General features: G+C 41.2%; 1 long non-coding RNA gene across 1 annotated transcript; it reads left to right on the top strand.

Annotated features, from left to right (window-relative positions):
* Positions 1-328: 328 nt before the first annotated feature.
* Positions 329-53,568, top strand: LOC132328065 (uncharacterized). Its single transcript, XR_009486672.1, has 3 exons — positions 329-460; positions 35,557-35,764; positions 52,947-53,568. It is a non-coding gene; the product is annotated as an uncharacterized LOC132328065 (long non-coding RNA).
* Positions 53,569-57,596: the final 4,028 nt, after the last annotated feature.

The following is a 57,596-nucleotide window of genomic DNA, read 5'->3' as shown; positions in this document are numbered from 1 at the left end:
CCTTTTTTTCCTTTCTTTCCTTTTTTTTTCCCCCTTTCCTTTTTTTTTCCTTTCCTTTTTTTCCTTTTTGCTTTTCTGCCTTTCTGCCTTTTTGCCTTGTCCTTCTGCCCAGGTGCTGCTTTGGGCATCCCCCTCTGGGTGAAGTGACAGCAATTAACACTCTCTGTGTGTTTTAGTTCTGAGTTTGTGGCTGTCCCAGCTGACTCACACATGCAGAAATGGCAAGTAACCACATTTATGCAAACAGAGTTGTTTGTTTTTATTACACTGCTACACTCCAAGTTCAATTTTTTTTTTTCTCACATATCTCCTTGTATCTTGCAGCAGAATTTTCAGTATGGTTGGTGCACATGGGTAAAAGGAGGGGTTCTGTCACTGTCTGCAGATCAGTTTCCAAATGGAATTTTGTAACTTCTTTGGCAAAAGGAGACAGCCATGTGTTGAAACCAGTTCAGGGCAGGTAAAGTGACAATTTTATTTTCTTCTGTTCAGAAAAATCAAATTATCAGCAAAGCTGGACTATGCTAACAATCCTGTGACAAAGAGTGCACCTTTTAAATACCTTTAGGAAAAACAGCCAGCTTAACCATGCTTTAAGTAAAAAGAGAAAAAAAAAAAGGGTTTTTTTCCTTCTTTTCACTGTTAAAAGTGTAAGAAAGCTTGAAAACCTGTCTGCTGTTATAAAGAATGAAGATGTCAGGCCCCACCTTTCCCTGGACTGTGGTCAGGCTGTACTGCCATTCATCCTTCAGTTTTGGCATAATCTTGATCTTAAAGCTATTTCTTCAGCTGGAGACATGTTACAACCTTCCTAATGTATTTATGTGACCCCCAGAGAATATTAGCATTGCCTGGATGTCAGCTGTGGACTTTTAATAAGAAAGTATTGTACTTGAAGGTCTTTTGATTGTGAAAATGCAATTGCAGTGCTTCAACCTAGTGCATTTCCTTTTCTAAGTGTTCTTGGCTCTTCCTTAGGCTGATATTCTATAAAGCCTGATAACAGTGCTTCAGGAGAACAAATTTATTGCTGATCTTCAGGAAATTGGAAGGAAAGTGGAATTGTAACTGGTGGGGAAGGCTTAGGAATGGCTTCTGGGTAGGACAGGGCGTGAAATGAGAAATGAGGGGTCCAGAAGGGAGAGAGGCAGCAAAAAGAGGGGAGTCATACTCTTAAATGTAAATGTGTTTTTCATCTGAGTCCCACTGGAAACAACAAATAACCAAAAGCACAGTTGCTCTTCAAGCTCATCTTATTTTATCACAGATCTTTTGCTGACATTGTTTTCTCACTGACGTCAGTGGAGGTTTCAAAGGCAATTGAAAGCAGCTGCCTGCTTCAAACACACGTTGAAGCCATCAGGAAAAGTGGTGTAGAGTCTTTCCCTGGAATATGCTTGAGACTAGTCCAATATGTCTTTTCATCACAAATTTTAATCATCAGTTGCTGGCTCTGTTTATATTTGCTGCAGTAGGACATGTACTGGAGCAGCTGTATCAGATAAGGGTGCACAGTAATATAGAACTGGCTTTACCAAATCCATCAAACTCACTTTCATCTCAAATACACTGCTATTTATTCTCCTTTTTTTTTTCTCAAGCACTGTCAAGATTTTTCTCTTTTAATATTTTAGAGGATTACTTGCTTTTGAGGAAATAAAGTTCAAAGTCTGTTGATTGAATTCCTTATATCTATTTATATTGATATTTGGTGACAGTATATTAGGTTAGATGATGTTTACACAGTGAACTTTCATTACATGATTAAACTGGTATATACTAACTTTAAAAATTGGCCTCTCTTCTTTATTTATTTTTTTTTCTGGGAAAAGGTGTGCTTTACCTGAAATAATTTTGTTTCTACAAGGCACTGTGGGATGGCTGCTGATTTTTCAGTCTGTGTGTGGTCAAAAGTGTCTCATGCAGAGAAGCACAAAGAATCTGAACTGGTACATGAAGGAAAAAGACAATATACAGTGGAGCACAGGGGCATCATGTTTAGGGGAGGCAGTGTGGACCATAGGCTTTGGTCATTTAAAACCCCTTCCTTCTGATATTTCCAAGTAGGGAAGAAAAGAACATTGTCTAAAGAAGGCTCCTGGTCACTGCAAGTGCCCTGACCCCAGCTGGCAGGGAAGGGCTCTGAGCTAGAGACAAAGCATAAAGGGAAAAGGAAATATCCTGTGGCTTGGTTTGGGGAGGACAACACTCAGGGATGTCTTAAAGGGGGAAAGCAGACATTGCCACAGCAAGGCAGCACTGATAAATAAAGTATAAAATGCATTTTACTACAGGATTTTATATTTCTAGGTTCTTTATCTCTTCCTGGACCTGCAGAGGGTGCAAAATCTCCACATTGCTAAGAAGCCTCAGAATTATCTCATTCTCCTGGTGCATTTTGCTTCTTTGGTAACTTGTAGGAACTCCTCATCAGCACCAAGATCCTCTCCAGAAATGTCATTGTAACAGAAATGGAGATAAAAGCATTTATAACTGAAATTAGGGCTGTTGCCATTTAATTGCCAGAAGTGTTTTATTCTTCAATAGCTGCACATAGTGCTCAGCAATTCTCTCTATCCTAGTGCAGTTTGGTCCCTTGTCATCTCCCCTCTTTCCCTAACAGGATGCTTCCCTCTTCATCATCTCTGTTTTTCTGCTTTCTGGTTGATTTTAATTTTAGTCCCTTGTCATCTTCTCTCTTTCCCTAACAGGATGCTTCCCTCTTCATCATCTCTGTTTTTCTGCTTTCTGGTTGATTTTAATCTGGGTATTTCTTCTGGCTAACTGTTTCTGCTGGAATTTTTGCTTCCAGCTTTAAGTGGTTTCTTTCATATGATGGAAACAGTGGGGGTAAATGATAAAGTACATGGCTTTGGTTACACATTTTACTTTCACATGATTTCAGCAGTATCTAGAACAACACAATGAAATAGCTGAGACATTATTTTTATTTCACTTCATTTATTTTCAGTGATTTAGCAGACGTCCTCAGTGGGAGAAAGTGTGACTGCAATGTTTAGGCCAAAAAACTGCTTTTCAAGTGTAGGGGTTTCTGGGATAAAGCTTCTCTGCTTTCAAAGAAAGCCATTCTGTTCTGCAAATCAAAACAAATGCTTCACTACCACTCAATTAGAGCAGAATTATTAGGGAAATAATCCCTCAAACTTCAAATACCTCTCAAGGGAGGGGTGAGAAAGTTGTTAGTGTGTGGTGGTAGAACTTGTCTAACTTGTCTAACTTCCCATGTTTCATAACAAGGATTTTATTTTTTTTTTTCAGTTTGTTTATTTCTGTTCATTTCTGTTTTGTTTTTAATTCACAGTCTTCATTCCAGCTGTGAAAGGGCTGGGTTACAATATTGCTGGAGATTGGTGGGATTTCCATGATTAGCCTTTGTGTAGGAATGAACTTGTACTTAAATTGAGGTCTCTGTATTTGATCAAAGTTTTTTGTGGGGCTCATTTTAAGCAAGTCCCATTCGTTTTCTGGCTGTGACAAAAACTTCTTTTGCATTGACCTGCTTATATCTCATCCTTGGGTTGATGGGGGAAAAAACCAACCAAAAAATAATCAACCAAAAAAATATAAAATCAGCCAAGGAGGTCAAGAGGCAAAATTGTGTCAAGGTCCAGCACAGACCCTCATGTTCTCAGTGGCTGCAGATGGTGGTGATACTGCAGAGAACAGAAAACCTTCCTTGAGGCTTGGCCTTGATCCTGCTGAAAAACAGTAGGAAAATTTCATCTTGCCTCTGATTCCTACCCACTGCAAGTCTTTTGGTCAGGAGTTTCAAAATGAGTTCCTTAGATAGTGTAATTGGGATTTGGAGATTTTTAATAACTCTGATTAAGTCTGAGCATGCAGTTTTCTAAGATGAAAATGATTAATGGTAAATAAGTTGTTTGATTTGAAGATATTATTAGAGCAGTATTGCAGTAGCTGTATTAACATCATAATGATAATCTTGTTGTCTTTGATTCCAGGAATTGCAGGGTTTAGACCTGCAAGGCAGAACACAGCATCATGATATAATTTGGTAGGGAAGAGAAGTGCTACTCCTCACAAAGGAAAGATTAAAGGCTTGGGGACTGTTATGTACCCATCTTCAGCTCTGTTTAAAGCAGTGATATTTCTATTTTAATAAGCTAGAGAGAGGTGTGTGAGGAGCTGCCTGCTCTTTGTGCAGCAGGGTGGCCTTTCCAGGGTGGGGGTGGCAGTCACATTTTCTGGAAAAATCCCTTCACCCAGGATTTTCTCCTGGGAAGCTGCAAAGCCTCAGAGAAAAAGAAAAACAAATTCTTATCTCATTTGCTTCTCCTGTGTTGTGCTCACATGTGGAATGTGTTTGGAGATTGTTTACCCACGGGTGGTTCTTTCATTGGTTTCATGTGAATTGTTTTGACTCTTTGGCCAATAAAGTGCCAAGCTGTGTCAGGACTCTGGAAAGAGTCACAAGTTTTCATTATTATCTTTTAAACCTTCTCTAAGTATCCTTTCTGTATTCTTTAGTATAGTTTAGTGTAGCATTCTTTAATATAATATAGTGTCATAAAATAATAAATTAGCCTTCTGAGAACAGGGAGTCAAATCATTGTTCCTTCTTTCATCTGGGAACCCCACAAATCCAATAGGTGGGAAAGGGGGGGGCTCCCAGCTGTAAAAATGTTCAGTTCCTCCCAGGGGCATGCAGGGGAAACACTGGGCTGGAGCTGATGGCAGTCCATGGCACATCAGGTGATGGAGGCCTCAGGATCAGGGAATTACTCTGCAGGCTTCCTTGTTAATTAATTAAAAATACACAGGAGTGCAGGAGAGAGCCTCTGTAGGGCCCAGACAGAGCTACACCTGCTGGAAGATGAAACACTGCCTTGAGATTTATTTATGTGCATGGATGGGGGAGAATCTCCTCCCTCAGCAGCCAGGGCTTTCCCTTTTCCCTTTTCCTTTTTCCTTTTTCCCTTTTCCTTTTCCTTTTCTGTCCTTTTCCCCAGTGTGGGTGGCAGGGGAGTGGTGCCACACAGAACCTGGCATGGAGCTGCCAGCTGGGATGCTGAGACCTCAGCTGGACACAGCTCCAGGCCAGAATTTTAAGACCAGCCTGGCCTGAGTGGAGAAGTTTAATGTGCAATTATTTTGACAGTGCAATAACTAATATTTTATTAAGCTCAGAGTGGTAAGAAGGGGGAGCCAGAGGGATTACATGCATCCTTGGGTAATATTTATTGTTTCTAGATAATTGTCATTACGTTCTTTATTATCAGCTGACACTTTCAGAAATCTGGCTGCAGTGTTAATTTTATTTTCCATGTATCCTAGGGCATGGTAATTGACAGAGAGCTTTGCTAAGAGAACAAAAAACCCATTAATTTTAGTCCTTTTTGCTGATGTTTTCGATTCTTTCATTTTTCCATTGAAAACTTGCTTTACTAAAGAAACTGATAGAAGTTCATATGAATTTGGCAATTTGACATCCATCAAAAGTGGAATAGGGAACAGGGATAAATAAGAATTCTAAAATAAAAACTAGATCTGTGAGGGATTGCTGAAGAAAGGCAGAGGAAAATAAAGGTTTTAATTTGCAATCCATTCCAAGCAGGCTGCCTCCAAGGGACTTAATTTAGCTACAAATCTCTTTTTGCAAGAAATAATTTATAAAACCTGGAAGGTTTCTGGTACTTCCAGTGGTGTTCCTGCAATGAACTGACCATTTAAAAATACAGGGATTGTTTGTGAAGGGAAGGGATATTTTTATAGATGGGGAGGGACAACTGTATGGAAAGGCAGGTGCTGCTGCACTGGAGTTCTGAAGGGCAGCTGTAGCCACAGGCTTGGAGCAATTGATGCCAGGGAGGGAGGAAGAGCTAATTCAAAGTTGATGTGAGGACAGATTTTGAGCAAAGTATTTTTTTTTCCCCCAGCAGCTCTTTCAAAAAGGGAGTAGCCCAAAATTGGGTAGGTGTCAGCTCAGTTGCCATGACCAACTGAACTAAAACATGCACAGAAATGTACCAACCATTCACTGCTTGACAGATTTGACAGAGAGGAAGCAAACTGGATTAGAGCAGGGAGAGAGAAAAATCCTTTGGCACTGGATTTGCTAAGTAACTTCAAAAAAGAAAAAAGTAACTTCAGAAAGACTGGGTGGTAAGATCCTAATGCAGAGCAGATGGTAATTTTCACTTCAGTCAGTTCTTCATAGATGCTATCCTAACTACACAGCTCACATAAAAACAACACAGGCTTTAATTTTTGCTGCATTTTTACACTGAATTAGCTCTCTAGAATGAAACATATTTTATATCTTCATGAAGATAAACTCTTTGTAGTGCCTTTAACTAAGGACATTTGGCATGTTTATTTCCAAGTGTCACACTGATTGATTTTCTCCCCCCCACTGAGATGTTTTCTTAAATGGCAATAAGAAAACTTGAGCATTTTAAGGCAACCCCTATTACTTGTGCAGGTACTTTGTGTCCTCTCTGAATAACAGAAGTTCATGGCTGTTGGGCTTTGAACATTCACTACATCTTAAAAATAGATTGCTGTTATTAAAAGAGCAATCATCTTTCTCCCTTTCACTCTAGAAATTCCAAAGTTAAATACTGTGTAAAAGAAAAGCCATTTGCTTGGTCACTTGTGCAGCAGGGAAAATACCAAAAGTCAGAATACCAGAAGGCAATAAGAATAAGCACAAAATAACTACTGCAAATGACCTGGACATTTAGATTTGCTCAGGGTCTTGCTGATCTCCTTGATACTCAGAAGATCCACCTGAATGGGAGATCTCAGCTGTGTGTTCTGGAAAGGCTGAGAAGAATTTGTCTCTCCTGAGCTGCTGCTGTAGGTGGGCATCACAAACTCTTCTGATATTTCTCCTTTAATGATTCTGGCTTCTGGTGCAGACAGAACCTTACAGAACTTCCATTTTGCTGTTAACATCTTACACCAATTGGAAAGAAAAAAATCTCTTACAAGTCTCCTTAACTATCTGCTTCTGAAATGTTAATGACTTTTGTGAATGTTGCAGGCTGAAAGAAGATTACATGGTTCTTCGTGTTTTATCAGAGCATTACAAATGTTATTTTGCTGACTTCTTGAGAAGAAACTCCTCTCTCTTTTCCATAAATAATTAGTGTCCCCAAATGCTGGATGCAGTTTCATTAAAGCTTTGTTATACTGTCTCTTTTAGTTCACATTTGCTGGGTTTATGTGTGGAATTCATTTCTCCTGTTCTGCTGATTTGCAAACAAAGCCTATTGCTAATTTGACCCATAGAAGATGGCAGGAAACTGTGCTGAGATAAAATACCTGACTGCTTCCAAGTGTTTTGTTATAAATGCTGGAAGCCATCCATACAGTCAGGTGTGTTAGAGCCTGGTGTGTCATTTTGGGCATGCAGTCCCTTTTAATGTGATTCTGAAGTTCTGACCACACCATCACAGCTGTGCTTGTTACTCTGCTGTTGCACCTTAGCTGTAAAAACATTTTTGCATTTGCCATTTCACTGACTTCTCTAGCCTTGTTAGGTGACTCCTCCTCATAGTCACAAAGGAAGATCTTTGATTTTTAATTTTATGGAAACTTTTGAAATTGCTATTTTTTTCTCTTCCTTTCCCACCTTTCTGGTGGATTTTTAAATCCTTGCCATATCACTGCAGATCACAAATCTTCTCTCTTGGCTAATTCATATTTCTTTGAGCCAATGGCAGAAAGTAGTCTTGTAATATTTATTTAGTCTTCCTTACAATTGTCAGCTTCAGAATGGTTTCTGTAATGCTAACACCTCTCTATTGAAAATCATGTCAGGTTTCTCCAGCACTCCTGTAAGAACTCATAGTATGTGCCACCATGTGATTATTTCTTTTTTCTCTCATCCAGATCTTTACAGGCTCCAATCAGGTCCACAGAGAGTAGGGAAAAATCTGTGCATTTTCATTTCTGAAGATGACAACCTTTGTTGTACTACCCCACACAACCATCAGCTATTTGCAGAGGTGATGACTATTCATGTGGTAGGTGGATAAGGAAGATGAAGAAGAAAATTATTCTTGACTAGCTGAAGTCAGAGTCTTTCTTGACCTCTAGATCCATGATAATACAGCTCTGCCTATGGTTTCTACTCAAAGCATTTGCCTTTTACACAGGAGAGCCCCCCTCGAAAATATTCAAATTTAATTTGAGGGGAGAGTTGGCTTTATATGATCCTTGGGAACAGGGATGTTTGGCTTGGAGCACAAACCTTTTCCTTGCCACTGACACCAGGCTACTTTCACTCTGGTTTATGGCATCCTGTTTTCCTGTTGATTTTTTTCTTTTGCTTCATGCTCTTAATTGCATACTGCTGTGAAGATTACAAGCAAAGCAGAGAGGATGATTTGTTATCTGTAATTTCTGTTAAGTAACAGCATTCTGTGGGAGGTGCAGCCTGTAACTGCTCTGAGGAAACTGCACCCCGAGCTGAATGAATATTGGTCTGGTTTGCTCATGGAAAGGTACAGAACATTTCTTTGTCTTGTGGGCTTGATAATTTCATCTAAATACCAACCTGCAATCTGATCACCTTTGTGTAGGGTGCAGTGCCTGGTCCCACAGCTGTTTGTGGCTCTTCCTTGTTGTTTTATGTCCCAGGAGATTCTTAGCTTCAGTGCTTTTTCCCAGAAGCTTTTTTTGAAAGCTGCCACAGCTACAACTGGAAAGGACACTCCAGCCAAAGGAAATTTATGTGCTGAGGATTTCACAGTGGGGCCTCCAAAGCAGATGTGAAGAGCTTTTCAGCTGGCTGGATGAGCGACCTCTAGGATGTCTCTTGCCTGCACTTGCAGTCAGTTCCCATGGCTGCATGGCTCTCTTAGCATGGCAGCCCTTTGCCACCCTCCCCCTGGGCTGCTGGGCAGCTCCTCTCCCTTTCCTTCTCCTGCTGCTTGCATTCATCTCCTCTAAAGTCCCATTTGCTTCTGGACTCGCTGCTTCTTTTACCTTTGTAGACAAACACAGTTAAAATAAGGTTTATATTGTGGGGCATCAAACCAGTGCTTTGGTCATGGAGTCAGCCTTCTGTTTCTGCCCACAGTGAAAATCTGTGTAACACTTTTCCCCTGATTTAATTCAAAGCAGCAGTGCCAGAACTGCATACAGCAGTTTGGGGTTTTTTCTTTGTTTGTTGGGGTTTATTCCACTCTATTTTCCTGTTGCTATTATCTAATTCCCCATTTTAAACTCTTAAAGGCAGGTACTCTACCACGAATAAATTGAAAAACCATATCAGCAAGGAGATGGTCATTCCATGAGGCTGACTGTGAGAGCTCCATGCTTGGAGAACTTGAGTCTGGAGGAGTCAAATCCTTGTTCTTCTGCTCAGAGCAGCCAGTGACCTCTCCTCTTTTCTGGCCCATTCAAGCTCTCCTTCTCTCTGCACTCCTGACAGCACCTGAGAAATTAGCTGCTTTTTGGCTCAAATTTATTGGCAAAGCTGAATGTTTCTAGACATAAATCACTTTCCTGGGTCTCCAGTGGGCACAGTTCTCCTTTCAGTTGGTTGCTGTGGCTCTGAGCAGCCAGATCACCTCATGCATCCTTTGCTGTGAGTCACCAGGGCTGTGAAAGTGACAGTGTCATGGGTGTTTTTTCATGCAGCACAAGTGAAAATGTGCTCTTTTCTAACTGTGACACTAAATCAAACTCCTGGCCCAGGACAACACCTGGATTTCACTGCTGAATACAGGGCAGATTTTGCATTTCAGGAAGGCAAGGCAATACACTGCTTGTTCCTTTGCAATTAAGATAAGCAAAATGTGGGGAGAAAGAGACATTGGAGATATTTGGGCCAGGACCCTGTGGGTGCAAATTGGCCTTAATGGCTCCAGTCAGCCTCACCTGGCCTTTCTTACACACCCTGTTGAAGCAAATGGGGACTTGGCTTGATCAGACACAGTGAGTTCAGATGATACCATCAGGTTACTGATAACTCAGTGCTTGTTTGGCTATTTTTTCTTCTTGATTTTTTCACCTCTAAAATAGCTGTAATTTTCCTATACTCTGTGCTGACCCACTGTGTTAAAAAAAAAAAAAAATCCCTCCCAAAAAATCCAGCAAGAACATCCAACAGTGCAGGCACTGGTGTTGTGGATGTCCAAGGTGGTGAGCTTTTGCTGTGGAAATCCCAAAATCAGAAGGTAGAGGCAAGATTTTTGTGCTCATAAAATTTCATACTAGACAAGGCTTTTAATTGTTGCATGGTTCAGGGTAGATAAAAGACATAGGCAGCTTCTTTTCTGTTTAATTATTTCTCTCCCTCCCTTATTCCTAAGGCCTGTAGTTAAGAATACTTGAGGTTTTTATGTACAATCTGTAGCAACAGGATTATGATCATGGAAATATTAAGATTATGTAAATACCTGATTTCTTTGCACCCAGATTGTTTTTGCACACAGATCTAGATTTGTTGCTGAATTAAGTCCCTTGGAGGCAGCATGCTTGGAATGGATTGCAAATTAAGACCTTTATTTTCCTCTGCCTTTCTTCAGCAATCCCTCACAGATGTAGTTTTTATTTTGCATCCAGATTGCTTTTAAGGAGGTAAGTTATAGTATCATACCTACAAATAATTTTTTCTATACATTTCAGGGCCTATAAGTACTGTGGCTGTTTATTATGCCATTTATACAATGTTTGAGAGCTTCTGTTCCCATTTTAAATCATGTTGTGTTTTAGTGGTTGTCATTTTCTTGTTGGTACCTTTTACCTCTTGGACTTTAAGGTGACACTAAGTAGCTGTAGAATCAAGAGTTCCTTTTTGGGTTTTGTGCCTTCTATCCTGTTGCCCAGTGCTCTGAAGTGCTCACATTTTGCTCAGTTTCTATGTTAGGCGTCAAAAGAGAGGATTAAATCCAAGTTTGAAGAACTCTGCAGCTTTGGCTGTTTTGGTTATCTGGCAGCAATGGTAAAGCTGAGACACAAGGGAGAAAGTGGGGGAGATGAGTTACACGGGACATGTTATATGCCTGAGCCTCAGAAATTAAATTTTCTGTAACTTTTCCAGGGTTTTTAGCAGGCTGTAACAGCAATACCTTATATTTCACTCCTGTTCAAGTACTGATTTGCACATTTCTGCTTACACCTGAGCCCAAGTGAGGCTGTTTGTGGCACGGCACCACTCGTCTGGGCTGGTTGCTACTAAAATCCATTTTCATCATTGTCTCAGTTTCATATACCTGGCTCCTCTGAGTGTTCCTGCAACCTGGAAAAAATGACAGTAAAAGACAGTCAAACTCTCTGTCTTGTCAGAGTGATTCATGAAAGGAGACATCCTTTCAGTAGCTGTTTCTATTCCATACCTCCAGCCTGGCCTCCCACATCTGTAAATCTGTGTGATGTACTCTTTATACATCACACAGTGTTAAGTGTGACTTAGCCTTAAAACAGAATCAGTTCTTCTGGTGAATAACTGATCTGCTTATTCCTTAATTGGATGTGTCTTGTAGCACACAACTTTTAATTTTTTAAATTTTTTTTTGTACTGAAAAAACCTCTGCAATTAAATTCAAAGTGCTGATCTCCACAAACTTGGAACTGCCCACAGTTTTTATTGTAAATACTTGTTGGATAAACTGTTTCCCCTGTTAATGAAGGTTGATAGGAGATAAAACAGCTGTCACAGTTCAACAGGCAGAGAAAATTGTTTGTTTGTCTGTTTTTCTTACTGCTTCTGCTTTCATTAAAGCAATGCTCTCACTGGAATATTTAAGTAGCTGCAATACTTGCCAGAGGAATATAACTTCTTTATTACAGTGTAAATCAGCTCTGAGCACAATTTTGAATACAAAATAAGATGTTTCTAAAAAACCCTAATGTAAGTTGAATTTTCTGGAGCTCCATTTTGAGCAGAGCGTGTCGAAGCCATAAACAAGGGAAACAAAATTTTATTTTGGCTTTTCCTCTGGCCTGAAGCCAGAATTGCTCCTTGTGCTGAGGACACCCGTGAGGTCTGAGAGTCCCTTTGAGAGGCTGGAGCATGAGGGATGGTTTGGGAAGAGGAGGAGGAGGGAAAGTCTGCTGGGGTTGCACAGCTCACTTTCTTGCCCTCACAGGCAGTGTGTGTTATAAAGCCTTTTCTGAACTTGCTGTGAATTTATGAGTTTATGTGCCTTTTATGAGCTTGCAGAGATTGCAGGCAGGCATTCAGATCCCCAGGTTTCTCTCTGTCTGGTTCACTAGCCTCGTTCACTTTATTAACTGGTACTTCCAGTTAATTTAGCAAGTCTTCCCTTTGGAAACAGAAATCTTTTGCTACCAGTATTGATTCATTTACTTTGAAAAAATATCAATGACTGGCTCCAAAATTATTTTTGAGATACTCCTCCTAGAACATATTCACTGCAACTGAGAGTTGGTTTCTTTTCCCAAGTGAAAGGAAATAGGACAAGAGGAAATGCACCTGGAGGTTTAGGTTGGATATTAGGAAAAATTTCCTCACAGAAACTGTTGTCAAGCACTGGAACAGTCCCCAAGGAGTGGTGTGGAAACCCAGGGCACTGGGAATATTTCTCTGTCTGCTCTGGGGTGCCCTGACCCCAGGGGAGCACTGACTTTGACCCTCATTCATGGAGAAAGTTTCCCAAACTTCAAGATAGACTGGAATCCACAAAAGTGTGAAATAGATTCTAGAGGGTAGTGTAGGTGTGTCACTTGGTGAGAAATTTAGGTTTTGAGATTTTTAGTATGGTGTGGATGGAAGCAAGATGGAGGGCACAGGGTGTCATCCTGGGTTTCTTCTTCATGCTGCTTCTTCTTCTCCATGGGTTTGGGTGGCATTTTGTAATTGGGCAGAAAAGTCTGCATTGGGGGCTCCTTGGGATCAGTTATTGGTTTAAAAGTGTGAAGTTAACAGTTCTTAATTGGATAGTTTAGTCTTAAAAGCCCTTGTACCAAGAGATAGTTGGCCATTTTGTGCCCTGCTGCTGATCTCACAGCAGTGAGACTGTTTTACTGATAAGAAATAATAAACACCTGAGTCCCAAACATGAACTACTGTCTCAAGTGCCTTCAATCCAGACCCAGAGAAACCCACAGCTGGTACTGCCACAGAGTGGAGTCCCCAGCCCTAGAGGGATTTAGAAGCAGTGTACATGTGGCACTTGGGGACTTGGTTTGGTGCTGGGGTAAAACAGACTCTGTGGTCTCAGAGCTCTTTTCCAACTGAAATGATTCCATGAATCCCTGGCTCCTGGTGCCCAACACCTTTGGTAGCAGCAAGACCTGTTGGCCACCAAGGCCTTGGCTGCCCCATTCCTGCACCAGAGCCTGCAATTGAAGCATTTTTGCTGCAGCACAGGGGCTCTGGCTGGGCATGGCAGAGTGGATGGGGACCCTGGGAGCTTTCTCTTCCCCCATCACCCACTGGAAAGGAATGGGAGTGTGTTCCCCACCTCTTGCACTAGGAGAAAAAATAGCTGGGATCTGCATATCCACTCTCCTGTGTTCCTAATAGTCTGCAACTGATATAATTAAGAACCTCATCACAGAGGTTCAAGATAGAAAAGATATATTAGACAATATTGTTCATTGCCTTGGGACCAGCACAAGATTGTTTCCTGTGAAATAGTTTGCCAACTTCAGGGGAAGTTGAGGTCTGTAGCATCATGCAGGCTCAGGCTCTTATTGAAGAGCTTCAAGGCTTATATATACATCTTTATTAAAGCTTTTATTAAAAAAAAAAAAAAGAAGGCATTTCCATGCCCACTTGCTCTTGCAGATTTCAGCAGTGCTACTTTATTTCTCTCTGATAAAAAAATACTTATTAGTTTTGTGTGCTCAAAGGGAAATAGGAGAAAATAATAAAGGAAGAAATTGGAAATGATCAAATACTTGGCCTTATTAAGCCAGTGAAGGCCTTCAGGTGGTTTGAAGTTTCAACCAGAGCCTCATTCTTTTTCCAGCTTATTTCACTTAGAGACAAGAGCTGTGAAAGAGGCTTATTTTGTCCATCTTATTTATCATTTTAATGAGGTAGAATATAATTCATAAATATCTTTATTTTCAAGTTAAAGGAGTCTTTTTAATCATGATCAACATGGAGTCAGATGAAGGACAATAAAATATTCAAAGCCTTGCACCCTCTCAGCCTCAATGTAGCTTGAGAATGTTAAATGATTTGCAGCAAATTGTTAGATGAAACTACTAGTAAACTGATATTTTGTCTCTTCTGAGATGTTACTGTGGCTGGGGTACCTGGGGCAAGGTCAGAGGGTGCAGGCTAAGAATTATTGTGGTCAAATGCTGCCTCTGAGTGCTTGCAGTGTGACCCAGTCCAAGCTGAACTCGATTTCTTTTCATGTAGGGAAAAGTGGAGAGAGTCAGTCAGGATCCTTAGCATGTAATTCCATATAATAAGAAGCCTCTTCCTGTAATCATCACTCTGATTGTTGTCCAAGTTAAAAAAAGGTGAGGAGCAGCAAAGCACAGCACCACATGGCTTGGCACTTAATCTGCTGTGTCAATGCACTTAATCTGCTGTGTCAATGCACTTAATCTGCTGTGTCAAAGGTGAGTTAAGGCTTAGAAATTAGGTCTATTAACAGAGTAAATTATCTTAGTAACTGGATCAGTTCCTGCAGCCTGACAGAATAGAAGAGTTGAGCCTGGTCATAGTGCCTCTAAAAACAGTGGAGCAAAATTCTGCGTTTGTTCCAAAACAGAAAAACTCCCAAACCTTTATAAAGAGTCTCACTGGGTTTAAAATTTCTGCTGTTCAAATGTTCCAAAAGCTTTCATTCATGTTGCATTGGTTATAGTAAATTTGTATATTGAGATTGGCTAAAGAGATACTAACTGAAGCTGTGAGGGCAAATTTTATTGCACTGTTAAACTTTACTATTTATTAGCTTTATTGAAAGGATAAAATGGGAATAATAAAAATGCAAGACTGCAAACACATAATTGCAGGCTCTGAGGAGCAAGCTGTTTTCAAGAGAATCCAAGAGTGGTGCTAGGGTTAGACATGGGAGTGAAATCTTCAGATCTGTTGGGAAATTTTTGTTTTTCCCGATGAAATATTGTAACAGTGCTGGGAACCCTGTGATGGCTGTGTCCACCAAGACCAGGTTGGGTTTCATCTGCTGTGGTGGTAATTCTTGGCTGAAAACCCTGTCTGTGCAAGCTGGAGCTTCAGGCTGGGCATCCCAAAGTGGGTGCAAGTCCAGCACTGCCACTTGAGAGGGTTTAGCTGTGCTCTGACAGTTTAGTGGGAAGGCAGAAGGACCAGAAATATTTTAAGGCTACATTTTATTGCTGAAGCTCTGCCTTTTGGGATTGCACCTGTTCTGTGCCTGCCTCTATTCTCTTTAAACATCTTTGCAAAAGCCTCCCTGGCTGTTTTGGGGCTGAGCTGACATATCCAAAGGGATAAGGTGAAGGTGGCTCCACAGTAGCAAACAATCCCAGGTGCAAAGTTGGCAGGAAAGAGGGATGGTGGTGGGGAGGTGTTTTCAAATTGTTGATTCATTGCAAAGTTTCCATAAAAAATACCTTTGCTTCAGCCACTTTAGTGTTGATTGTTTAACTAAAGGAATTGCTATGATCTTTTTTTTTAAGACTAAAAAAAATATAGATATGAAGAAGATTAATTTTAAGTGTAAGCAAGCTTAAATGTTTGAAAATGTTGTAGTCAGAAGAAATCACAGCAGAATCATGTGGGAAGTTGCCTTAACAATAATCTGTGAACCCTGCAGCAGCGTGTATATTCTAGGTACTGTGAACTGCCAAAATCCTGCCAGGATTTTGCTCCTGTCCTTTGCATGGGGCACAGAGTCAGTGGGAAGGGCTGTCTGAGCTGGGGCTCAGTTGGGTTATGGTCACATCAAGAGCTCAGAGACACCTCTAAAACCAATCACAGAGCATTCCTGTCTGCTGCACACAAGATGTACAAGTAAGAGGCTTTAGTCTGCAAGTGTTAGTAAAACAGCCATCAGTGCTAATAATAATACAAGCAAGCTTTTAGAAGCAGTGAGTATGTAAGAAAGAGCAAGGGGTTGAAAATCAATAGGCAAACCAAATGATTACTGACTCTGCCAGAAGCATGCTGTAATTTACACTCTCCAGGACTTGTTTACATGTTTATCAGCTTATTTATCAGCATATTTATCAGCTTGATACTTAGGTAAATATATATCTAAGAAATATGTGCATATATTAATTTAGAACTCCAAGGGTGACTTTCATAACGTAGCATATTCCAGAGAGTCATGTGCTGGCATTCAAACCCTAAAACTCTGGCAAAGCTATGCAAGAAAATGAAATCTGTAGAACCATGAAGAGTTGGGAACTTTCTTCTGAGTTATCTCTGAAAGGCAAAAACTGTGGGCATAGGATCTAGGATTTTCACATCTGGGTTTTGCTGCTGTTGTTCTCAACTCAGATGTTTTTATTTCTGGACTCATTTTTCTGGAAATTAAAAGATAACAATTATTCTGGGAATGCCAAGGACATCTGCACTTTCATGTTGTCAGAGGAGATGCTGAGCTTGTTGCATGCCTTGCTTGCTGGGTAACTGAGAGTTTTTCACTTTCTCTGTTATGTTCTGCTGGAGATCTGCTGAACTGGAGACTTAGAGCCAGCTGAGGATGTGGGATTCTCACAGCCTGTGGGATCTGCAGCCAAAGGTTCTACAAATAACTGTGTTTTTGCCTTAAGCTATAAACCACGTTCTCTTCTGCAGACCTGGCAGGGTTAAGATAAAGCTTCACTACTTTCATTCCTCTGAATACTTTCATTCCACTGTGCCCTCTGAAAATGAAGAAATAATTGGATGGAAGTAGATTTGAATCTATTACCCTTTGAAGAGTACCAGGATTTGTGCATGTGTTTGTTTTGCAGTGAGTTCATACCACTAGCCAGCTTTCTTCCTGACCATAAATTCCTTTCAGAAGGAAATATATTGCAGGATTTACTCTGAGCCTCAAGGTGCTGGCTGTGAATGGACCATAGCAATTCAGACCTGGCACTGAGGCATCATCCTGCTTCCACCACCTTCTATTTTTGGATGTTCACATTTCCCATAATACCAGTGGCAGATACTTTACTGTATTCCAGAGAAGGAAGAAGGTGTCTCCTGTCATCTGTTATTTCTGTCTGCTACAAATCTGCTGCCTCATTCATGTTACCCATCTCTCACTGGGTTGCAGGAGCCATTTTGAGCATTGACTGTGTGGCTCTCTGAACTCTGGCTTTTGAAAAGGTGAGAGGTGAAAAAGCACAAAAAAGAGAAGTCCATGCAGACCAGATGAGCTGTAGACACAGAGCATTTGCAGTGGGGTAAGAGATGTGAATCACAGCTTGGTTTTGGTACTCAAGGCCTGAAGAGAGGCAGCTCCTGTGTACTGAAATTTTAATTTTGGGTAAAGCCACTAGGTAGGGCTCTGTTGTAGCTGTTTTCATGTACTCACCCTCACACTGCCAGAGCCTGACTTTGGGAAATAGCCTGACTTTTGTAATTTTTGGGACCAGTATCATTTTACTTTCAGGTGTAGTCCTTGCAAGACCTCAGGCAGAAGGAACCCTGGTTCCTCAGGCAGGAGCCCAGAACCCTCACACCTGAGGCTGAGAAGCCCTTGGGAAAGTTTCTGAGCCCTTCAATAAAGACAAGCTCATTGTTGTGCAATGTCACAGACATTTCTTCTTGCAGTGTTAGGAGAAAAAAATGCAATGGTATGGTCTCATATTTCAGTGGGACACCTCAAAGAGAGATCGAATAATCTGATAATCAAATGGATTTTCTTATCCTACAGATCTCCAAAAACAATTTTTACAACAGCTCAGATCATAATCAGAGCCAGAGTGAGATTGCTGACAATGGCAGGCAAAGATTTTGCATTTCACAAGTGAGTAAGAACAGCGTGTAGGAAGTAAGGTGGGAAAAAATGAGGAAAATATCCATTTCTTCTCATCTCTGCCTCCCCACAAGAACAAAGAAGCTTGGAGAAGGAAGTTTTGAAATGCTTGAGGTGAAATAAGGCACTCCTCTCTAGCAGCTGAAAGAGAGCTAATTAACATACAGGCTCAAGAGAAAACAATGTGCTTTAATAGCCAAAGAGAGAATTAAGTTATTAATTTACACCTTACAGATTTCTGGCCATAATGGTTCATGGGACACTTCCTGCATTCACTGTTTCAGAGTGGGAACTGCTTTTTGGAAGACCCACAACATTTGTAGATTAGCTTGTAACAAGAGTGACCCTCAGCTAGTTTCAGAGAGCCCATGGTGCCAATAGGTGCCAATATCCTTCTCAGGTCTAATATCATACCTCATAACCCCAATTTAATTTTAGATCAGTTATTGTGGTTACAGACAGGGATGGTCTGTAGTAGCATGGAGTTTGGCAGAAGGCTTCACAGCCTGCCAGGAAGCAGGGCAAGGACTGCAGGAGAGCTTTGCAATGACCTGTGGGAGGTGGTGCCACTGAATTTTGGTCTCTTATTAGCAGACTTGACAGCTACAATGAAATGACCCATTAAAACAAATTTTCCACACCATTGTAATTAGGTTAGCAGCAAAATTGGCTGAGCGAGAGGAGATGACAAGAAGGTCACATTTGCAATCAAATTTCCATGCTAACAGTGCTAAATGTAAATAAAAATAATTCTAAACTCTCCCTTTGTCAAAGGGTGGCCAAAGATTGGCTTTCCAGCTCACAGAATTTGGTCTGAAGTTGCAGCCATGGAAATCACAGGCAGCTGGTTTCATTTGGGAGACACACGATACAGTTCTTCTGCAGCCTCTTCTTTGCCACAAATTTAGGCAAGCTTTGCAGAGAACAGAATTAATACTTGCACTGTGCTTTTGAAAAGATTGTGGGCCAAGCCAAGTGAGCTGGAGTGGAGCAGGAGAGCCAAAGGGTAGCACAAACCAGTAATGAAAGCAACATGTAATATCATTTGGCCAGAGGAAGATGAGAACGGTGGTGGGATTTAAGGGTTCATTATGAAATAACCCTCCCAAGAAAAGGAATGTGTTCAGGGATTAGGATGGGATCTTAGCAACTGGGACAATTGGAGCTTACTCTTGACCTTGTCACGTCCTATCTGTGTTCTCTCTTCTGTCTGTGACTCAGTTTCCCAGCCCACAAAAGTCCTCACTTCAAAGCTCTTCTCTGGGCTCCTCCAGGGAGGCTTCTGGCTCTTCTGGGAGCCCAGCTGAGCTGCTGAAAGGCAGCATCTCATTATTAAGTTGTCTGTTCAGTGTTTTAGATTTCAGATGAAATGAAAAGCTGAACTGAATGAGTTCTGTACAAGCCCTTGAAGAAATGAGAGTTGTATTAAAAAAAAGACAGATTCACCTTTCATTAGGCTCTCCCCCAGCACATCTAGTTCAAACACCTCTGACAAGCATCCTGATTTCTGCTAGCAAGTGCCTTGGGAATAAACTGTTTTAGAGCCACTAAATGATGTGGTGGCTGAAGTGAACACTGCCACGGCTGCTACAAATTCCTGCTGGTTTTAGAGCCTCTCACACTACTGCAGGTCTGAGGTGAGGAAGAAGAAAAAGCAAAACCATGAAAAGATTTTTGCAGTGGTATAGCAGAGACTTGGGTCTGGATGATTAAGTCTTTTCATGAGGATGATTTCAAGACAGATCAGAGAGAAATGATAAATGAATCTGGCAAAGAAGTCATTGAGGCCTGAGAGTGTATGCAAAAATGTTTCCTCATGTGCTGGGAGGAAAAATGTGTATGCTTCTCTCAGCAGAGGGTGGTGTTCTGCTTCTGAAATGAACCTGAGCAATGTTTAAAAGACAGCTTAAGGAATGAAGTTCAAAACCATTTCTCCTGGGAGCAAATCAGACCCTAAAACTATCCTTATCATTGCAGCACAGTCAGACTTTGTCCCAATAGCTTGGGAAGTTCACCTGTGTCTCTGTCAGGAAAGAGCATCCCCAGATTTCTTTATCCCTGGGCTAAGGGTGAATTCAGGGATATTTTAAACACCAGAGGCCCTGGAGACTTTGGGGGAAACTCTAGGGAAGAGAACTAATTTGAGGCACCAGGATAAAAGATTTAGAAATATAAAATGAGGATTTGCTGAGCTTGTTGAAGAGAAATAGAGAGCAAATTAAGTAATTTCTTGACATTCAGAGAAGCCTGTATTTGTCATCCCACAGCGTAAACTATGGAAGAGCTTTCCTGAGCAGCTCTTTCACACCTCTGGGAGAACGGGAGAGCTCAGAGCAGGGATGGTTTGGGATCATGGATCTCACTGGGATGTCCCGGCAGCCGGGAGAGGGAAGGGTCCCATTCCCACGGACACCACTAGAGGCCACCGCAAACCTCGACAAGGAAAAGCCTCCAAATTCCAGCAGAGAGCGAATTTACAAAGAGGAGCCCGCAGGCCCTACTGTGTCCCAAATGAGCCTGTGTCTTCTGTAACGAGGGAAAATGTGCCTGAGCATCCATCAAGCTCATGTATCCATGTATCCATCAGGTTTTTAATCTTTTTTTAAGAACTTTTTTTCCCCTTGGAAGAAAGGTTAGATAGAAGAAATATTTTTCATCATCATGATGAAAAATTTTTGTGAGGGTAATACATTTCATATCTGTTTCATGGAGGGGAACTATTAGGTCCAAAGAATTTAAGAGACTTGCAGAGTTTATTAGATATTTTTATTAATTTTTGCTATAGAAACATAACCTGCTCTGGGTCAGAGCTTGTTTAAAGCTTTTTTATTTACTGGGCCCAGCTATCACATGTGGTATAATGAAGAAAATGGACCACAACTTTCTTAAAATCCTGCCTTTATTCAATACAATGAGCAGCCTTGCCCTGAAGTGCTGTTTTTTCTCCAGCTAAGTGCTGACACCAGTTTCCAATATTACCTCAGTTCTATAAACCACATTCACCTGCAGCTGCAGGCTCAGGAAGCCTGATGCAGCGTTTTTCATGGCTGAATGCAGACATTTGGCTCAGACAGAATAAAGAACATAATTAAATATAATTTAAATTAGAAGGGTATAGCCATTCCACCATTCACCCCATTTAGGAGCACGCCCAATGCAACATATTTTACTGTATCTTAGAAAAATTATGATTATGGATTATGGAAAAATTGATTATGTTACACTTTGTGACAAATTATTTAGTAAAGAATTGGCTTTTCTCCATGGAAAACCTCTATCTACCACTTTGACAAGTAAATACTGGCAGCAGTGACCCAAGGTTGTCACATCAGCCTTTCACATTCTCTTGCACATTGCTATGTAGTGTGTCCTAGTATTAAAGCAAAAGATTCAATTCTGTCAGCTGTGTCTGAAAGTAGAGTCTGGCATTTGGAAAACTGGGAATTTTAGAGCTAAGGATCAGATCACCTGGAGATGTGTTTGAACTTCACACCAATGGGGTAGCACTTTTTTCCTATGTCATTAATGACAAAGGATGGGCTGGTATTCCTGATTAAGTTGATATTGCATTTAATTCTTTGCATGGTGGAAGCTCTAGGAAGTGTGGAGCTGGATCCTTCCTAATTTTGTTTGCCTACACTTCTCAGTATTTTGTGTTATGCTTCTTATTAATGTGAAAATACACATTAAAACCCAGCTGATATATTTTTATTGGTTTAAATGGCCCATTCCAGCAAGGGGAAGGAGATTGCACTTTTCCCCACAACACAGAGCAGTGGAGATCTGCTAGATACAGTAGGATGTATTTGTTTTCCTTTTTCTAATTACATATGGAACGTTATCAGATCTGCTCTGCTAAATCCTCAACTCTCTTTTTGCAGGCTTAAATAAGCCTGGCCAATTTCATGTGTGCGTGCTGCTTCTCTCCTCTGAGTCTCTGTTTACCTTCAACTGAAGTTTTGTTTGGGCTGTAACAGTTTCTTTTTGCCAAAAGGATAATTTTATCTTGCAAATAAATGCACAAGCCCTTGCTTAGCATGCTTTAATGAAAGGTTAAAGTGCTGCATCCCAGGGAGGGAGGCTCTGCATGCTGTCACTGCCTTGTGCCCCTCTGCAGCACTGTCAGCTGTGCCATCCACAGCTGCTGCTGCTCCTGCCTTCTTGACTACATGAATTACATCAATCACAAAGCCAGCAGGATTCTCCAGGAGCCTCTGAGGTGCTGGAAATGCCTACAAGGTAACTCAGTTTTCTCTCTTCCCCAGCTGTTCCTCCTCCCATCCCCTGCTATCTGCTCTCCTTAGGTGTTCTGCTGCTGTGCCCAGACTCCCAAAAGAGTGAAAAGCAAAGTTTTCACAGGTGTTTTGGGGAAAGGTCTTCATTAAGCAGTGTTCACCAGCTCCCAGGTAATTCTTTGGGAATGAGCTACCTAGAAATGTAACAGGGGCTTTAAAAACTCCTAGAAAGAAGGAGCTCTCCACTGAAGTGCTTCAGGTGCAGTGATTCTCTGTACATGTTATGTCTGCTTAAGCCTGGATAACTTTAGGTACATAATTAATGCACTTCAGTTAGGAAAATTGTGCTGTCTCCCCTGCAGTGAGAGAGAGAAATGAGCAGCTTGCCCCACCACGATCTCAGCTGCTGTCAGGAGGTGCCTTGCTGTTTCCTAGAGTGCTTAGGGTGACAGCAGTTAAGTGTCTAAAATTAGTTAGCAGAGGACTGGGAACTACTCATCTGTCAATCACTTTTAAGGCTGCAGCATAGTTGTTTTTGAAAGGTAGCCTGTTAACTTGAAATATGTTTCTTTCTGACAGAGGTCAGAATGAATCTTTTGGTTTTTTTAGCTAAGGAAAAAGCAGGTGGGACTTAAAGCAGATATAAAAATCAAAACAATAGGAAAGGATGTGTTTGGTTGTAAATGCTCACTTATGTGGAATTCTGACTGGTGCTTTGGAAAGGGTGAGCTCCACAGCAAGGAGCTGAGGCACTATAAAACATTCTTTCCATGGTTCACGTTGCCTGCCTTTGCTTCCATGGCGGGTGTTACACACCTGTGGAAAGAGTGCTGCTGTGAGCATACATTTTTAACCCTTTATTTCTGGCAGATAATTTCAAAATTATTCAAAATTTGTACCTTTAAATGGGAGGTTTTTGAACAGCAGTCATTGAAACACCAGGCCATGAATGGATGGCACCATCATCTGTAAAAAAATCAGATGTGTAAACATAATTCCTTATGGAATGCAAAGGGTAAAAGTGAGATGATCTCCTGAGTCAGAGGGTCTTTTATTTCCCTTTCTGCTTCTCAGTGTGTAGCACACTGTCTGTACTATTATTAGCCCCCTTTGCTGACACAAACACAGAAACTCATTGGCAGTCACTGGTGGATTGAAGGATTTATCTCAAGAATTGCTCTGGCTGGGGAATGGATGGCAGAAGTAAAACCACTCAGATATGAATAATGTGGTCTCTTTCTTGATTTTCTTTTTCTGCTTATGATCTATTTTCATAGCAAGTCATTAGTAGTGGAGACTCAAGCAATGGTTGTGTAATAATTTACATAATAAATCCTGGCATCAATCTGCAGTACTGACAAACATATGTTCTGGTGGGCTGAGGCTCATTAGGCGTAGCTCTTTGTCACCCACTGCTGTTGGAGATGTTAAAGGCTGTCTTTAGTTAGGTTGGAGCTATTCTTGGTCTGAGTTAATGGTATGGACATGTAAAGACATTTGAAAAGGTCCCTCAAAGGCTTGTTTTCAATTCATAAGAACAGTGTGAACAAATTAGTGGCAAAACCATGAGGAAGTGTAAACCCAAAGGTTAAATTGACTCAAATTAACAGGAGCATCGTGCTGCCCTGCAGTGGGGGATGAACGTGGGCCTCTCAACTGCTTCCTACTAGAGCTTTTGCATGGCCACAAATTAGAGATCTGCTGGAGTCTGCTCCTTCTGTGAGTGCTGCTTTTAACCAAGGGAAGTCAAGACCTTTATTCCTGCTCCTTAAGAAAGGATTTAATGCAGCAGCAGCAGCAGTGTAATCCCTGGGATGATCCCAGTGAAAACTGGGGAGTTCAACGGGGCAAGGTCTGCCTTGGAGACCAAGAGCAAAAGCAGCTTTCTTCCACTGGCCAGGGGCCTTTGCAGAGCATTAAAATTATTAAGTTGAAACATGAGTTCAGGCTCTAAGATATTGCCTTCCATAGGGCCTGGCTGAGTTGGTTGAGTTGCTCTGGTGTGACTCTGCTGTGTTACAACGGGCACAAGAATTTACAGGTAGTGAGTGCCCTGCAGCACTGTGTGCTCGGACTTTAATTAAAAAGACTTTATGAATTTCTTACCATGCTGAAAGAAATACTGTTGTGAGAGGACAGGTTGAATTCCTCATCTCTATGATGGTTCTAGAAGCTACAAATATTACCCCTGTGAAACACTCCAGAAAAAGAAATGCTCCACCTCTATCACTTAGTGAGACTTCAGTTATCAGTTCTGAAAAGAGCTCACACTTACAATCAGTGATGCACAAAATACTCATCAGAATTAAGTTAGCTTTGAGTGGAGCAGGGCTGGAATTGTTTATGCTGCACGCTCCTGATTGCAAGATGTTGATGAGCTAATTAATGGTGAAGTTGAGCGCCTCAATCTGTGGTTATTCAGTCTATTAAAGTAGGTGGTTAATGTTGCCTCACAACAGGAAACTTGTGAGGTTTTTAGGGGGTGTGTTCTTTCCCCTTGCCCCCAGCAGCAGAGTCTGAAGCTCTGAGTGAGGAGAAAGGAGGTGTTGGTGTTCTCTGCCTGGGTTCTTGTCCAATATTCTTGATCTGAATTTATTCTTTTTGCTGTATTTATTCAAGCTTTGTATTTTGGTTGGCTTTATTTATGGAAAGAAGAAAAAATGACTTCCCTCTTCCAGGATTTGTGAGCTCATCTCAGGTGAGATGAGGGGGCCTTGCACTTCACCTGAGTCTGAGGATGCAAACAGAGCAGTGACCCCATGGGATTTCTTTGACCCCTGTTTCTTAGAGCAGCAGAGGCTTTAGCATCCTGATTAGCTGCTTACTTTCCATCAGAAATATCTATTTCCTTATTTATTCTTTCCTGTGTTGCATGAATTTCTGGTGCTTTGGCCTTTTGCCATTTGAGGGAGTCGACTTCTTTTTGTGGGCCCTGTTTGCTCATCCAAGGTTGGGTTTCTCTGGACAAGGTCTGCCAACTGCTCCTAGGATTTATAAAGTAGGAACTGCTCAAAGTTATCTCCTTGCTATCCTTTATCTCATCCTTCTGGCCTTTGGCTGCTTTCAGTGTTTGACTCATGCCTTTGTGCATGGGAGAATTCTGGACTGCCTTGACTCACAAGTGTGACCACTTCTGGCTTTATGCCCAACTCCTCTCTATGTCTGTTTTGCTTGTGATGCCAGTTTCTTCAAAACATTTAAAACAGCAGAACATTAAAAAATGGAATTGCTTTCCTACCTAAAACAAATATAAAACTTAAACTAAACCCATCGTTTTTCTAAGTCATGATGGTTTGGTTTAGTTCTTTAGTTTGGCTCTTTTGTTGTTTCCTTTCCTCAGGAAGAGGTAGTGCAGAAGTTTCTTAAAAAAACGTTGAAGGTTGGCAAAATGTCCAGACCTTCAAAACTTTTATCAGCCATGCTAATGGAAATATTACAATGTCATGCAAATGTGAATTAGTTGGCAGAACATCTTGTTGCAGCCAGGGAAAAAAGCCCTGCATACTGAGTGGCATATTTATACTTTTCAATGGCATCCTTATTGGCTAAAGTGGAACACATGTAGCTGTACTTTGTAAAAATAATGAAGTCAAGGATATAAAATAGCTGGGCTTCTCCAGTATTCACTCTTTCAGATCAACAAACTGAAAAGGTCTTTCAGGATTCTCTTGTGGCTTTGTGCAAAAAAGATGAAATCATTCAAAGAGCAGGGCATAAAGATACCATCTGATATGTGGATCAAAATGCACTCGATGCTAGGAAAATAAGACCAGTACAGAAACAGTCTTGAATGAGGTTTAGCATTCATTGTTCCCTGTAAAATTGATTGACAATTCTTTTTCAACTGCCTAATTTTTAAAAGAGCTACAGGAATTGTTCAGCCCAACCTCATTTATATTTTGAAATAAAGCTTTGTGTGCTTTTATTCATCGTGGCAAGCATAGAAAAAATATCAGCACTTATCTGATCCTGGCTTTACATAATGCAGCATTACTCAACAAAGTTTTACCTGCATTCTTCCTGTGGGTTACTGGGCTAAGTACTCAAAGTCATTACCATTTCATGGCTGCTTGGTATCTTCTTTAAAAAGAATTTGGAGAGCTCAGCTTAGCTCCTGATAGATCCTCAGAGCTGTACCAGAGATGTGTAGGCTGTTTTGGACAAAATGAGAAAAAATTCAAAAAAATGGAGCTAAACCCCAGATTTAGGCTACAGTCCAGCAATGAGTTCCATTGTTGTTTCCATGGAGCTCAGTGCAGGATCAGCCACAGTTGTTTTTTAAAAAAAATATTCTCATGAGGCCATAGTGTTTCCTGTCTTGCTGGGAGCATGGGAGGAAGAACAGTAATTTTGTGTTATTTTGGCACATCTTCCATGCCTTTCAGTGGAGAACAGAATGGAGACAGGAGCAAAAGGCAGCTATATTGAAACATATTGATTCTTTTTCTTCCTTTTTTTTTTTTTTTTAATTTAAATCCCAAAGAAGTTCAGACTTGCAGTAAGTTGTGATGAAAGGATTGAAGCTACGGGTTGAGTTGTTTCTATGCTTCTTTGGGGGAAGATTTCCCTGTCTCTTTTTGTTTCTCTTTTATTTTTATTTTTTTTCCCTTGAAATCTATGAGGAGGATTACAAATTAAAGATATCCCCAGACAGCAGCCTGGATCAGAGTAAGCCCAGTGGATGGATGCTGCTGCATGAACCTTCTTTCTGATTTTGTAGGTGTACTTTAGCTCTGCAACTGCCAGTCATCATCTCAGATCTGAACATCCCCACCTGTGAGATCTGGCTCATAATTTGATTTCCTTCCTAATTTGATTTCAGCTGACAGGGTCACTGTGGCAGAAAGGAAGGAGAGAATTCTTGAAAGAGGAGCTTTCCCTTATGCTTCTTCCCAACCTGGTGCATGCTGCAAAACACTTCCAGGACTTCCACAGCTGCTGTCCTTTCTCTCAAAAAGGCTGGTGAGGCATTATATAAACTGCATTCTGAAAGTTGATGCAAATAGGCCTTGCTCTTTTCCCAAAGCTGCTGAACAGCTTTTGAGTGGGGAATGATGCTGCACCAGCTCCTGAGAGGAGGGGGGTTATTTTAAGCCAGCTATAATTCTGGGTTTCTGCAGCTGACAGCTACACTGGCTGGGGTGGGAGCTGGCTCCTGTCCCTGGAAAGGAAAACAAAAGGTTTTGCCCACCCTGGCTTCTGATGCTGCTGGTGCCACCCAGTTAGAGCAGGGATTAATGGGACAGGACAGTGCAAGTGCTTTGGGACACTTCCATCCTGCATCTCACCCACCCACACAGCCTGCTCTGGCAGGCAAAAGAGCCAGGAGAACTGCCTCCCCAAGGTGATTCACCTCACCCTAGGGCAGCTGGCTGAGCCCTGTCCTGGAGGTAAAAACTTGTGCAAGCTGGTTGCTGTCAGGTGGGGTCTGCTTAACTAAGTCTGCACAGCTGGAGTTTGATCACCTGAATTCCCTTCCTGCACCCGAGTACATCTCACTTGGCAAAGGGATAAATCCTTCCAAAAATGGAGTGCGATATTCATTCTTATCAGGAATGCAGTAACTAGTTTGGAGTACTTAGGTTCTTTGTAATGCTCAAAATGATCCCACACCTTCCTGGGAGCCTGTTTTCCAATTTCTCCATGCTCAGATTGCAGCAGGGCTCATCCCCCAGCCCTTTGGTTTGGTTTTCCCCATGTCCCTGATGCTGTGCAGCATTTCAGATACTCTGGGTGTGTAATCCAGACTGGCAATCCATCATGATGCAGGGCTTAAGGTTCCTTTCTTGCTCTCCCCAACTCCCATCTTTAGTTCAGCATTCATGACTTCCTTTCTTTCCAGAAACCTGATTTCCCATCTTACCTTCCCTGCAGAAAATTAAACTTGGTTACAGTCTGAGCATCTTTGAATGCTTGTCTGTAAGTTGAGATCTGAATTTAGAGCTGCTTTTTATTTCAAGAGCACTGAGCCAACCAAAACAGGCTCGAATTTGTGGATATACAGAGAAGCATCTCCATCTGTGCTCTTCATGTTTTGATTTGCTCCACGAAGAGCTGCAGGTGTTACTAGATCCTTCTTTTGCTTCTAGAGAAATATGTGTCCATGACATTGTACTCAGCTATGAAAAATAAAAATGCAGCTCTCAGCTGGAACATAGAGATTTTCTTGCTTTAGTTTTGACAAAACAGTAAAAAGCATAACAAGGGCTACTTTAGGAATGTGTGACTACCTTATATAAGTAACTCAGACCTGTTCATGTTGGAAATAGACCCAGAAAATGAGGTAAAATTAAACAATCAATAGTTAAAAGTATTTTTCCTATATACTTTAGATCTGCCATTTTATGATTATCAGATATTTGTTACATGTGCTATTTAGCCCACCATGTTCACTAATTAGAATAAACATCTAAGCAAATTTAGCTTGCTTTCCTGTGTCTTTGTCTTATTCTACCAATATCCTGTGGAACCTCAAGGAGCAAATAAAATATCTCTGTAATATTTTTAATCCTTTCTTAAAAATTAAATTCTCCCTCCACCTCCCAGTTCAAAGGACATCCACTGTTCATCTGGGCCTCTCTGTTTTACTCAGAGAAAAGTAAAGAGTATGTAAAAATAAGCTGTCCTAATACTGGAGGCAGGAACAATGAAGAGATGTCACAGATTCTGCGAGCACTTGGTGAGGTTTGCTTGTGTTTTACTGAGAAGTTGGATTTTGTGATGGGAGTTTTGAGAAGCAGCCTGTTGGACTCACTAAGGGTGTGGGAAGAGCAGATGTGGGAGGTTTCTGCAGCCAGAGCAGCTCTGGATCAACCCCACTCTTGCACCATATACAGGTTGAGGGAGAGGAGTCTTTCTCTCCAGAAATGCCTGGTCTGACCCTGTTTACTCAGCTTGTCTCTGATATTTGGCACTGTAATAGGTACCAGAGTCTGCCTGTCTTTTTCACCTGACATATTACCATGCTAGAAAATAAATCCTGGCTGCTGCTGAGCTCCAGCTCCATTCATCAGCTCCCCTCGTGTTTGCAGGAGCAATAGGATCAGTCATAATTCCTCCAGCATGGATTGGGTTCCTTGGTGTCAGAGAAAGCTCCTCCACCCCCTCTGGGTGTCTCTGAGCAGTCTGAAGCATGCAGAAACTGCTGCTTTGAGTGACATTTCTCTCCCTTTCTTCCACAGCTGAGATCCTGCCACAAGCTCTTTTTAATTTCTCTGCTGGTAAAAGGTTACCAGTAAAACATTATCACAGCAGCAAGAAGAAGAGAGTATAAAATAGACAATTCTTGTATTTTTCTTTTAATCTTCTGATATCTGATGGGGTTTTTTTCTGCTTGTGATGTCTATTTGCAAGTAATTAAGTGAAAGAAAGCCAAGTCCTCATAGAAATGGAGACCAAGGACATGAACGAGGTCAACATTAAGGCTGAATATTTAACTAAAAGTTGCAGGTTAAACTTTTGAAAAAGTCTATGATTTATTTCAAGCATCTCTGACTTTTTTCTGAGCATCAATTAGGATATATTATGGCTGGTATCAGACATGCCAGTGAGGTGAATTAGCTGAAGGTTTCTCTCACCTCCTTGTCTCATGATTCAAGAGTCCCTCAGCCATCTTTTGCAGGTGTTCTGATTTTCAAATGCTCAGAAGATTATACTTCTAATATAAGATTATACCTCTAAGGGCTGCCAGGAGCCAGGGGTTGGTTTTGGTCTGCAGTTCACGTGGGGAAGCAGTGAAGTTGGAGTAGGGGGACATCAACCCCAGTCCAGCAGTGCTGGGTGCTGTGCATTAATAAAGGAAGCAGGTGAGTCTCAGAACGGGGCTTTCACAAAATCTAAAGTATGGAAGAGCATCTTTCAAGACTGTAACCTTTGTTTGTCATTAAAGATTACAGTTCTGTGTAGTATTTCCAGCCATGGTGCAAAGACAAATGTTCTTTATGCAAGTGTTAGGACTATTTTCTCTTTTCTTGATCTATTTGTTCATCCACCAACTCCAAACATTGGTATTTTAAGTTGCCTTGTTTTCTAACAAGCTTAAGTTTAAAACAAGTGACTGAATGTATAATTGCTGAGAATATTCTAAATTGAGATGGTTTGGCTTCTGGAATGAAATCAGCTTGTTTCAAGTCATATTTAGAAGCTGAAGAAGTTGTGTGAGAATCCTTTATCTTCTGCTGTTACAGGATTCTGGAAACAGCTTCATGGTGAGGTGATATTCTCTTGGAAAGCTTTGGTGCACTTGGAGCAAACTCCCAGAGCTCAGGCTACTTGGCAAGGACACTGCAGTCCCCACCAAGTAGTGCAGGCTGGTGGGAAAAGACAACTTTTCTTTGGCCAGAACAAACCCCCAGGATCCAAAAGGGCAGGGGGTGAAAAACAGAAAAGGAGAATCATGGACAGGAAGAACATCTAAGGCTTTACATAAGTTGTCTCACCTTGACTTACAGTCAGGACACGTTATTTTTGGTGGCACTCCAAATCAGTTAAAATGAACAGACTGCAGCAGCCACAGCTAAATTTTAAACTGGATCATTTACACACTGCTAACATTAAAAAAATGTGCTGTGTGATTCATATTATTATTATTATTCTGTGAGATGCTATTTATTTTATGTCTTTCCCACACTTCCTGGTACTTAAAATACTTTGGAATAACTGCCACCACAAAATTGCATGGTTGTGTCTGTCAAGAAATCTAACTGTGAGCATGGCACTTAGGATTTTGGAAGTTGGGATACTACCAGACAACACTTGGATTGAAAAAATGCTGAACAATAGAAAAATGAATATTTGTCTATAAATAACCTCAGTAGACTTCAGAATTCCATAGGGGTGAGGTAAATAAGGCAAAAGCCTTTTTTGACTTGGGTCAGTCCCAAGTGTTTAAAAAGTTATTCTGGTACACAGAAACCTGACTTTCCAATGCAGTCTTAGGACTTGAAGCAACTTTTTGGCTGTGCCCCTCTGGGAGTGGGAATTGCCAGTTAAAAGAAGGGTGAGGGGAGGTGGAATGTCACCATTTGATAAGTCTGGGGGCTGCCCACATCTGTATGGATTGCTGTAGTTGTGTGTCTGATCCTCTTTATGGATGGTCACCCCAAATTCTGCTCAAATGTGTATTTTCACTGAGCTTTCTTGTTAAAAACCACAGGATTTTGTTCTAACTTTGCTAATGTTCTCAGAAGCCCCTGCAAGGCTGGAAGCTGACCTTCCCCTCAGTGGAACACAGGGGGTTTCTGTGCTGCCCTGCCATAAATGCCTCCCCATCCCATCAGCCATCCATGGCTGCAGAGGAAAGTGGAGTGAATCCAGCTGAGCTGATATTGCTGAGTGAAGTGACCAGGCCAGTGCTGTACAGAGTGAACATTCATGGGTTTCTATGCTGATGCCTCAGGGTTTAGCTTTTATATTTTTCTGGTTCTGTGCTGCTGTAGTGTGTACTTCTGAGCTTCATATTAATGCTTGGTAAGTTCTCTTCTCAGAGTAGGGAGAGAAAACAATTCCTGCTCCAGCTGGGCACCAAGGACAAATGATCCAAATCTCAGCCCAGGAGCACAAACCCCGTGGGCTGGAGAGAGAAAAACAAGCAGGGTGGGACTGCCTGGGCTAAAGCTGGGCTGGGACAATGAACTGCAAGGTGCAAATGCAGCAGAACTGATCCCAGGGAGAGACCCTGTGTCCATTTTGGGACCATTTTGGTTCATCTTGGGTGCAGCCCTGGCTGGGCTCTTGTGCTGCCCAAGGTGGATCCATGGAGGAGATCCTTGGAATAAATCCCTGCTTTATTCTTTAGCTCTGTCCAGCCTCTGTTCTGGGGCAGCCTTGACAAGGCATCAATACTGCTGAACATCTCAGGGAGCAACTGTTCTGCAGGGAGCCTGTGGGGTGTTCATCCTTTGGAAGCACAAGAAATCCTCTGACAATGTTAAAAAAGCACCATTCAAGCAGGGCCAGGGTGGAGGAGAGTGGAGGGAATAACAGCTGACCTGATGGCAATGACATCTGGAAGCTGCACCACTGAGTGCAGGATGAGCTTTCCAGAGGGAAAGGAGCAGGCATGGTTTGTGGTTTTATGGTTCTGCAGGCAGCAGACCCTGCTTTTGGCACAAACTCTCTGTAATCACTCTTCCAATGCTTTATCTCACAGCTAATGTGTACAACAAAGCAGATGTGAAGATTAAGTCTCAAATGCAGTAAAATGGTTTACAAATCTGCCCAGTGTACTGAAATGAATTGCTAGGATGCTGATTTAATAATGCATCTCCTAATGCAAACCAATGAGCTTCCCCTCCGAACCCCACTAATACCACCCTGTATTTTTCAGCCATGGATTTTAGTTTACCTCTGTTTTGAAGGCATTATCTATGTAATGAAATGACTTTGTGATATATTCATTGGGGCAAATGGCTCAGGATAGGCCTAGATGGTGGCTGCAGATATAAATACATTTGTCCTGAATGTAAACTGATACCTGACATCCTCAGCATGCCATATAAACTCAGGCTTTACCTCTGTAGTTACGCTGAGCCCTATTAGCATTCCTAAACACACCAACCCTGAGGCTGGGACTGTGTTTTTTCCTCTTACAAGGGAGAAAAATGAAAAAGTAAAGTAGGAATGAGATAGCCAAACTAGAAGAAGGTCCCTCAGAATTCTCATATCCAAACCAGTACTTGGTACCCCAACCCTTTACATGTGTCACAGGAAAGCATCTTGGGTGCTCTGGAATATATTTTATTTTGGGGAATATAGTTGTGATTCCAAGAAAGACATTTGCACTTTTTGGACTCTCCTAAAAGGAGATGAAAAGGATGAATTAAATGTCCAAAAAAACCCCACCAAAAAACCACAAAACAAAACAAAAAACCAAAACAAACAAAAACACCCAAACAACAACAACAACAAACCCACCAAAAGAAAAAGAAAAAAACCCAATGAAAAGACAACCAAACAAAAAAAACCCCATGGTCATCAAAAAATGGATTTTGGTGGTTTTTTCTAAACAATGAACTCCACAACTAAATATCAGACTAGAGACTGATTTTTAAAACTATTTCAGATGCTTAACCCCAGAGGAAACATGGAACAGGGATGGGGGAAAAGTGTGTGCATGATGATGGATCCATGCTAGAGGAGAAAAAACTAATGCTGGAGTAGTTGGAGTCTTCTTTGTCTTGGAAAAAGCAGTAGACAAGCAAGGGGAAATTTCAATTTGATATTTCCACAAAAACCTTTATCTGGTGTTTAGGAGTCTTTATGGTTTTTAGCCAAGTTGTTCTATGTGTGCAGATTGTGGAAATGCTGTTAGATGTTCTTTCCAGGATGCACTGCACCAGCTTCTGCTTCAAACATCCACAGCTTTTAGGCAAGCTGTTCTGAAATCCTGAAATTAATATCAGAGACCTTTCCAGCTGTAAAGAGTTGTGTTGGCACCAATCAGTTCTGCTTGGTTTTCTCCCACCTTATGAGTCCTCAGCAGCCTGTGGCTGGTTAAAGTCATTTTTGTAGCTGTTGCAGTTACCTTAGTGATTTTACGTGGGGATTAAGTGTGTGGCAAAGCAGTTACTTGAGTGCTTGATGTTTATGTGAGCCAGTATGAAACCTAGAAATGGTCCAGCACCCAAGCTGGAAGCTGCCTTCCCTTGGTTTCCTGGCAGGTTGGGTCTGGGCTGTGTGTTCAGCAGTTTGACACGGCTCTAAGTGGATGTTCTCAGCTCTCAGTCTGGCCTGAGCCCTTGGAAAGGCATTGCAGCACACAGAGACATTTGCAGATGTTTTTATCCTCTCTGGTTTTATGATTTGTACTTTGTGTTAGGGGCTCTGTTATGACTTGTTTAAAGAGAGTTTGAATTTATTGTTGCATTTTGCAGGAATGACAAGACTCTGCTCAAGAGTGTCTCAGTTTACCACAGTTTTAAACAGTTTGCCATTAGTGAGCAAGGGGTGAGAGAAGGGAAGTGCTGGTTCAAGAGAGGAATAACTCAGCAAATTCCTAATTTGCTCAAGTCTATAAACCATTAAACAGATTTTCCTTTTCGCAGGAAGATCACATGAGTTTGATTTTTTTGTGGAATCTATCAAGCCCAATTCCTCTATTTAGCCTTATTTAAATTTATTTACTTACTTCCCTTTGGCCATTAAAATGTGTGGTTTTATGGGTTTTTTTGGTAAAAAAGTCACCATTTTAAAAACCAAAACAACAAAACCCACACTCAACACAATACCACAAAACCTACAAACAGTTCCTCACACTAAATAGAGACCATGATGTAGCAGATCCTCCTGTCTAATGGCTCTTTGTTGTGACTAAGAGGAAGACTGTCTGTACTTTTTTTCGTACCTGTCACAGATCAACTTTATTTCCCAAATCCAGAGGGATCCTGAGAAAATACAAAGATGGGACCTTATTTTTCATTGAGTTTGTGATATAGAGCTTTGTAAGATAATTCTTCATCCCCATCATTCAGAGACTGAAATTCAACTGTTTTTTCCAGGCTTGCATTGCTGTTCAGTGCATTCTCCCCTTTTTAAATTTCAAACTTTTGTACCACTTTCAACCTTTCTTTTATTTTTCAGGTCCTTTTGTACCCACTCTGTGTGTTGCCAGTTCTGCTTTGAAGTCCTTTGCTATTCTGTCAGGACAGAGATTTATTTTGCATGACTTCTCTGAGCTCTCTTGCCTCTCTGAGGATGTGGCAGTTCTCACCTCTGGCAATCCATTCTTAGGTTTTACTTTTATTTTTGCCACTAGTTATTTAATATAAAAGTATCTGTCCACTGTTAATTTGCCCTGGAATCCCTTCAGCTGGGTCATTTCTGCCTGGGAGTTGGTGGAATTCTTTTGCACAGAGGGTTGGCTGTGACAAAACTGTCTCCAAGAGCCCCCCCTCTTCCAGTGGGGTCTGTGGGGTCATGGCTTGGCGTGTGCCTGCGGCCCCACAGATCCTGCAGGATTCCCCACAGAGCAGCCCCTTTGCTGGAGCTCCTTGGAGAACAGTGACCAAGGAGTGAGGCATGACCCCTGCCGCTGCCCCACTCTGTTGCCTGAACACCAAACTCTGAATCTGCTCTGACATTCCCATGTTTCATCCCCCCTTTGTGTTTTAGGTGCACTGGCTCAGACTGATGGCTGTTTAATCTCCCCCTGGTGTCCTGTTACTTCTGGGCTTGCAGCATGCTGGATACAAAGAGGCACGAGGAGTTAACACCAAAAAGTTCTTGTATAATCCATCTTGCCTTATTCTTCAAGTCTGACTGTAGCGTATAAGGAAAATGCAGAGAAGAATAATCAGGCATCCATAGGGGATACACTGAAAAGGTCATTTTTTGTGTTTGTCTATCCTGCTGTTTTGAAAAAGCACTCAAGCGTGTTCACCTCGCTTATATTTGGAAACCTTTGACTTCTATATTCAGTTTTCCTTTGTGTCTTGCTGCAGCTCAGAAAAAGTTGTCAGAGATCCTGGAAGATGGCACCTCTGAGCTGTGGGACTGAAGCCAATGGAAGCCTGGTGTTCCTGTTCCCCTGTGACCCACCTGGGAGTGCTGCAGATCTATGGTTTGGGCTGGTTCCTCACAGGAGAGCAAATCCAGCTCTGTAGCTGCAGCTGGAACTGCCAGGAAATCCACACAAGGTTCATTTCACCTGTAAGTTTTTCACATTGCCATTTATTTGAATTTTGCTTATCAGAGTAACACTAAGCACTGGTGATGAATGGTTTATTGAGGATTCTGATATGGCAAATCATTTAAATATTTGTGATGAGTGAAGAAAAGCATGTTTTAAATGAGTTGAGGAGCTCCCCAGGGGGAATTACATAGCAAATAGCAGCACAAAAAGATGGAAGCAGGTGAGGGGGCCAAAAATCAAAATAAGTAATAGTAAATAAGCAAATAATAAATAGTAATAAGAAAATAATAAGTAAATAATAAACAATAAATAGTAAATAAGTAGTAATAAGTAAATAATAAATAGTAAATAAGTAATATTTGTGATGTATGAAGAAAAGCATGTTTTAAATGAGTTGAGGAGCTCCATAGGGGGAAATGCATAGTAAATAGTAGCATGAAAAGATGGAAGCAGGTGAGGGGGCCAAAAATGGAAATAAATATTTATAAGCCTTGTTTGCTCTCTCTTTTAACTGAGGGCTCTAAGCAGTTGTAAAATTCTAGTGTCTGTGAGCTGGTAGGTCCCAGGCTGCTTCTGGAATCTGGAAATCCCCCATGGATGCAGACCTCCATGGTCTCCATGTCCTGACAAAATTCATATAAATCACTCCAAGTACAGATAACTTAAATTTTCCAACAGACAGAAAAAAACCCCCCCAAAATATAAAAAAAACCAACCAAACCCAAGTCTCCTTTTTTTAAATTTTAAATTTAAGCAAAATATCGAGATAACTTCACACAATAAAATACTACAGTAACTTCCTCTTTCCCTTTTAACCTTTTCTGTTTTCACCTTTTCTGTAGCTTGAGTGAGACTGAAAGCTGGTACTTGACCCAAAAACCACACAGGAGCCCTAATTTGCACCCTAAGCCCTAGCTTGTAAGAGAAAAGACAATTCAGTTGTTTCAAGCAGAAGAGCCTCTCCTCTTTACCTGCTGCACTGCTGCAACAGGAGCCCATCACCTCTGGGAATCAACAGCTTCAAAACTTAGGAGAGCAAGAAGGAAAGCAGATAGGAAACTATTCCCTTTAAATTATTCAGTGCCTTCACTTGCTTTTATCTGTCATCCATTGTGGGCTGTTTGTTTTTATTCCCTCCTAGGGGGATGTTAGAGCCAGGAGTGTCCCACCCCTCTTTATTGACTCATCCTTTAACGGCACCTGCCCTGCTTTGCACTTGGCTTCAGTATTATGGGCTGCAGCTCCAGCCTTCATGTCCTCTGCAAAGCAGCCAGGCATGAATCACACCAGGAAAACACATGCTGGTGCTTGCTGCAGGGATTGAGGCTGGGGCTGGGTTAATGAGGAAAAGCCCTGGAAGTGCTGGGAGAGACATGCAAGGAGCCACAAACAGGAAGCCTCACAGCTTGAGTATTGACCTGTTTAGAAGCACTGTCTTCTCAAACACAGAGGGTGAAGGATGTCAGAGGTGGACAAGGAGTTCTGTGTGAATCCCAAGTTGCCATGAGGATGAGCAGCAGAGCAGACTGGGTAACAGAAGCTCTGCTGTTGCAGCCCCTCAAAAGCCAAAATTTAAAACAATTACTAGCGTAACTTCAAAAATTAGCACCACCAGGTATGTTTAAATAATGCATTGGAAAAAGATGTGTTTGTCATTAATTTCTGATCTGATGGCAAACTTTGGCCCCTTTCATGTTGCTAGCTGGATTGTTCTAAGTTGTAGCAGCTGTGTCATCTCAGCCTTTGTCTAATGATAAAATCATAGCACACAGTAAACTTACTGCTGAAATTTATCAAAATTTTCATTTAAAAGGCCAGTTTTCTGTCTGTCTCAAGGGTAATAATGCAAGAAGTTTATCACCAGCATTTTTCAGAGAGTTACACGTACCTGCCATTTCCAAACAATTCAGCAAGAGATTTTGTTGTATAATGTATATTCTGGTTTTGTGACATATTGTGGAAGCCAAAGTTCTTGCCATTTAAAAACACACTTTTCTGTTTCATAAATCAAACCCATAATTTAGTGGAATCTTGAGATGCCTTTGGGTAGGAGCCTACTTTTGTTGGAATGCATTTTTTCCCCCTGAAGCACAAGGGAAAAAAAAAAAAATCATTATTTTGCCATCACTATCCAATTTTTCACACCCAGCAGTTTTTAATTCAGTATCTATGTGATCTCATGATAACCCAGACCTGTGAGAATCCAATATAATGCAACTTTTAGGTGGGGACTGTCCAGAACTGCAGCACTTGAAGTTCAGCTTTCCCCAGACTTACAGAAGACTCAGATCCAAGGATTTTTGTTTGGGTTTTTTTTATGCCTGGGGAAAGATCAGATGCAGCAGTGGTGTTTTTCTTTGCTTCACCTCTATAGCTACCCAAACCCTCCAAATAAAATCATAAGACACAACAGGACAGTGATCACACAGCTACAGGTTTTGATGAAACATTGAAAAAGCCCCTGGGCTTTTTTATAAGGATATCAAACCTGTGTCTCCAGGAGGCCTCTGGCTCCTCTTTTCTTCTCCTCCTTCACACAGACAGTGGATTTCCAGTAAGTTTGTAAAGCAGCCAGGGGAGTGCTGTCCCACACAGTCCTTGGGAGTGGGAGAGAAAGGCTTTCATCCCTCCTTTCCACAGAAGGACTCTGATTTGTCAGGCAGCATGGACAGACTGGAATTTTGTGAGATGTGGTGGATGTCTGGCAGTCAATCAGACCCAGGTAAACTTGGGGGCAGTTTTGTCTGTTGTAGGAAGTTTTGCAGAGTATGAACAGGCTTCAATCTCACAGGAACAAGTAGGTTCACTGGTTCACTGCAGGGACATTCCTTTTCCAATACATTACATGCTAAAACCATCCTACTGTTTCCTTTTTCCTTCCTGCTTCTCCACACACAGGGAACTGGAAAGCCTGTGATGCTGAAATCCACCATTAGGCCCATGGAAGAAAACTCCAACTTCAGCAAACTCTTTTTATTCCTTGATGTTTCTCATATTCTCAGTTTCTATAAGTAAAAGTAATTCTGCCATCATTTAAATAATTGGATTATGTGACAGTCAATGCCAGTAATCTATTGTGTTTCTTCTCCTCTGTCATTCTGCTTTTGCAGTTTCTGAGCCAATGCAGTTCTTGCATTAAGGACAAACAAAACAGTTTTGTAACACCTTCCTTTTCCCTACACAGAGAAAACTCAAAATGCATCACAGAGGCTGTGGCCACAAACTTGTTTCACTAAAAATTACCCAGGAATTGCTAAAATAGTGAGTGTTAAACAGTTAAATGTTGAACAGAATGAGAAGAGAAGAAATAAAAAATAACCACAAAAATTTTCCCCTTATTTTCTCAGCAAGGATTTTATTTTCTCTTAAGACCCAGGTGCATCCTGAGCAGATGTTGCATCTCCCAGAGTCTCTTGCTAAAGGGGTTTCTGTCAGTGCATCTTCTCAGGGGTTATGGCTGAGCTTTCTGTGGTAAATGTCTCTCTTAAGCCCAGCTAATGTGAATCAGAGAAGGGTTAAGGTTGGAAGAACCTCAAAACTTCATCTTGCCCAAGTGGTGTCACCTGGAGAAAAAGGGCTGGGCACTGCTTGGCCACTTGCTGAGGCCAAAATATCTGAGAATCAGAACAAGAGGAACCTGGAGAGGAAAATGCTGCTTCTGTGCCCACTTCTCTCTGTCTCCTGCTTAGGGTCAAGGGAAGTAAAGAGCACTTGAAGGCTGAAAGGAGCTCAGGCAGTAACGGGAGCTTTTAGGGAGTGCCTGGTGATGAGAATGGATGAGCCATGGAAGGCTGGCTGAGAGGTCAGAGATGGGGCTGATGGGGCAGCCTGGCCTGTCCCAGGGTCTGATTAATGCTATGGGAGCCCTTGAGCCAGCTCAGAGCAAGCCCCACAGCTCTTGGGAGCTCTCCTGTGGGCTGCTCCGTTCTGTTGCCATTGCTTAATGTGCAGGGAAAAGCTGTTTCAAAGGATTTTTATTTAGCTGCTCTACATGAGCTTTTTCTCAGCCTACATTTTAATGCTTGACAGCTGAGCTTTTACAAGTTTTGGGAGCCATTAATCAGAGCAGTGTTTTGGGAAGCTTTTGCAATGTATATTTGAGAGTTTGTATGGCACTGGTTTAAATTAAAGCCTAAGGCTTACTTTTGAGGCTGCTTTTGGCCTCTCTCTGTAAAGCATTGTATTATTGTTCTAAGAACCCATAATTAGTAGCAAATGTTTGCAAAATGCTGAAGGTTGTTGCTAGGGTGCTCCTTCAGGCTGGGATGTGTGAGAGATGGTTAAAGTTAATTTAGATCTATTTCAAAACCTGTTTTCTTAAGCTGCAAGTATAGCTCATTTTTAGGCAGTGCAGTACATTCTGACTTTTCAAATGGGCAATGGGAATGAAGGCATTCCTTCAGGAATGGGTGTGACTTTGAGTGAGGAGAAATGAAGCTCCCATTCTTTGAGGTAATTTACTGGGGAATTAGGCAGGAGATAGGAAACAGGACTTTAGACCTAGGCTGTTTTTCTTTTTCACTGAGGTGTTGAGTCTTTTGCTCAGAACCACTCAGATTTCAAGCTATTTTTTCAATTCAAACAAGGATCAGGAGCGTATTTTTATTTGTTTTGAAGGTCAATGATAACTTTTCTAACCAAGAGTAAAAAAATGATGGAGAAGCATTAAACAGAGTTTAAAAAAATATGGAGAAGCATTAAATCATCCCCTAAAAATCTCTCTCTTTGGCATGATATGCCTCTTGAACTTACACATAATGTTGTGTGTTACAATGATGATTCCTTTTCACTATGTTTGATGCCAGATTTTGAAAGACCCATGTAAACGGTGCTCCGTTTTTTGCCAAAATATCTCTGAATGTGTTTTGTTGCACAGTGCCCTCTCTCCTGATGCTCTCTGCCATCAGTGGTGACCCATGGTGGAGTTCTGGGGCTACCAGAGGTGGGAATGGGGAGGGCAGGAGCTGTATCTGGTGCCTCACCCTTCTAGAGAAGCCTGGGGGCAAGGAGTGCCATCAAAACTCATCCTGGCAGCTGGGTGACTGCGGGGAATATAGGCAACATCTTCCCCTTTTCTGTGAATGTCTTGCTGAATTAGGGTCTATTGTCCAAAATCTTCAGATGTGGGAGCAGAGGAGGAGGAGGATTTGTGTGTTTGGGCTGAGTCAGGCATTGATCCAGCCCAGACTGGAAGGTTGCCATAAATTCTGGTCCTTTTCACAAACAGGGATGCACATGGACTGACAATGTGACTGGGTTTGGAGAGGAAGATGTCTATGCCTTGGTTCCAGGGCTATCACAGTGGAGACAGGTAGAGAGGCACTTTAAAACTTTCATGGGTCTGTGGTGATTTTCATTAGACACCTCTGAGAAAACCATGGCAAATGAAGATGTTTCAGAGGCCAGGAAGATGAGTGAGATTCAATAACCCTTGGACACAGAGGGAGCACCAGGGTATCTGAACTGCTTCAGTGCATGCACAGCGATTTTCTCCCACCAAAACCTGGATGAAAGGCCAGAGAGGGGAACAATTAAGTAAGCACCTAATTTGCATTTGCCCAGCACTTGCTGTCTGTGCTGGACTGCACCCAGCTCCTTGCAGGATGGCAGGCTCTGGATTGTGGAAGAGCAGAGACACATTTTTGTAGCCTCTCTCCTGCAGCCGCGGGGGCTGTACGGGTGCCCGGCTGGGTGCCCGCGGCCAGGCCGAAGATGGCGACATGATGCTGCCACTCCCGGATTCCCTCCGGAACCCTGGGCAGTGGTTACCGTCTGCGGTGTGGGTGAAACAGGCAGGATCTCGGCTACAAGGTACCGAAGCAAAGGAAGGAGGATGGACACTCCTATAGGTACCAAGGATCTTTTAATTTTGCTTGGCGGTGCTAGAGACCGGTGACAAGGAGGGCGTCTCGAGGAGGCGGGGGGGTCACTGCTAAAGGGAGTGGACGTGATGGGAGGAGATGCAAAGCTAACCAATAACGAGGACCCAGCGAGGAGCGTGGGTTACAGCTGAGCCACTGAGAATCACACAGGGGAGGGGAAAAACCCCAGGGGCAAATCATACATCGAGTAAGGAAATGACTGACACAGAGATTTCTCGGGCTAAAGTGGGGGTGGTTACCATGACAAGCGGGTGGGGGGGAGCTCCAAAAGGGAGGAAATCGGGAGAAACCATTGTGAGGGAAGTACATGGGGGGAACCGAGGACCAAACCATTATTGAGTTACAAAAGGAATAACCGATTCTAAAAACACACAATGCCACACATTTTGCTTCTTTAGGTTTGTATGTTAAATGTTTTATGTTTTGTATGTTAAATTTGGTGTGTTTTGTATGTTAATCACAGAGGCATGTGGAAGTGTCTGTGCACAGCAGAGCCAGGGTCATTGTGCTTCTCAGGAGATTTAAATGGCCTGATTATTCCAAATTGTATTCCAGCTGTGTGGGCTGGTGGATTGTTGAGCTGTGGTGTACAGTCCCTTCCAAACCCTGCCTTCTTCTGTGTCATGTCACCATGCATAAGCCCTTGAATCAACAGGGAGGATGGGAGGATGTCACTTACAAAGAGTGCTAAGAATGCTCTGGGTGCCAGAGCTGAGATCTTTGCCCTGTCTATTCCTCCTCATCTTTGTTTCTTCATTTCTAAATGAAAATAATTTAAAAAACAGAGTTCTCTCAGAGTGGGAGGAGAAGATGGTTAGATGTTTAAAGTTTGGCCATTTGAGATGTCATTAGAGTTTTTTCTTGGTTTTTTTTTTTTTTTTTTAACCACCTTGCTTCTAGTGCTCTTGGTTCCAACTAAAAGCTTTAACATTTTGCCCTAAAGTCTGTGATCAAAGTTGAAGAGCTTGCCTACATTTAGAAATAGTTTTATCTTTACTCTAAGCTCACAAGTCAATTCAGTACTATTATATCCACTTTTTTAGTGAGGAACAGAAAAAAATTATAAAATGATAAGATTTCCCCAGGGTTCATAAAGGTGTGATATGGCCCATTTGCAAGTAAGCAGGAACAGGCTTATCATTAAGTTGGGTTTTCTTCCTGGAAGAACACTCAAGTTAGACTTAAAACTTGTTCCAGGTTTTAGGTTTTTAAAATTATTTTTGTTTTTTCTCATTTGTTTGTTTATTTTTATTTTCCTCTGTCTTCCCTGCCCCTCTTTCAACTACCCTAGTGGAGGATCAAGAGTAACCACCTGGATTTAAAGTCCTTCTTTCACAATTGTTAACTATCAAAATGTTGATTTCCAGGTGAAGTCACCAGATTGACATGTTGCTGCTAATTGAACAATCAGAGGTATTAATTACAATCAGACACAGTGAAATGCTTCTTTGTAAGCCATGAAGTCTACCAAGAGATCCTAATTTCTCTTTTTGCTTAGAACAAGTGGTGACTTCATTTTTATTGCCTCTCTGAACTGTCAGTCTGATGTCAGTCCTTGGGAAGGGAATATAAACTGAGCTAGTAGTTAGAAACAAAAGAGAAACAACAGACTGATGCATCAGGAGTTGGGAGGGAGTTTCATTGGAGCTGTAGGAATAGTTTGTGTTTCTAAGCTGTGTTCAGTGGCCTGTGTAGTATTGGTCTGGGTCTCTCTGATGTAGTTGAAAAGCTTCAGGCAGAACAATGCTTGGTAACTTTGGGAAATGGTCTTTTCTCAATTTATTTCCCTTTTGTTGGGCATAGAGCTTGGTTTTTAGCTGAATGTGAGTGTGGGTGTTTCTTGAAAAATGTCATCTTCTGTATGTGACTTGGCTTCTTTATTTATCTTGAACTTGTGAAAAGATGTTTCAATGGCAGAAGTGAAAATAAAAAGGGATGGAAGAGCCCACCACTTGGAGGAAAGTACCACAAGCTAAAAGTTATAAAACTGATTCTGCTTCCTTAAAAGTAACTTCTCAAAGTGTGCACATGCTGAAAAGAAGTTGCATAGCTTGTGCCCCAGCTGGGTGATTCCAGGTCCCTTCAGGAAGGGCTGCAGTTTGCAACTTCAGCTTCTTTTTCCAGAGGAATTATATTGGAAAAGAAAAGCACAGACCTTCATCTGAAAATGGGGACAGATTCATTAGGGAGGTGCTGTGTGCCTCTGGCCATGGGTACAGAGTGCTCAGTGTTTATTTGCTGGCATGTCCTCCTCTACACAGGAAAGCAGTGCTGTATTTTAGGTGAGATGAACTTCTCAAACCTGCCTCACCATAATTCCATACGGAGCTGTTGAGTTTCTAGTCTCACAGGTCATGGAGCATGTAAACTAAAATCTCTCCCCACAAAAACAGTGCTTTGCACCCAGTTGGTGGTTGTGCTTGGTTTTGTTACACTGGCTAAAGTAGAGAAGATACAACATGTAGTAAACAATGTTCATGGTGTGGATCTGGTGGATCCCTTCTCAGATGTGCAGTGCCAAGGTGGGGTCAGCAGCACTCTGTCTCAGACAATGCTGCTTTTGGGAGATGTTGCTTTTCACAGCAAGTGTTGGAGCTGGGGGAGAAGGGCTAAGGCCTGGTTAGGGCTTGGACTAGGCAGCTTGCTTGGAAACAGGGGGAAAAAGTCCAGCTGACATGCAGATATAGGTTCTAATGTGTCACCATGATATTTTCTGAAAAATCCTCTTTGCCCAGGATTTCTTCTCCTGGGAAGCTGTGAAGCCTCAGAAAAGAATGAAAACAATATTTATCTGATTGCTTGGGAATGTGGTCTGGAGATGGTTTACCAGCAGGTGCATCTTTGATTGGTTCCATGTGAATTATTCTTAATTAATGACCAATCACAGCCAGCTGTGTCAGACTCTGAGGAGTCAGTCACGAGCTTTCATTATCATTCTTGTAAAGCCTTCTGATGTATCCTTTCTCTTTCTGCAGTATAGTTTTAGTATAGCATGATATGATATGACATAATGTAATGTAATATCATATAATATTCAGCCTTCTGAGAACATGGAGTCAAATTCTCACCTCTCACCTCATCCTGGGGACCCTCACAAACACCACACTGATGCTCTGTGGAAGCTCTTCTGACCAGATATTAAGCTCCAAGAGGAAAGATGGAAAGTCAGGAGAATGGCACTGTACAGCACCAGGATATGGATTTATAGCTGCTATTGCCCAGCTGAGACTTGGTTAGCATTAAAATGTGTCAACAGGGTAGAAATAAACTGAACCTGGTTCTGTGTTAGTAGATTGTCCTCCCCTTTCCGAGCATATTTGTTTGCTATGGTTACTAAGGAGATCAAGCACAGTTTAGCTTTTAGCAGGCAGGAGAATCTGCCAGTTCTTCAACACAAAGGCCTGATAAGGTAATTTCCTTCACCTCACGTTGGTGGCAATGAATGCAAGTCAAGCACTGTAAATGGAAAAGGTGTCTCAAACTGTGTTTTCTGGTAGTGGCTGTGATTCTTGTGGGCTTGTGAATTGGCTGGCTTTGTCTTGGTGTTGGTGGTCTGAGATCCCAGGACCCTTGGGGGAGAAAAAGTTCCCTTTGTGTGGCAAGAAGAGATACTATTGAAAACCCATAAGTGTACTGTGCTGGGATCTCACTGCTAGTTGCTTTTTCCATGGCATAAAATGATACATTTTGGGGAAGACCAGGTCAGATATAAGATTGAAATCTTAGTGGGAAGACCACCAAATTGATCACTAACACATAAGGGGGACTGTAGAGTCAGGAACAGGACAAGAAGCCGTGGGTAGAAAGAGAGACATTATTAAAAAAAAAAAAAAAAAAAAAAAAAAAGCTTGTAGCTGTTTTCTAGTTTTAAAAAAGGGGAAGATTTAGACAAGTATGTTACAGGGTAGCTTTTGGCTTACCTTTCTACCATCACTGATACCCCTGAAATTCAAATTCTTTGTTCATCTGTTTCCAACAGCCTAAATGCAATCACAAGGTAAGCTCGTTCTGTAAAGTTTTTGGTGTTATGGAGGGATGTCTTAATAAATATTATCATCTGATTTGTTAGAGTATTGATGAGCAGAAGGGTAGCAAAGTTTGGGAGCATGGGGGAAAGAGAAATTGGAACTAATAACTGGCACATATCAATAACATGATTGTGGGCACTAAGTTCTTCTATCTACAAATGATAGCTTGGATTCCTAATATCTGCATTAGAGCACTTCCTTTCCTTTGGACCGAATTTTCTAAATTTGCAAACACAGATACTTTTACTGATAGGATCCACATCTTCATGAACCCTGTTCAACCTTGGCTGGAAGGATCATCTTGGCCTGGCCAGCTGGGATCCACTTTCTGTGTAGCTATTGCTAGATGAGAGATGGCATGCAGCTGTAGGAGCTGTAGGCATGCAACTTGGAAATAAACCAGTCTAGAGCTGGGAGCAGAATGACATTTGAATCTAAAATACATAGTGGTGATTGCTGGAGGAGTTGCACCACCAGTCAAGTCTGGTTCTGTCCTGGTTTCCATAAGAGGCACTTGAGTGTAACACTTCATGCACTTTAATTATGGAACAAAATTTGATCCTAGCTCTGTTGTTAATAATATATTTTGAGATTAAATGCTGCTATTGAAAATGATTCTATGCTCAAACAAAGGATTCAAATCTGGCTTTTGGGAGTTGTTTTTACTTAGACACTAAGGCTTGAAGCTCACAGCATGATGCCTGTGAGCCTTTGAGGTGAGAAACCAAAGCATGAAACTCCTAAACTATAGTTTCTTGAAAATACTTAGGCTGTTCTCCCCTGGAACTCTGCAGGAGTGCATGCAAGGTTTAGAGTTGCCTGTTACTGAACTAATCAGTGCTTTAAAGTCTAGCAGGTTCTGTTTAAATCCCTTCTGTGCCTTCACATGGGTGTGCCTCTCGCTGGCACTTTGATTTTAAATCCCTTCTAAAACTGGAGGAAAAACTGCGGGATTCATTTGCTGCAATGCCCTGGAACCTCTTCCTCAGACTAAAGAAGAAAGGAGCATCTCTGATCTTTGTGCTGAAGAATAGGGATTTTTGTCAAGAAAACTACCTATAAAGAAGAACTGCAGCTGGTGCAACTGCTGTTATTAAATTCATCAGCCATAATGAGAGGTATCAAGTCACAGTGTGGGCTCAGATGCACCTGCATCTGTAGAAGAGTCATCAGACTCTATTCTGAAGATTTTTCCCCATAAGGAATACTTTTCCAGAGGAAGAAGCATGCTTTTGAGAGAGCTGCTTGAACTTTATGAGGAAGTGCTTCAGTATGAATGAAGTCCATGCATTCTTACACCCCTTAAACACCATTTTTCTCTGGTCCTTGTATGGAAATCCATTAAGCCTTCACAGCTTTACTAGAGAAGTGTGTGTATGGAAAGAAACCTGCCCAGAGCCAGAATTTGGACTTCCTAAAAATCTCTGTCTGCCTTAACTTGAGTACAAGCAAAGCAGCCCTCATAACACACCTGAAAAACCACACAGAACTCACCTGTTCACATCTGCTACTCTGCAACAGCAAATTCCCCACAGAGGAGAACTTTTGGCATTCCCAGATTCTGCATCTTCCCTTCCAGGAACATGCCCCAAGTGTTCCTGCAGGTGGGATGCTAAGCAACCACTCTGCAGCAGAATGAGCTCTCACTGGCAAGCTGTAAAGGGCAGAACTGTGGTGTCAATGGGGAAATGTTCTGCAGAAAGTGGTCACTCTGGTCCTAGTCAGACCTCTCTTGGTCCCTTGCTGCAAAAATACCAGAGATGAACTTAAAAGCTACAATTTATGATGCTGCAGTTTATGTTGCTACTGGATTCCAGAAATATGTGTATGTTGAGTGGTTTATAGCACATAAACCCCCATGTTTTTCACAGGAGATACATTTACTTATCTTTACAACCAGCCTTTGTTCTCCTGGGGTGAAACTGCCATATCAATTTTCTTTCTTCCTCACACTCATCACCTCACTTTATTCCATAGGGATGCTAGCTACCTTTGCTCTCAAGAAGTGACATTGCAGTTATTCTTCTAGTGAAACTCTGAGCAATGCATTCCTCATCTTGCCTTTCACTTTGCAATCTGCTCTTTCTATTTCCATAGAATTACAGAATCATTTGGGCTGAAAAGACCATTTTAGGTCATTGAGCCCAGCTTTTACTGTCAAGCCCACCACTAGCCCTGTCCCAGGTGCCACATGTGCACATCTTTTAATTACCTCCAGGGATGGTGAATCAACTGCTTTCCTGGGCAGCCTGTTCTTTTTCCTGGTATCCAATCTCTGTGGTCCTGCCTTCCTGCAGCAACTTCAGATTGCTCAAGGTCATTACTCCAAGGTGCCTGAGTTGTGACACTGTTACCTGGAAGCCATGAAAAGCTATTTATCTGGGAAATTGCTCAGCACTACTCCTTTGGTGTCTGCTCTGTGGGAGTATTACTCTGTCAAGAGGTCATTCAGCAGACTCCAGATGAATGAGGGAATGCTGCAGATCAGTTTATCTGATGGACGAGTGAAATGTCAGGAGAGGAGTTGGTGAGGGAAAAAAAATAAATTTCTTTTCCCAGTCTTTAGGGTTACTGCTGCTAATCCATTCACTCATCTTGATAGCACGCTGTTTTTTAGTATTTCCATGTTTTTGTTTTTTCCTTTGTAGTTTTTTCCCCCCCCTAAATTTCCATTTTCTTGCATTTTTTACCTTCCTGGTAGATTACTTATGTAAGATGAGGAGAGTTTTTTCTAAGTGGCAATTTATATGAAATATTGTGACTTTCTTATTGTTGTCCCAATGGTTTACAATGCATTTTTTTCTCCTCTAGCTACAGAGGCTTTCAGCATTTGTTATATTTGTCTTTCATAACAAGAACCATTTGAACAGTTTCTTTATTTAGTTCACATGCCATTTACAATGTGTGTGTGGATGCTTGTGTTTTTCCTAAAAGAAAAATACAAAGAAAATTGTTCTCTTTTGTGAAAAGGGTGTGAAATCTTTATCCTCCTCATCTCTGCAGCTGCAAAGAAAACTCTAAACTTAAAGAGAAGAAGTTGCTGTTATGCTCTGGGGATGGGGAGTGATTGTGAGAAAAAAAATTTACTCTGCTGGGCAAGAAACTCCCTGGGTCACTTTGCTCTGTTATCCTCACAGTTTCTTACATGCTGCAAAGAGAGAAATTCTGAATGGAGATTGATTTGTTCATTGTCTCATCTGAACCAGCACCTTTATCATTTGTACTTCAGTTCTGCTGATGTCCATGTTAAACCTCTCTGCTTTAGACCAGGCCAGGATTTTCTTTTTGCAGTTGCTGTGATAATAAGCACTGAATGTTGTTTTAGTGTTCCTGTGCTGCTGTTTCATTTGCAGGGTGCAGGATGCTGTTGTTTGCTCTGCTCTTTGACCTTCTGCTTCTTCATCTTGTTTTTCAGCAGTGTCTGCCCAGAACCTATCTTTAAGCAGAATGTAAAATTGAAGGATGTTGTTACCTTCAGAGGAGAAATGTAGGCTTTGATGAGGGAGATAATGACCTGAACATCTGGGTGTCAGCCAGCAGTGGTGTTGCTGCCCTCTGCATGATAACTTCAGGGAAGCCTGCTTGGGAACTGCATGTTTTATGGGAATTTGAATGGTTTCAAGATGTTTATTGTCTGTTAAGACCAAACACAATGGCATTGAAACATTCAGTGGAGGAGCTTCTGTGATGGTGCTGTGACAGGAGAGCTTTTGACTTTGAGGACCTCTCATAGGAAATTTGCAGAAACACACAGTTTTCCATTAAATACTTGGATTGGAGAAAGCATTCAAAACAAATTAGTCACCAAAATACAGAGAAAACATTGAGAGGCAGCTGCTTGGTACCGAGAATGAAGGACAGGGATTGAGTTCTAAGCAAATGTAACAAGGGGATTCAAATCTGAGCAAAAAACTTTGGGTTAAGTCTCAAAACCGTGGTGTGGAGCAGCTGGAAGCTGCAGTTTGCTTGGCTTCTCACTTGAACACCTCAGTCCAGGTGAATGCTGTGATTTCCTGGGACATCTTGACCCAGTTGCACACTTTGAGGGGCTGTTTCTGCAAGTGTTGGGATAAAGTCTAATCCCAACAATCCTCTGGCATTCATGTGCAGCATCCTAACTTCTCAGAGCACAGTCAGCTTTCCAATGGTAAGGGAAATGTGCTTATATTTTTCCTCTTCCTCTTCTCTCATTCCTTCCTTTGCTCCTTTCAACAGTTTCGTCTGCATTGTAATAGAAAAATAATTAGGGATTCTGATCTTTAAAAAAAAATTAGTTTGGATTTCTTTAAATCATTGCCTGGTCTTGCTTTAAAATTTGACTATAAGCGGAGGAGTTGAGAATGAAAGAGATTTTTCAAGCATAGAATTGTCAGTGTGACCCTTGTATTGGGATAAAAAGAAAGGAATATATTAAAATTTAGTAGATTGAAATGTTACAGTCCCTGATTAACCTCCCTTTTTTGTTGCTTTAAGGTATGTTACTGTCCTTGGCTAGGAATAAGGCTGAACATAACAAAATTGTAAATGGAGAAAGGCAAGGCCCTCTGCATTCTCCAGTTGTGTGGTACAGCTATGGTAACAATTGGTTTGCATTGGAAACAAAAGGAGCCTTGCTTAATGGAAAAGGAATGAATAGAAACCTCTTCAGTGCAGAGCTATCAACATTCAGCATTCTGTTCTTGTTGGGTGGATTTGTTGGTTGAAACCCTGTCCCTGAAACACTTCTGTCCCTTCTGTGGCTGGATTCTTGAGCTCTGAAGTACCTGCAGCAAAGTCTTGCTATGCAAGAATATGAATAATAACATAGATTTAAGTTCCATAAAGGGCATCAGATGACCTGTGATTGCAGAGGGAGTGTCTGAGTTTATACTGGTTTTATCAGGATGTAGTGCCACGTGAGACAAAATTCTACTGCCTTTCAGGCAATTTTCTGTGTTGTCCAGCTAAAATACAGTTTTTCTTGAGACAAAGTGGGCCCCAGAGCCATGTCCATGCTGCTGTCCCCTGCAGGTGACTGCCCTTTGCATTACCTGCAGCTGACCTTGGTTATACCTCCTGATCTTCCTGCTTATGTAGGGGGGAAAAAAAGGGAAGGAATTGCTTCTAAAATGTGTTTGGTTAGAGGCCAACTTCCAGTAATCAAAGCAAACAGATCTAAATTCCAAATACTGAGTGTAATAGCACCTTTTATAAAATTAGGGTGACCTGTTTTATTGAAATCTATCTGGTAGATAGATGCAGTGTTTCCCTTCTGCTCTCCTATTGGATTTGAGCTCACCTATATAAAACCCTCTTCATAGGTAACAAAGTTTAAAAGCACTGACAAGAAAAGGAATCTGCAAAACAGATGTTAAAGGAAAGGAGTCAAAAATCACTGCTCTTACCCTTTTATTTATTCCCTTATTTTTCCAAACTGCTTTGGATTAGCTTGCATCAGTGTCTTCAGCCATGCATGGTTATGCTTTAGGGGGCAAAATGCTGGGAAGGAGAAGTTAAGCTTTGCTCTTAGCAAGAAAACAAGATTTGTTGCCATACATTGTCTGTCAGTTCCCTTGAGTGTCTTCCAGTGAATTACTGGGGTTTGCTGAGATCTGTTTTCAAGTTCACTGGTGTCTCAGCTGAGCACTGCACTGGTGGGGCAGTGGGGGCCAGTGCTGCCTGAGGTGACCAGAAAAAGAAAATTCCAGATTTTTTTAGCCAGGAAATGCTGCCTGAATATCCCTCTCTGTCTTCTTTTCTGTCCAGCTTGTGGGTGTTTTGACAAATCACCACCTGGTCATCAGCTGGAAAGATCAGCTCCTTCCACATAATTTCAAATATTAGCTGGTAATCCATGGATAAAATTGCTGAGGTAGATGGGAAGCAAAAATCCTTAATCTAGATAATGTCTCCACCAAATGTGAGTAAATACATTTCACTGTACACTCAGCATTTCTTTGAAACAATTTAAATGTGATGGAAATTCTAAAGAGTGAGGAGCAGGGATTGATTTGCTGCTCCAACTGAGCAGAGTGAGGGCAGGAATCCTTAGGAGGAAGAGGGTGTGAGAAGTATTAGGAAGCTCTTCTCCAGAAAAAGCTGGCCAAAATAAATTACCTCTGCTCTCTGGAGGGCAAGAAAGCCAGGCCAAAGAACTGGGAAAAGGTCAGTCTTTTTCCATATTGGCCTAGAAGTGTCTTAATTCTGGAATTTTCAGGATACTGAGGAAGTGGTGGTAATTGGGATCATTAAGTCACTACCCAGTTAATTATTTTTATCATCGAATCTTGAGGGTATTTTTATGGGATAAATAATTCCTTTTTTCATCAGATAAAAAGTGAATTTTATGTGATCCCTCAGATGTGTGGCCTGAGTTTCTCCAGACTTGAGAATTTTGCCCCATGCTGATACCTTATTTAATTCTTGGCAGTTTAAGAAGCGTTTCCAAACATACAGGTAACCCATGGAATCTATTTTGTATGCCCTAAAAAGCAATTTTTTTTTTGTATCTAATGAAGTATTTTATTAGACTAAAAGCCCTACTAGTTTTTCAGATATATTTTTAGCCATAGTGGTATAGTAGGATTCTCTGTGCACACACTGAATGTTCTGCTTTCCAGCACTCTTCATTACTGTTATTATTGTTTTTTTTGTTTTGTAGGGATGGAAAGAAATAGAACAGGAGCAAAATCAGGAACAGAAGTGAGGTCTGCATGCATTTGTGAGGCCTTAAAGAGATGACTGTGCCAGGGGCTGAGCAGTTTGCTGCTCACTCTGTGGGAGACAAAGGCTGAATGGCACTTCCCAGACTAATCCACTGAGAGCCAAGAAAACAGAGGTTGAGAGCATAATTATCCTTTGAACTGCATGTACAGCGTGGTTCAGAGCCCACTCTGGAGCTGCTCTGAGGGCAAGCCCCTGAGATGCACACAGGATGGGTTTTGGCAGCAGCTGCTTTGATCTCCTAATCCACTTCCAGTGCATTAACGGGAATTTAACCTGGGATCACTCTCTGCAATTCAGCTCTGCTCAACCTGAAACTCAGAGTGTTTTCTGGAGTTTGCTGTGGGGAAAATGCACATTAGTGTGTTTGATTTAGCATTGAGGAGACAGAGCCTGTTGACAGAAAACATTGGGAGTAAATCTCTCCGTGGCACTTCCTACATGGGAACCTCCACTGATCTGATCTCAGTTGTGGGAAAAGATGAATGCCAGAGGAAACCCAGTAAAAAACATTTTAAAACTATGATTTCTTTATCTATTTATCTCTTCTTTTTTTTTTTTTTTTTTTTTTTTTTTTTTTTTTTTAGTTTGGAAGTTGATTTTGTCACTGCGAGTGGCAATGCAAAGTGAAGATGTCATTGATCTGCTGAATTATGTGGGTCTTAGAACGTCACCAAATCTCACCAAATAATTTTTAAATGAGAACATGCTTAGATTTATGGACCATGTTAGTCCTTTGGCAATGGAACACAACCATACTGTTAGAGGGATGGCAGTTATCTTTTGTTAAGTGGGCAGCTTTCCTTATCTCTTCCACAACCAGTCCTCCCTCTGGAGAAACCTCTGTTCATGGGCCAGTGAGTGTCACTGCCTGGCTGATAAAATTCCATCATCCCACTGGGAGATGCTCCACCCAGGGGGAGGAGCCAAGAATTCCCAACTGGATCTACTCTGGATCTTGGGACACCAGAACAGCATTTCCACTGGATTCCCAGAGGAGCAGCTGCCTCTTCCACTGGATCTTCAGAGGAAGACTGCACCCTTTTCTACGGGAGCCATCCCTGATGCTCCAGGAGGGCTGCAGCCACAATTCCAATGGGACTGCTACCAACACCTTCACCCACAGGGTGTCAGCTTGTATTCTGACTCTGTTAGTGTTGTTTTGATTTACTGCATTGTTTATTTTGTTTTTTTTAAATTTTCTTCCCTAATAAAAGAACTGTTATTCCTGCACCCCTGTCTTTGCCTGAGAGCCCCCCTAATTTTTAATTTATAGCAATTGGGAGGGAGGGGGTTCACAGTTTCCAGTTCAGGGGAGGCTCCTGCTTTCCTTGGCAGACACCTGTCTTTCCAAACCAAGACAAGGCATTACTTCTGTCCTTGCTGCACCTAACCCCATGAGGGCCCTGCAGCCCTGGGTATGCACACATGCACTAGGATATTTTCAGATAAAAAAATCAAGCATGCATTAAGACTAGCTGTAGATATCACAAACTTCCAACTTCTTTCTTTTTTCAGTTGCAAGGAAATTAAATTTATTTCACAAAATTCTGCACAGAAGGCACGTGCTTCTCTTGGCTGCCCAATAGTACTATCATAAGTTTGCATTCAAAGTGCATTTTGGATTTTGCTACTGGCAATGCTGATTCCTTTTTACTCAGTGCTCTAGTGGCTGAAGTAAATTTCATACTCCAAATCACAAGCTTTGTACTTGATTTACTTCAGTTCTTCTGTACTTGGAAAAATTAGCTTTTTCTTAAAGGATGTAGCGGTTTGGTGGGTTGGATTTCTTTCATTTTTTGATCACGCTGTGGCTGTGCTTTGGATTCTTCCTTTCTGTTTTCTATGACTTCTTTTCCTTTCTCTTTTCCAACTCCTGTAAAACTTCCTGACTCTCCCATTTCCTTTCCAGCTCTCGAGGAGTGTTGCAAACAGATCCAGGGATGAAACCCTGCCTTTGCCCCAGCTGATACAGGAAGGGAGGGACTGAGCTTCCTGGCAGTCTGAAATCCAAACAGAGCACTGAGGAATGGCTTTGCTCCTGCTGGTGGGACATTAATGCCTGCAGGAAATCCATCAGTAGAAAAATTATGCTTTTGGGCAGAAAATAAATTTGGGGAAAACAGGAGGGAAAACACCAGAGTGCCTGGAGGGTTTTGGACAGGCTGCTGCTGAGGGCTGTAAATTGTGCCCTGTGTGAACATCTCCTTGTCCTCACCTGCTGGTATTTACCCTTCTGGGGAAGGTCCACACATGTTTGTGGAGCTGCAAGGATCAGGTTGCATGGTGGTCATGTGGAAGACTTGTGATGCCACAATGCCACATCCTTTTATTCTTGGTTGTGCATACCAAGATTTTTTTTTTTGATCTTTATTGGTTTGGGTGGGTTGGGGTGTTTTTGTTGGTTTGTTTTTTTTGGTTGTTTGGTTTTGGTTTTTTGGGGTTGGTTTTTTTTTCCCTTCTTTTTTTTTTTTTTTTTTTTTTTTTTTTTTTTTTTTGATACAGAGATTGTATTTTAACTTTTCTAGGTGGATGTGGCTGTTTTGAAGTCTGGAGGTATGGAGAGCTTCTGCCCATCAAAGTAAATTGCATTTCCAACAGTAAATAAGTACCAAACCTTAGCAGAGTAACTTTCCAGAATCCCTGAGAAGTGAAGCAAGCCAAACAAAGTGAAAAGATGCTGCTCTCTTTATCACCTGTGTCTTGTCTTATTCCTTGAACAGAAACAAGCTCAGTCTTTGGGTACATTTTATAAATTTCAGGTCACTGAAGTTCCACCATGACTATCTTTGGATTTAAGGGTTATACCCTCTTCCTTGGCTTGGAAGAAGATCCAAATGTAAGCAAATGAACATGGTAATTTATTTAATTTAATGCTTTATTTCCTTTTTAGTTAAATTCCTGTAAAAATTGCTGCATCCCCCTATTTAACGCTGTGTCTATCCTATATTGGAGATATATATGGAGAAGTAAGGTGACATTTTTTTCCTTACAGTCATGATAATTTATCAAGAATTATTTCTCAAGAAAGAACTGTTGTGATTAAATTTGGAATGATGTCTACAACAGAGGTAAGAGACAGCTACTCTCTAAACCATCTTTTTAATGTCTTTCCTTCTTTGTTTTCTGGGATAGCCTTACAAAAAAAAACATGTATTTTTATATCCAATGATAAATCCTGTAAGTTTGCCTTCAGAAACTTTTTTGGAATTGATTTTTTGGTATTCAAAGAATAAGGACAGGCAAAAGGGAATAATTTTGAGAGAGGGTTTCTGCTCTTCCCAGAAGCTCTTGTGGTTTGGAGAGTTGTGTGGTAAATCTCATCACACACATTTCATGTGCTGTTTAATAGCACAGTTAATAAGCTTAGCATTGGGAGCCAAAGTGATTCCTGGCTTGGCAGCGCTTTCTGTAATTTGGAGAAGTGAGTTTTGGAATAGAAATGAAAGTTCCTGGCTCCTCACAGAAAACACATTATGTGCTTGGCTGCTGAGTGCCTCTGAACCCCACCAGTACCAAAGGAGTGTGTGAATTCTGTGCGGCTTTCCTGACAAGGTAAATAACCCCTGTCAGCTCTGTTGCTATTCTTTTACAAGTCAGCATCTTCACTTTGGGCATTTTGTGTCTGTTGTGTTGCTGCACTTCTGGATCATTTCCTAAAAGCTCTTAAAGCCCTGATGCAGGAAATAGGGAAAACAATCCACATGCTTTCTTAACTGAGAAATCGGGAGAGAAAACTGAGGTTTTTTTTTTTTTTTTTTTTTTTTTTTTTTTTTTTTTTATTATTTGGCCGAATACATATTGAAGGAAATTATACTGATAGATTTTATATATATATGTAGTATTAATATATATCATACTATTAGTATAGTACCACTAGTACTATATATATAAAATATATATGGTACTACTAGTACTATTAATATATATTATATTTTATATATAGAATATAAATTATATACTTATATATAATAATTATAATTTTTATAAAGCAATTTATAATATATATTATATATTATTATATATGATTAGATATACTATATAGATATGTATGGTACAACTGGTACTATTAATATATATTATATTTTTATGTATAGAATATATGAATTATATGTTTATATGTAATATAATGTAATGTAATGTAATAATATAATATAATATTATATTATATTATGTTATATTAATATTTTATATTTATCTATATTATGTATCTATCTATATATAGATAAATAATATCTGATAGGGAAGGAGAGGGAAACTGGGATTATTCTTTCTCTTGGGCTGAGTGCTGGCTTATTGCCCTGTGAGGAGGTGGTAGTGTCCTCCCTAGTGAGTCACTGGGTTCTCTGTCAATGGGCCTCTGATTACAGCTGGACATAGGCTCAGGAGGTCTGAAATCCTTAGGAGATGATGATGATGATGATGGCATTTTTGTGTCTAAAAAGAGTGAATCAGGGCATTACCATTGTACTCTGCTGAACTGGTGCTGGCCTGTCCTCCCTGATTTCACCAGTTAATTCAGAGATTTGGAGTGAAAAATAACTGAGAGCAGAGATGCAGGGGGATGAGGCTTTGACAGCACAAAGACTTGGAAATAAGAGACTCAGCTTGAAGCTACAGTAAAACAGAATTACCTCTGGAACTCACAGCTCCTGCATTTTACTTTCCTCTAACTCAGAGCAAGCCTGTACATTTTTAATTTCTCTGCTGAGGTGTTTTTACCTCTTGTCCTAAACAATTTCCATTTCAATAGATAAAATTTTTCCAAAGTTGTTTTTTAGCTCTCCCATAGCTTGTTTTTCCTTGGCAATTTTCAGTTCCCTGGATTGCAGCAGGCTCTCAGTTTGCAGAATCATTCCTATAGCTAATCCTCCTTCTTTTCCTTTTCTCCTCAGCTGATTTTTCATATTTTCAAACTTCACACTCTCACCACCAAAACCTAGACATTCTTTGGAGCATAACTTGAGAAGGAGCACAGACCTCAAAAATGTCACTGAACTCAGAAGTCTCAAAACAAAATCCTTTCTCTGATTAAACAGGATGCTGTCAAGGGGTCTGGTCCAAAATTAAAACAGAACAAAACATTTTTTATGTAATAGATAAAAATACAAATAATAACATGTATAAATACATATAATATATATAACATAGGACATTTCATAAGTATTTTAAGTGATTTTTTGAGATTTTGTTAATTTTGAGATTTTTTTGGTTAATGTATTAAAGAGTGTGGTGGG

Source organism: Haemorhous mexicanus, chromosome 5 (genome assembly GCF_027477595.1).
Source record: "Haemorhous mexicanus isolate bHaeMex1 chromosome 5, bHaeMex1.pri, whole genome shotgun sequence".
NCBI lineage: Eukaryota > Metazoa > Chordata > Aves > Passeriformes > Fringillidae > Haemorhous > Haemorhous mexicanus.
This window is presented reverse-complemented; position numbering and strand designations above follow the sequence as displayed.